The 60,948-nt window shown below is 46.3% G+C and overlaps 2 protein-coding genes across 2 annotated transcripts; both read right to left on the bottom strand.

Annotated features, from left to right (window-relative positions):
* Positions 1–3,179: 3,179 nt before the first annotated feature.
* On the bottom strand, positions 3,180–39,850 carry ENDOD1 (endonuclease domain containing 1). Its single transcript, XM_079787339.1, has 2 exons — positions 39,385–39,850; positions 3,180–7,385 (listed from the first exon to the last, which is right to left on the bottom strand). Exons 1-2 carry the CDS (start codon positions 39,682–39,684, stop codon positions 6,183–6,185), a joined length of 1,503 nt encoding a protein of 500 aa, XP_079643465.1. The 5' UTR covers positions 39,685–39,850; the 3' UTR covers positions 3,180–6,182.
* Positions 39,851–58,796: 18,946 nt separating this feature from the next.
* LOC307110176 (lysine-specific demethylase 4D-like) lies at positions 58,797–59,240 on the bottom strand (the record flags this gene model as incomplete). Its single annotated transcript, XM_079789187.1, has 1 exon — positions 58,797–59,240. The coding sequence occupies one exon, from the start codon at positions 59,238–59,240 to the stop codon at positions 58,797–58,799; it is 444 nt and encodes a 147-aa protein (XP_079645313.1).
* Positions 59,241–60,948: the final 1,708 nt, after the last annotated feature.

Here is a 60,948-nt window from a genome sequence, read left to right as displayed (position 1 = left end):
AAAAAACATTATTTTGCAAATGTTTCATCCTCAGGAGCAGCAAATGTTTCATCCTCGGCATGCGGCCGCGTCAGCGGCCGCGTGTCATCAGAAATGGCTACGCGTGTCAGTGCTGACACGCGTGTCATAGGTTCGCCATCACTGTCCTAAACTCTAAGGGTCCCCACGAGACTTGCACTCAGGGGAGCAATGGGCAGCAGCAGCGCATCCTGGGCTAACCCCCTGAACCGGTCTCAAAGCACCCTTTCCTCTGACTTCCCAATGAGCTAAAGCAGCCCCACTTTGGCTCATTTCTTTCCTATAACATTTTTAAAAATATTTTTATTTATTTCAGAGATGAAGGGAGAGAGAGAGAAACATCAATGATGAGAGAAAATCACCGAACGGCCGCCTCCCACACGCCCCCCACTGGGGATTGAGCCCACATCCTGAGCATGTGCCCTTGACTGGAATCAAACCTGGGACCCTTCAGTCTGCAGGCCGACGCTCTATCCACTGAGCTAAACCAGCTAGGGCTTTCCTATGACATTTTTAAAGAGACAAAGCAGACCAGCCTAGGCTCCCCTGTTGCTTCTTCTATACTAAGCCCTTCCTTGTTTCACTGTCCCCAGCTTTAAATGTTTTGTTTGCTTGCTTGCTTGTTTGTTTGTTTGTTTGTTTTTTACTGATTTTAGAGAGAAAGGAAGGGAGAGGGAAAGATTGAAACATGGATGAGAGAGAAACATCAACAGGCTGCCTCCTGCACGCCCCTCTCCGGGAACTGAGCCCACAAGCCGGGCATGTGCCCTGACTGGGAATCAAACAGGCAACCTCTCGGTGCACGGGTCAACGCTCAACCATTGAGCCATATCAGCCGGGCCAGCACGACTCTTTTAATGTTTGAACCAGAATGATCCATTAAGTGGGTCAAGTCAGGACACATAGAATAGATAGACCTCTTATTATTTCTTAATCATCAAAAGCATCTTTCAGTTCATCTGATTAGTATGGGTTCTTCATTGTAAAAGTAATCCCTTAATTTTTAAAAAAAACTGTTATGCAACCTTCAGAGATAGCAGGCAGTTTTATATTATACTCACGTCTGCAAAGGCAAAATGTGTTGTCAGCATCTGCTTTGGATGTAGGTATTCCAGATCGGATGAGCTCATCCACAGATGGCACCGAGGACAGCAGGCAGGGCCTCTTGGAGACTGAACCTAGTGAGCACGTGGCAGGTGGCTCATCAGTCTAGTTCAGGGCCTAGGGGTCAACTATGGGTTCCAGCAATTCTACCTTATCAATACCCAGGATCAATTCGTCTTTGGGCACTAATTTGTAATGCCTTAATTCATTAAAGGATGGAGAATAAAGAAAAATGACTGTTTACAGTAGGGCCCATAATTCTCTTTCAGCAACTAAAATGCATATATTCTGTCTAGTTCACTCTTTCCAAGTAATTGGATTGTTGGGGAGCTGAATCTGTTGTAAGGCTGTGAACTCAGCAAGGAAGAAGCCTGGAGGGAAAAAGCCTCTCTATTTGAGAGACCGGAAATGCTCGTGCCTTCCTTCCTGAATGGTGCTGGAAACAGGTTGAGGTCCTGTTCCCAGAGCCTCATTCTTCTAGAATCTAGGTCCAAACCCTCACCTGTTCCTTCAGTATGTTGACACCACTGATGAGGCACTCGATTCCTTCATTTTCATTCATGACCTCAACTCCCAGACTATACCTTAACCCTGACCCTTCCAGCTCTAATCTAGAAACATCCTGAGGTCCAAGGATGGCCAATTTTATCCAAGGTGTGTGGATATTATTACCAACAACAGCTACAGTAACAATAATTAACATTCACTGAGCACTTAACATGTGACCAGCATGGCACTAAATGCTTTATCTTCATTAACTCATTGAATTCATATAACAACCTTTTGAAGTAGGTGGCCATCATTAGTCCCATTTTACAGATGAAGAAGTCAAGGCTTTGGGTGGTAACTTTCCCAAGTTAGTAAGGTGCCGACCTGCCACACAGTTAGTAACAGGGAAAGCCAGGGTTCGAGCCTAAGTGCTTCTGACTTGAGCATTAATCGATGCTGCCTCCAGGAGAAACCTTAACCCACCTCCTGAGAGCATCTCACTGTGGACTCAACACAAAAAACAATGACAAGTGGCCATGAGCACACTGTTGAAATTTAAGCTTAAAAATACAGTTGACTCTTGAACAATGTGGGGGTTAAGGGCACTGACGCCCCACCCCCCAAGCAGTTGAAAATCTATATGTAACTGTTGACTCCCCCAAAACTTAAGTTGTCCCTTGGTATCCATAGGAGATTGGTTCCAGAATTCCCTGTGAATACTAAAATCTGGGGAGGTTCAAGTCCGCTATATAAAACGGTATAGACAATGCATACCTTCAGCCCTCCACATCCTCGGATTCCTGACTGTGGACCATACACAGTACAGGCAGGTATTTATTGAAATAAGTGGACCCCCACAGTTCAAACCTGTGTTGTTCAAGGATCAACTGTAATTGGTTTGGACGTAATTGTTAGAAATCAAGCCATTATCTGGGGGGAAAATGTCTACAAAAAGAGATCATGTGAAATCTGAGAACCCATTTGTGACAGTCAAGGAGCCCACACTGTATTGCTCATCATGTAACTCTAAAACCTGCCTATTGTGTGGTGAGCTTGGGGGAAATACCGCACAGGACAGAGTCACACATAAGACCCTGCCCTCACTGGGAAGGCAGCCAAGAACTACTGCCACCTCCACCGAGAGCGGGGCCCTACCAAAGGCCACAGAGAAGACAGTGCCCCCGCAGAGACTGTCCGTTATTTCTGACGCTGTGGGAGTTTCCTAATGAATAAACAAATAATTGAGTGTTTCTATCATGTCCCTTGTGATTCAGATCAGTGAAGCACTGCTTATCTATGAAGGCCGAATCACAAACACTTCATATCCCAAATAGCTTTTAGAAAAAACAACACTGAAAAGCAGTTCTAAGCCTATTTCACTGATCTAACCTTCTGTTTCCCCATGTAGAATTCAAAAGGGGCGGGGGGAGTGGGGGTACGCAAAGCCAAATGTAAGTGGAAACTGCTTGAGTGGATCAAGAAATGAAAAAAAATAAAAGTCGCAGATAATCCCCAAACTTCATTTCAACCATTAGAATTCTCCCCCTTCAGACATTTCACAAAATGGCTAATGAGTTGTCAACAATTACTTTATTGAGCATTGCAAGGTACACAGCATTGTACATAGCTTGAAAATGTCCAATTGACTTTTGTCACACCCTCTCTAAAGGCGTCACGGATTTCCATGGTTCTGTAGTTTTTTCTCCCGCGCTCCAGGGAGTGGCTGCTAGTACCTTTGCTGTAGCACTTACCATGCAGTTGTACCAGGTGGTCTCCCTACTCAATTTTTTTTAACTCCTCAAAGATGTGATCCATGTAGTGTTTATCTCTGCAACCTTGATGTTCAAATACATATTGGGTAGATGAATGATTGAATGAATGACCAGTGCTTCACTCTAATTCCTCCTCCAAACTCCCTAGTCTGCATCTAGGTGGAAGTGTTAATGCCGAGTGAGAAGCCAACATTCAAAAGGCACAATGGAAAAGGAGTGTCCACAAGTGTGGCTAGTCCACACGCTAGAAAATCAGCTCCCTCATAATGAGCAGGTGGCTGACTTCCCCAAGGGCCTGAGAACATAACAGAGCCACGGAAAAATCTCCAAGCCAGAGATGGGGTGTATCAAACCCAAACTCCCAACTCAAAACCCAAAGTAGCTGGTTGGATGCAGACCAGCAGTCCAGCCACGTGCTGGGTCCCTGTGCCCGTGAGCCAGAGGCACAGTCATCGCTAGTGGTCCAGTGCAGAGTCTCAGCCACCCAAACTTAAGAATATTTTTGCTTTGTTATCCCTTCACAAATTAAAAAAAAAAAAAGCCATGCAAGAATCAATAAATAAGACATTAAACAAGCCATGAAACAGAAGACACTTCCAAATGGCTCTCAAGAAGCAGTTTGGATGCCCCGCTCCTTGCATGGTGCCAAGGGGCTCCAGCTGCCATGGATGCCCCCTGTGGACCTTTCAGTTTGCAAATATGTACTATGAAGGAACACGGAGCCTGTGGGAGGCAGTAAGCATGATGCTGCGCATGGATGGCCAATAGCGTCACCACATAGGCATGTCCAACTGATTAGTGTGTTTGATGGATGATGGAGAAAACTCTGCCATAGTCCAGGGAGGCAGCTGAATAGTACCACACACACCACATATCTGACATCCCAGCAGTGATGGGACGTGTGCAAAAGATCGTGGTTCCTGATATGCCATCAGGTAGCCGGGAAACTGAAGGCAAGCCTGTTACCTCCCTGTGCCTCAGGCTACTTGTCAAATGAAGGTTTGGCCAGACTATCTCTCTGGTCACGTCTAAGATTCTCTTTCTTTCATCCGGCAGGATTCTTGACCCATTAGTATCCTCACCCTTCCCTGTACCTTCACACTGCTGAGATGAAGAGCAGCATGATCACGGGTGCTAATGCTCACAAACGGAAGTGTTGGTGAAGTACTGCTTAAGATTCTTAAGTTGAGTTCATAGCTCCCTATCATGGACCAGTCTGGGGTCATACTCCCCAACCTTGGCATCACAAAGAGCAGCTTGCTGGCTGCTCTTCTACTTTGGGTCCCATTCAATGATTTTTCTGCAAAATGTAACTCACTACACTCATGTTTCTCATCCACCAACCTGATACAAATAGTTGACCAATCATCCTTTTCTCCTTGTTGTCTTTCTGGACCCCAGGTTTTTGCATCCGACTTTCAGATGAATGGTGGCCTGTGCCCCCAAGACCAGTATTTTACACTTGAGTTGGGGTATTTTTGTTTGTTTGTTTTTTACCTCACAGCAACTCTTTAGAACACTTAGAAAAATCCGGACCATTCATTCTCAGCAGTGGAAGGCAGAGCAAAGTTTGGGAGATTCTGCTTCCTCTTCTTACCATTTTCAGTGCAATATTTAAAATGACAAGTGTTTGATCAAACCACTGGGGATTAGCTCTCAAATCAATTTGCATTAATGGAGAGTGATGTTTTCTAGCCTCAAACACACTATAAAAATAATTGTCTACGAGATAATTCTTAATCAAGTTTATACATATGTAAACTTTCCAGACGGCTAGAACAGTTTTTGTTCGGTGGCTCTTTTCTATACATTTATACCAAAACAATCATTTAAGGATAGAAGTCAATGTGTTTTACTGTATTGGGTTCTTGCTTGATGTATAAGAAAGACTGATCTAGTATGTTGCAGAATTTGAATTTTCATATTAGCTTAACATGTAGGTCTTTGAGCTCCATCTTGTCAGCCAGATATTGAATATATTTCAAATTAGTCCAAGCTTGGCTAGGGATGTCCTGTGAACTACAGCACTTACTCAGAGCTGGGCTCTGACCCATGTGCCCTCTTCTTCATACCCAAGAAGACTGTCCTACAGTGTTCAAGGGGCAAATCATCTTTGCCCTTGCATTCAAAATTTGTTATGCCGCTTTTGGCATAAAATGTTTATCATTACATAAAAGAGAAATTCAGCAAAATTCAACTCTGGAGAGAAAAAAAAACATCTTAAAGGTCCTTGGAAGCCACAGAAAGCTAAGGGATATAGCAGACTCTATACCCTAAGGAAGCTATTTCACCAGGGAAGCATGTCTGCACCTCACCAAGGTCGGCGGAGTTGAGGAGAAAGAGAAGCGAAAGACACATTGGCCAAGAATATTTATACCAGTTTTGCCTCGAGTCTCAGAGAGGAACAAGAGGAACAAGATTTCTTTCTCATCGTCTCAGAAACCCTTTGGTTTAAAGTTGTCCTCTTTTTCATTTTCCCCTCTTGTAGAACTTTAATGAACACCACAATGTCTCAGCTGGCGATCTGTATCAGAGTAAATAACTAAAGGTTATGGTTTAGAAGTTTGCTCATTTCATATCAGATGACCTAGACATAGTCCTACCCTGACCATTTCTCTAGGATCGAGTCTAAATTGCACCATCTTCCTTTGCAAAAACATACATTCATCCCCATGAAAGGCCAAAATTAAAGATAATTGATAGTGAACAAAGACCCATTGTACAAAGTATTCCAGACTTTTCTATTTAAAAAAAAAAAATCAAATTTACTGTGACTGGCCACTATTAGTTTTTTGAATTCTATAACTCCCCAGAATTTTCAAAAGTAACCTTGTAGCCAATTCGCTTGAAAACGCTAAAGACAACCTGAAATAGGCCACCCATGGTACCAAAAGCAGTGTCAAAGAGCAGAGAGATGGCGCCACCGAGGCCCACTGCAATGTCCTTGCACACAATGGGAATGGCGCCCATGGTGTACACGGGGAAAGTGGCCACATCCACAAGGACTCGGACAGGAATGCCCAGAATGCGGCAAACGACCTTCAGCAGACAACAAAGGATCCGGAGAATGGCCCTGATGATTTTGACTATGACTTTGAGTACCTTCCAGGGAATGCTTGCCAACTCTTCCCCAATGGCCAAGAAGTAGGAGACAGTGGCTGAACCCAGGTGGTAAAGGCAACCTTCTATGCCATTAATCACCTGCTTGGTGGCATACCACAGGACATACACAGTGTTCTTCAGGATGCCTACCACAAGATAGCAAATTAACTGGGAAAGCTTGATGAACGGGGTGGCGATGAAGCCTACGAGATTCCCCAGAAAGCTCCTCCTTTCCTCGGGTGCCTCTGGAGGCTGCAGAGCAGACCTCTTGCTCCTTGTGCTGGGGAGGGCACCAGTGGTTTCTTTAGATTGCACCATCCGCTCTTCATCCTGGACTTGGTTAACCATTTCCAGGATTTTTTTCATTTTCTCCGTGTCCTGTTCTGTTTCACCACAGTTGTTCTGGAACAACTGAGGGTTAGACGGAAGCAGTTTCTCCAGTTCTTTCACCATCACATCTTCTATGACATCACCGTCCGTGGTGTGCTTGACAAAGCCCATGGCCCAGCCTCCTCCGGGGACAGCACAGCAGGCTGCCAGCCAAACAAACTTAGGGATGGTCACCTTGTCTTTGACTTTGACGTCTGAGGGCACGGTGCCTGTGATGATGTATAGGTCGTTCCCACCTCCACACTGTGGGGTCAGGGCCCGGTCCATGAGGCTGTTCAGATTCATGTACCACCGTTCCTGGAAGGTCTGGGTCATCGGAACTGCATTTGTGAGAGCGAATGTGGCCATGTGCAAGTCATTGCTGAGGGAGAACGGGTACAGCTGTCCTCTCTGATAATCAGAATCCAGGTAATCTGTAGTCAAGGCTTGCTTGCTTCCCAGCCTGTCCACAGTGGTGATGGCGTCAGCCTCATTAATCACCTCCTCAAGATTGCTGTTGGGATCATCGATCTGAAAGAGGAGAGGGAGTGTTCAGATGCATCAGTGGCCTTGAATCATTCTGCCAAGACCCTAACACAGGGGTGGGGAACCTTTTTTCTGCAAAGGGCCATTTGGATATTTATAACATCATTCTTAGGCCATACAAAATTACCAACTTAAATATTAGCCTGCCATATTTGGTCAAACATTTCATTAACTCACCCCTAATGCCTTAGCAGGGCCACACCAAATTATTTCACAGGCCTTAGACAGCCCAAGGATGGGATGTTCCCCACCCCTGCGAGTCTAACAGAAGCCCCTATTACACTTCCTACATTTGGGTCTGAAAGGGCTTGGCTTCTGGTGCATGTACCCTTCATTCATTCTAACATCCCCCAATCCTGATCATCTTTCAAACACGGTTTCCTATATTACTCTCTGTGCATCCTCCACTCCTGCTATGCAGTAATATCCTATCTCTTTCTCTCTCTCTCTCTCTCTCTCTCTCTCTCTCTCTCTCTCTCTCTCACACACACACACACACACACACACACACACACACACACACACACCATCATGACATGCTTTTTTAATCTGCTGTGGTTTGATGAATTTCATAGCTCTTTTCTGGACTATTTTTCCATGAGATTCAACTTGATTGTGAAAATGAAAGCAAGGGGAAAGTAGATCTTAATCGGCCCATAAAAATCAGAACTGCGATTCAGATAATCAGCCACCAATGTTGTCTGCAATGTAATGAACACATCCTTAATGAATGTTTATATAGTTTTGGGTATATGAAAAAAAAATCAACTTTAATCACAGCATCTAAATCAAATGAGGGAAAATATATAGCTTATCATCAGTTATTAGATATTTAGGCTAAACTAAAATTACAATTTGACCAACTGCTTTTTGAATTTAATCTCCCCATAACATTTACTGTTATTAACAATTACTTTTCAGTCTAGGTCAATCTAGGTATGTACCAATAATCCTACTTTTGCCCCACACTGTGTGTGTGTGTGTGTGTGTGTGTGTGTGTGTGTGTGTGTGTGATCTTGGTTTTGTTTTTCTTTTTAAATTCAGCGGTATAATGTATACTTTCACTTTACCAATCTGCAAGGGCAAAAGGAAAGAGCTCAGGACTGACCCATGACTCCGTTTTTACCTCTCAAACTGGATTGTCAATTCCTTGATATCAGGGACTCTGTATATTCCCCACAGGACCCAACCAAGGACTGACACACATTAGAATCTCAAGATACTAATTCTTCTCTATGCCCTGAGATAGTCATCATGGCAGACAGGCGTAATAGGAATTTGAACCAACCCATATTTTCAAAAGACAAAAAAAGTTAAGTAAACAATGTTATATCAGAGAAATATCTCAGAGCCATTCAAAAGCATCTGTAATTATGATGAATTTGTAATGATGGGGAAATAAATGCTATAATATTGAAAAAAAAGACAGAATATAAAATTTAATAAATACAAATTTTTAAGTTTAAAAATAGGTGAGAAATACTGGAAGGAAACACAAGAAAATGTCCACAATGGTTGTTTGATTCCTGGGGATGCTAGTGATTTTTTTCCTCTACTTTCTTGTTTTTCTCCCTATGCCTCTCCTACTGACATCAATCCATAAATTATGTATAGTATGTGTTACTTTCAAAAGGAAGCAAACAAGAAATGAATTAAAATAAGTAAATTCTTGCCCAGATGGTGTGGCTCAGTGGTTGAATGTCGACCTATGAACCAGGAAGTCACAGTTCTATTTCCGGTCAGAGCACATGCCTGGGGTTTCAGGCTTGATCCTGGGTGGAGGCATGCAGAAGGCAGTCGATGATTCTCTCTCATCATTGATATTTCTCTCTGTCTCTCCCTCTCCCTTCCTCCCCAAAATCAATAAAAATATATGTATTTTTAAAGTAAGTAAATTCTTAATAACTGATTTCCTAGAGTTAGTGCTACTAAACCCAACACTACCCCAGGGGAATCAAGGCCATGTGAATTGTGTTGTACCTCTTGTCGGGAGGAAAACCAATAATGCATTTCTTCAATTCTGCAATGGCAAATGTGGGCACATTCATGGGAGTATGTGTAGGGTTAGCAAGGGCAATGGATGAGCAAATTGATGTGAAAGCAGCAATATTTACTGATGTCTAATGGATTACTCCACAGCCTCAGCCTTCAAGGCTGTTCCAGTCTTCCCCAGTCCTAGAATCAGCAATGTTCTCCACTCCTACCAGATCCCAGATCCCCAGCGGACAGAGATAAACAGCTCATTCATTTGTAAAGCTTCTGCTGCTACTCTCCTAGGGCTGAAAGATATACCACATGGACATATCAGCCTCATTCCTACATCATGAGATCAAGATATGGCAGAGCCAAGATTGTGGAGTCTTGGGTGTAAGGTCAGGGATTTCCAGATGCATGTGTTGCCATGGTTACAAGGCATTCTGTCTGCATTTAGCCTACAACTTCTTGATCCTCTCAAGGGAAAGTCTGGAGCTGGTTTTTTAATTGCTCCTGTGACAGAGCATAGGCAGCATGCAGGTGTGTTGTCAGCCCAGGGGCCAACCAGGGATGAAACAGTGCCTACGGGGTGGATGGCAGGCCTGGAACAGGAGCAGAGAAGAGAGACTCTTGGATGAGAAAGGAGAGGGAACAAGAGAGAGAGAGAGAGACAAAAGAGGAGGGATAAAAGATAGGGGGAAGATAAGGAAAGAGGGAGGGAGGGAGGGAGGGAGGGAGGGAGGGAGGGAGGGAGAGAGGGAGGGAGGGAGGGAGGGAGGGAGGGAAGGAGGGAGGGACGGAGGGAGGGAGATAACACAATATTCTCTTTTAGGCAGAAACCAGGATTGTGGATTTTGACTTATTCCCAAGCTTTAGAACATGGCCTTACAGCTTTAGAACAAGGTCAAAGGAGATTTAGCTGGTTGCTTCTGCATTCTCTCAGGCCACTTGGGTTCATGGGGCTTCAAATTTCTGCTATGGTTGTGCACCTGGCAACCAGGTTAAGCCTTTTCTACTCAGACTTCATAGGTACAAAGGAAATGGGCCAGGATGGCACCAAGGTTGCTGAGAAGGCCAGGACCTAATTAATGCTACAATGGGCTTTGTGCACCTCCCTGCCCTGGGTCCCCTTAGGCAAAGGAGTAACTAAACTAGATGCTGTGGATACGCATGCAGAAGAGAGCACATCTTCCCTCCCCCTTTCCTTGCTTTTGCAGAACCCCATATCTATGGTCACTATATTCTTATGATCTCCAAATTCGGTTCTATGGCTTAATGACAAGATACAATATAATGTTTGAAATCAAGATAGAAGGCCTGTATACTATACCTATATGGTGATGGGATGTGAGAGTCAGGGACTAATATGGTTTAAACTACTAAATAATTGTTTTCAACATAGCACTATATGGAAGGCATTTTTAAAAATATATTTTTACTAGAGGCCCGGTGCACAAAATTCGTGCACTCATGGTGGGGGGGGGGGAGGGGGATCCCTCAGCCAGGATTGCGAGAGGGCACAGGCCAGGCCAAGGGACCCCACTGGTGCATGATCGGGGCTGGGGAGGGACGTGGGAGGTTGGCCAGCCAGGGAGGGACCATGGGAGGGCTCCAGGGTGTGTCTGGCCCGTCCAGATCAGCCAGACCTTAGCAGCAAGCTAATCTACCAGTTAGAGTGTCTGCCCCCTGGTGGTCAGTGCACAACATAGCAACTGGTTAACCAGTCAACTATCTGCCCCCTGGTGGTCAGTGCACGTCATAGCAAGTGGTTGAACGGCAGTAGCATATCATTAGCATATCACACTTTGATTGGTTGAGTGGCCAACCAGACACTTAGCATATTAGGCTTTTATTATATAGGATTGATTTTAGAGAGGGAAGGAGAGGGAGAGAAAGAGATAGAAACATCAATGATGAGAGAGAATCATTGATTGGCTGCCTCCTGCACACTGCCTTCTGAGGATTGAGCCCAAAATCCCAGCATGTGTCATGAGCGGGAATTGAACTGTGACCTCCTAGTTCATAGGTTGATGCTCAAACAGTGAACCACACGGGCCTGACTGGAAGGTATTTTTACCTTATTTTATGGATGGGGAAACTAAAACACAGAAAGATGATGTACCTTTTCAAAGTCACCCAATAATTAGCAGGAACAGGATTTGAACTGAGATCAGTCTTTTTATACCTAAAGCTTATATCCTTTATTACTAAGCCATACTTTTCCCATCTTCATGGACACTGAAGTGTTATAACAGTTTTCTCTGTCACCAAGTAGGAAAAAATGCTGCACTGTTTGCAATCTACTTTTCTCTCTGTGCCATGGAATAACTGAAGCTCCTCAAGGTTGCAGGGAAAGTAGCTGATATCTGAGCCCCCGGTGCTACAGTCCCAGACTGAAGAGAGAATGGCAAGGGGAAGGTAAGAGGGCACATGTCCAGGCTGGCTTTCATGCCACCTTGTTGCCTTTGCCCACAGTCTAGTGTGGCAGCACAGGCAGAGGGCAGCTGGCCAGAGCAGCTTCCAGACTCCTATTACCCTTAGAAACTGGTCAGCGGTCTGGCCCACAGTGTTCCTATCAGCTCCTCACTTGGCTACTCCTTTTTTTCCCCCCTCTACACCAGTAGGGGTAGCAGAGAACAGCAAACGCAGCAAACCTTGGAGAAAAACTGTAAAATCAGTCCCCTCACCATAACCTCCTCTGCTCCCACTGCACAGAAAGGAGTTCAACAATTAGGAAAGGAACTCTGTAGAGCAAGCATGTCAAACCTGCGGCCCACAGGCCGCATACGGCCCACAACGAATATTTTTGCGACCCAGCCAAAATAATGGTATGTAAGAAACATTTTAATTAAAAATGTGTAACTTAATTTTTACAATATCCTGTTATACATCATTATTAATAACGAACTACAACGTTCACTAATGACTGATTACTATAACCGTGTTGCATTCATTTCCCTTATGCGCCTTACACTCAGGCGCACCATTTCTCTCCACTAATACTAGTAGTGAATATTTTAGCAGCCGATTGCCACATCATTAGTCTTGTACTGACTTGTTTGGTGTGCGCAACAGGAAATAGTTTGTTTTCAGAGAACAAGAAAAATAGGTTTGCGTTACGCTTATTAATTTGTGCAGTTATTCAGTGTCTGGTAAGTTAACATTCAAGAAAAAATATTAATTTTTATTAAAATGTTTTATTATTTTATGTTAACGATGACTCGTTTATTTCAGCCCTTTGTATTCAGCATGTCTCTATTGAAATAAACCTACGTTTCTATGAATATTGAAGCTTTTGTTTTTTGCGGCCCACATAAGCTTAAACCTTGTTTATTTGGCCCGTGTAGCCTTTGAGTTTGACATGCTTGGGCTACAGGCACTGTCACCTGGATAAACTGTATGGCTTAACTGAATCTGGACTATGTTCCTTAAGACTTTCTGTTTCCAATGAACAAAGACTTGTTCATGTTGCCTCCTATACGGATGGTTCACTGGAAGAATAAAAATTACATAGAAACCAAGAGAAGTTGAACCAACAGGCTCCCAAAGATCCAGAATTGTGGCATAGCTTGGCAATGCTGGAACCAGAAATGAGTTCCAGATAGATCTGGGAATTTTGGCAGCAAGTGTCTGTAGCTGAAACTAATTCGCCATTTTAATTGATTGCCATCATTCAGCCACATTTGACCGGTCGGACTTTTTCTATCTCTCCCTCCTGGCTTCTTCATCTACTTCTTTCTGCATAGCTTTTTTCTACACCGTGGCCCCTGCTAACTTATGGTCTCTGTTCAACCATCACTTCAGTTTGCACGTGGATAATCATGGCCTCCCTGGCCACTGACTATATCATTTACCTTCAATCTTAGCTACTGTTACTTAGTAAGTTCCTGCTTCAGACGCTCAAGAGACAGAATCTGAGTTATTCAGCTCAATGTTTCATATCAGGCCATGTCAAGACAAGCCTATAGAATAGCCATCCTTGAGTTAAATGCTCACCCCTGCCCAATCAGCTGTGGCTGGGTGCTGGAGAAGAACTCCATGGAAATGTCAGGCATTCTAGGTTTGGCTTGTCTAGCCATAACTTTAGTTTAACACACTAATGTAGATAAATGAGTGTGAATAATACTAAGCAAAATTAAAACAAGAAATAAATAGATAAATGTCCCAAGGTTTACCTAATCCAGTATTAATCTCTGACAAAAATAACAAAGGGTGTCTTATAAAATGACATATTGACCTTCCATAAACCCTTTATTCTCTCCTTTGAGGATCTAATTAGATACACATCAAACCTTTTCATCTTACATCCTTTCTCATATTTTATATCTCATTAACTCTCCATATTTTATTCTAGGTGAGTTCCTCTGATATATCTTCCAATTCACTAGATCTCTCTTTAGATATATCTAGTCTACTTGTTTGTTGAGGTGTTTTTCTTTTTGCATCTTAATAACTGTTTTTCTTTTCTAACATTTCTATTTAGTTCTATTTCAAATTTTTCTTGATTATTTTCTCTTGTAAAATTATTTCTTATCTGTCAATAATTTGGACATACGTATCTTAAATTCACAGTTCAATTCCTGGTCAGGACACATGCCCAGGTTGCAAGTTCCATCCCCAGTGTGGGGCATGCAGGAGGCAGCCGATCAGTGATTCTCTCTCATCATTGATGTTTCTATCTCTTTCTCCCTCTCTCTTCCTCTCTGAAATCAATTTTTAAAAATTAAGATAAAAAAGCATATTCTCGGGTGAAGATCTTTTAAAAATTAGATATGACATTACGAAGTCACTTCACCATATCATTTGTAAACATATTAATTCCCAGGGCCTAGTAATAGTCTGTTAACTGACCTCCACTGAGAGAAATGCCCCTTACTGACTCCTACTTATGTCTTAAAACCAGTTTTTAACCTATGACGAGACTTTCTTCAGATCCCAAGATGACTAATGTTTTATTACCATTTGTTAAAGAACCATCTGAAAATCTAAAAAAAAATAAAAATAAAAAATCACTATGCCAGCTTCCCATCACCACCATGCTTATTTACTCCACCACCAAGTGCGTCTGGGTAGGCTCTCACTGTCTGAAGGAATGACAAAGTGTGTGTGTAACAAAATACCTAATGCATGTCTGGGAAATTGTATGAAAGGTGGTACAAGTATGTGATTTTTAAAATCTAAAGTATTATTTGCTACAGTGTCATGTAAAGGGCAGGTGTATTTTCCATGCTCTCTGCAGACATAGTTTAATGATCTGGTTATCGCAATTACAGTAAATTACTGACAACACCACTTCCTAAAGACAAAAATGCACCTATGATGTAAGAGGTAATTTCAGAGGACAGTTTCTGGGCTACACTTGCCCTTCTGTGTGCACCACCAGTCTTATTCATTGGTTTCCCAGCAGAGTCTCTGAGGTAGGGGCAGGTACAAAGATCTCACTGTGTAATCCTCCTCCCTGCTGACCTAGTCCCCCTGGGCTGCCAGGGTAATTTGATACTGTTCCTGTGTTTCATGGAAACTTTTTCTTCCTAATCACAACATGTTAAGTAGGTTTTAGAGCTCCCCCGTCCCCCAACCAGCATCCTGACCCATAAATAATCTTATAATAAATTCCTTTCATATTTAGTACCAAGAAAAAATAGTTTCTCTAAACGACTTGGTCTGTTTCCTTCCATCTGACATTAAAAGCTATTTAAACCCATGGGATTTCTTTTTTGCTTTGGGTTTAAATAAAAGGAGACTTTCAAATTTCCTGCTAGTATGCATTTAAAAAAAAAAAAAGACTGGTAGAAAATTGAAAAAGAGTACTGGAGGGGAAATATTCACCCATCAACAATATTTATTATTTTATTATAATTTATAATATTTATAAGCATAAATTTTTGTGACTAGTGCTATGGGAGGAAGCATCAGGATTAGTAATAATAATCCTATCTAATAAAAGAGTAATATGCAAATTGACCATCACTCCAACACACAAGATGGCTCCCCCCGTGTGGTCAAAATGGCCACCACAAGATGGCCAGCAGGGGAGGGCAGTTGGGAGGGACCAGGCCTGCAAGGGAGGGCAGTTGGGGGTGATCAAGCCTGCAGGGGAGGGCAGTTAGGGTGACCAGGCTGGCAGAGAAGGGAAGTTGGGGGTGACCGGGCCTGCAGGGAAGGGCAGTTGGGGGGGACCCAGGCCTGCAGGGGAGAGCAGTTGGTGGGGGGGACCAGGCCTGCAGGGGAGGGCAGTTAGTGGTGACCAGGCCTGCAGGGGAAGGCAGTTAGGGGAAAACAGGCTGGCAGGGGAACAGTTAGGCATCAATCAGGCTGGCAGGGGAGTGGTTAGGGGCAACAGTTAGGCATCAATCAAGCTGGCAGGCAGAAGTCTAGGGGCAATCAGGAAGGCAGGCAGGGGAGCAGTTGGGAGCCAGCAGTCCTGGATTGTGAGAAGGCAGTCAGACATCCCTTGATGGGTCCCAGATTGGAGAGGGTGCAGGCTGGGCTGAGGGACACACACCCCCTTGCACAAATTTCGTGCACCAGGCCTCTAGTCCTATATAATGAAGAGCTAATATGCCAATTAGACCAAAGAGCAGAATGACCATCCGGATGACCTTCTGGATGACTGTCTGAATGAAGCCGGGGATGCAAGGGCCGGGGCAAGCCAGGGCTGCGAGGGCCGAGCCCCTTGCATGAATTTTGTGCACTGGGCCTCTAGTAAATAATATTAATAACAATAACATTTATTGAGCACTTTATGCCAGGCATTCTGAGAACTTTATTTTTGTTGTTGTTGTTGTTAGTCCTCACCAGAGCATATTTTTCCAAAATGTTTAGAGAGTTGAAAGGTGGGGGAGAGACAAACATCAATGTGAGAGAGATACATCGATTAATTGCCTCCTGCACACACCTGACCAGGGCTGGGGATCGAGCCTGCTACCCAGGTACGTGCCCTTGACCGGAAACAAACTCTTCAGTCTGCAGGCGATGCTCTATCCACTGAGCCAAGCCAGCTAGGGCCTGAGAACTTTACATGCATTAAATCAGTCAGTGGCTATGCTATGTATTGACTCATTTAAACTCACAAAACTAGGCACTATTATTCTAACCTGTTGACAGATAAAGAAACTGAGTCCCATCAAGATTAAGTAACTTGCTAAGGTCACACGGTTCGTGAGTAGTAGCATCAGGGCATGAACTGAGGAGGCCCAGCCCCACAGCTACTGTTTTACATGCTTTATAGGCCTCAAAATAGGCCTTCACATCAAGGAACTCGCCATCTATTTAGGAAAACAAGACATAGATACAGACAGAGTTATATTGGAAATGGAGGGGAAAACAACAGCGTAATGCAGTTTATGTTAAATGCCAAGTAAATGGTATAAAGAAAAGAGAACAATCAAATTTCAGAGGAAGGAAGGGCAGCATGAGCGCAGCCGAGGAAGAATTCTTACTTCTTGGAGAAAACAGAAGCTGAGATGGGATCAGGAGGATGGGCAAGACTTCGATAAATTTAGAGAAATGGAAGGTCAGTAAGGCTTAACAATACTTCTCCACAAAGGCTTGAGGCAGAGACAAGCAGCCTGTGAAAACAGGACTGAGTAAGGAAAGAGCAAGGTTTCACTGGAAACGATAGTAGGGGACCGGTTTATAGATGACCTGATACACAGATGACTAATCGTAGACTAATTACAGAGTAGGGGACTGGTTTATAGATGACCTGATACACAGATGACTAATCGTAGACTAATTACAACTACCACTTAGTGAGGACTCACTATGTTCCGGGCACCAGGATAAGTGCTTTACATAAAGTATCTTCTTTAATCCTAACAGGGTCTCTATTACCTTCCTTTACAGAAGGAAAAACTAAGGCTCAGACACTGAGCAGGGTGCCCAGGGTCACGCTGTCAGTGAGGGCCGGTGAGGTCACAAACCCACGTAGTCTGACTCAGCAGCTATAACGCACTCCGCTCTGCTGTACACAGTGGGAACTCCCTGACGGTTTCTGAGGACCAGGGTGTCACTAGGGATGTGTCCTTCCAGGGAGGGTCCACCTGGCTGATCTGGGCAGGGAAGCCTGGACCACAAACAAAGGCAGGCGAGGGGATGGAAAAGGAAGGACACGTGCAAGATTCCGGAAGGAAGAAGCTCAAGATGTGAGCGCTGATGTGGGAAGGTCCGTGGAAACTAAAAGTTGATGTCAAGGGCCAGAGTTGAGGTCACCGGGAAATGAGGGGCAGGGGAGGAAAAGTAAACAGGCCGACCTTTCAATGAGACTAAACTGACAGGCAGAAATATCTGATAGCGGCCGGAGTTTCAGAACTGGAGCTTGGGAGCAATTAGCCACGGAGGCATATTAACAACAAAGAGTCAGCTTGCTCTCATACTCTCTGGTCAGGCACGGTGGCGGGAGACTTACATAAGAGATGCGCACTGCAGTGCAGGTTACCCTGTGGTACCCAGAACAATCAGAAGTATACAGTACAAATGAGCGTTTTTATTTTAACTGCTGTCAATTTATGTTTAATGGGCCCTAGGAAAATATGACCAGCATTTCATATACATGATTTCGTGGATATGATTATTTAGGACAAGACTAAATTGGTTTTCCAGGAAGCTGATTTAAAAACAGTAGAAAGGCCAATTTCAAATAAATAGCAATAAACGTGTACTCAGATACAGCAAAAATGGCAGAGCAGGTTTGCAAATGACTACAACAGCATTGCTGCCTCCCACTGACTCCAACCTAACCCTACCAGGTAGGCACTGTTCTCACCTTACACACAGGAAAATGAAAACTCAGACAAGTGACATGTACAAGGTCATCCAATAAATGAGTGTCAAAGCCTCGGCTTATGCTCAGCTTCTTAGACTTCAAAGCTCCTCACATGAGCCATCAGCAGCCCCTGCCCTGGATGAGAGAGGCACGGCAGCCACTCTGGAGGACAGCAGGAGGAGGAGAGAAGCTGGAAGACCAGGTGGAGCTGTGGGAGAATCAATAGTCTGGGGTCACATCAAAAAAGAGGAGAGAAAGAGCCCAGCCGGCATGGCTCAGTGGGAGTGTTGACCTATGAACCAAGAGGTCACGGTTCAATTCCTGGTCAGGGCAGATGCCCAGATTGCGGGGTCGATCCCAGGGGAGTGAGGGGACATTCAGGAGGCAGCTAATCGATGAGTCTCTTTCATCTTTGATGTTTCTATGGCTCCCTCTCCATTCCTCTCTGAAATCAATATTTAAAAAAAAAAAAAAAAAAGGAGAAAGCTTCGGCTAGGGGAGAATCACCAGTGTGGCACCTGCCTCAGAGAGAAAAGGGAAGATGCAGACAAAGACCAAGGCCTTCCATGATTAAAGAATCCTCGGTGAGACCTCAAAGGGCCATTTCCACAGAGGGCTCTGGAAGGAAGACGGGGTGGAAATGACTGTGTGTGGGCGAGAGGAGGCTGCAGAAACTGACCTCTTGTTAGAGAAGTCTTTATAGGTAAAGGCAGGAGACGAACAGGACCTTAGCTGATAAGCAGGAATTACAGGGATAAGCGAAGACTGTCTTCTAGCCCCCTACGCACGCACAGCCCCAGGCAGAGGGGGCACTGGGAGGATGGGGCTACTTGGGTCTCTGTACCAGGGAGCATCCCAAGGGGACGATGAGAAGGTGACAGCCTAGAGAAGCAGTGAGCCACTGAGCAGAGCCCGGTCCCTGTGGTGTCTGAGCTGTGAAATCCATGCAAACCTCAGGGACCACAGTGGCCCAGTGAACTGTCACTGAGGGAGGAGGAGCTGCTTGTTGGAGGTGACAATCATCTGTAGGACACAGCATGGGGCTGCAGCACCTGTCAGCCATCTCCTGCCCACCCCACACTCTCTCCTCTGCTCCACTTCTGTCCGCCTCCCTCTCTCCTCTCAACTCCTCCAGGGACAGTCACACCAAGGCACAAGCTTTCTGTGAACCAGATCAGAGACATGGCAGGTGCGGGGGAGTCCCCTTAACTCCCTTCCCAGCACCAAGCCTGCACAAGTGTTTCCATGTGACCAACCCCACAGGCCCAGAAGAGTAGGAACTCAGCGAGGGTCCCGGCTAAGACCTCCAAGGCCAGTCAGGGGCCTGCACATGAAGCCAGGGAGTGGGGAGTGGGGCAGCCCTGAGCATGGGTGGAGGGTCACAGAATGTCCCAGAACACACAGGAGCAGAGGAGGCTTTACAGAGGGCTGGGATGACTGGGGAGGACAGTGCCAGAAGCCAATTCCAGCATGTCAGCAGGGCTGAATCATCTGGAAATGGCTGAGGGCATTTCCCCAAACCTGAAAAGGATGCATAAATGATTGCCTGCTGCCAGACAGCTGAGGGCATTTCAATCTACATGTTATTGCCTCCTACTGGCCAAACACCTGAACAGCCATAAACAGTTTCTCCCAAATCCAACAATGCCTCTGTATACTAAACCTGGCCTTTGATGTGTATGTCTACCTTGCCTTAGGACAATTTGTGTTAATAAAAAGCAAGGGGTCCGGAGAGACAGGAGAACTTGGTTCCTTTAGCTAAGTCTTCTCTGGCTCCCCAAAATTATGTTTTGTCTCTGGACTCTTGATTAATTTACACGCAGCCACTTCTCCAGATTCCTGAACCCCTTCAAGATGCCAAGAAACACACACCAGCAGACAGGAATAGGGAGAAGCTTACCATTTGTTACCAAAGAGCAGTAACAGTGGACCCAACAGGGTTTAAAAGTCAAGAAGAAAGAGTTACCAGGGGAACCTGTGTGTCGGAGAGTGGGCTCCTATGCATTTGCTCCTTCCATTTTACAGACTGAATGTTCCTCAAGCATTGGGATCATCTCTCTCTCTCTCTCTCTTTTTTTTTTTTTTAATATATTTTATTGATTTTTTACAGAGAGGAAGAGAGAGGGATAGAGAGCTAGAAACATCGATGAGAGAGAATCATCGACCAGCTGCCTCCTGCACACCCCCTACCAGGGATGTGCCCGCAGCCAATGTACATGCCCTTGACCGGAATCGAACCCAGGACCCTTCAGTCTGCAGGCCGACGCTCTATCCATTGAGCCAAACCGGTTTCGGCATCTCTCTCTCTCTTTTTAATGCTTTTATTGATTTTAGAGAGAGAGGAAGGGAGAAGGAGGGAGAGAAACATCAATGATGAGAGAGAATCATTGATTGGCTGCCTCCTGCACACCCCACACTAGGGATGGAGCCGCAACCCGGGCATGTGCCCTGACTGGGCATCAAAGCGTGACCTCCTTGTTGATAGGTCAAGGCTCGACTACTGGCCGGATTGCCTCTTGTACTTTTGTCTGCCTAAATCACATGTGGTAGGTTCTTGGTAGGTGTTTGCTGATTGCTAAGCTGTGACCGCAGTAGTGACAAAGGGGAGGGGGACCAGCAGAGGGAATGACACTGGGAGCATGTGGAGGAGAGAGTGGGCCTGGCACGAGGGAACCTCTTCGGAGAAGGTCAGAGAGGGTGCATGGGGGACTCAGGGCAGCGGTGGGCAGCTTCTCTGCCGTAAGTGGGGACATACTGGGCAGAGCGTACAAAGAACAGGGATGGTGCGCCAGCCTCCTGAGGTCACTGTGCCAGGGAATTCACAAGAAGAAAGAAAGGAAGGCCCCACAAAGGCCCAGCAGGATTAATGGAGAGGCCAGCTCTGCTGAGACCAGGGTTGCAGTTTGGTACTTAATTTACCCACAACAATGACTGGTAGTCCCGGGACAGGTGCAGAGGACAAACTTGTCACCACAAACAGCTGAAGTGCCTGACCTCAGCGTCCAGGTGGGCAAGGGAAAGTGTTGCAGGGGACAGCTAATGGCACTGCTAGTGCAAAGAGACTGAGTGGGTGCAAGTGCAGGTGAGAGGCGAGACAGGCTCAGGGGACGGGGGGAGGGGGAGGCTGAAGAGAAGGAGTGGCAGGTCAGCAGCTGGCAGGCGGAGGGGCCAGCTGTGACCCTGCCGCTGATGGGCGGCTGAGTGTGGGACACCAAAGGCAGGCTGACCACCAAAGTGGGGAGAAGTCTGCCAGGCAGAGAAACTACATTTGTCCATCTGTCTGTCCCACTGAGTTGAAGGATCGGATGGGGGCCAGTATCTATTATCTCTGCTCCCCTTCACCTGTTATGATGGCCTTCAACCAGGAAGTATTTGTTGAATTATCCCATTTGACCTCCACAACAATCTTCTGATGCACATCTCGTTTCCTCTGGTGTGCAGATGTGCAAAGGCTCCAGGGAGAACGGGCTGGGCTGTCCTCTAGACCTGCGCCAGGACCCGCCTCAGGAAAAGGTGGTCATCAAGAAAAACCATCAAAATGCTTCAGAAACTGCAATGATTCAGGGAGGGCGGCATTTCCTTTCCCTGGAGAACCTCAGGCTGAGGCTAGACAGCACATGCAGGATGATTCAGACCCGATCCTGAGATCAGGAGACACAACCCAGTGAGCTCCTGTAACCCTGCGGGAGAGAGAAGCTATGTCCCTTGGGGTCTGTTTTATTTTCAACAAAAGTTAAATAATCCGATGAGCCGAACAGTGGATGTTCCAATTTTGTTCCTGTTCACAGTTTTCTGAACTACGATCCACCCAGGAACATTGCAGAGATGCTATCACCCCACTGCCCATCAGTAGGTGGGTGGGAGGGCCCCGCCTTACAAGAAACGGGGAGAGTAGCTGATAATCAGGTCATCAGATCATCTTACCAGGGCTGGAGCGGGACAGTGCAAACAGGCCCCCTGCACAGATGCACGCATTAGAATGAACCAGATCCGAGGCCTTGGGTGAGTCCTAAGAGAACCCACTCGCCACAGAAAACACCCAGCACCAGGGAAGAGCCGCCTTTCCGAAAAGAAGTGGGGGGGGCCGCTGGGGCCACAGAGCAGCGGGTGAAGGACATGGAGAGGAATAAACCAGGAGACCTTGGCGCTCTCAGAAAAGGAATAAACAGAGTTCTGACCCACCCATTTAAGAAAAAAATAAATAAATCCTCCCTGCTTGGCATCCAAAATATTCCTTATCCTCTTGGGGATAGAAATGGCTTTAGAAGAATTAGAAGGATTTTTTTTCTTTTTCTTTTTTTAAGGAGAGAAATGCAGGCTGTTTTCCTTTCCTGACCAGCTCTTCAGCACTCAGGGGGACTCCCCCCCCCCCCCCCCCCACACACACACACAACCCCGTGAATCAGCTTCCCTCTGAGGCCACTCGCACCTCCTGCCTTTGGGAGAACGGGCACTGCAGCTCTCCTTGGGATGTGCATGCCTTAGGTGCTCAGCAAGGGTTGGGTGAATGGCAGAGACGCAAGGACGAATGGCTGAGTCCTCCAAAGTTGGAAGATGATGGAACAGGAGAGAGAGCGAAAGCCCATTTATTCCATTTCCATTTCAGACTGTTGTGTGTTTTTTTCTTGAAAATTAAAAAAATAAATAAAAGGGGGTGGAAGGATTTTAAAAATGCGCCAAACCTACACTAGCAATACATGCAGGCAAGGGAGGCCTGGTGAGAGGCGGGCAGGCGGCCTTGAAGCCAACACACTCCCATGGGACTCCTCAGACTGCTCTTCTCACACAAAGCTCCAAGTTTCCAACTCCTGGGAGCCTTGGAGAGAGTGCCGACTCCTTTAAGACCTTTCCAGAACTGCGGTACCTTCTCAGGTTACATCATCCCTGGTCTTCTCTGGTTTCCTTCCTCATTACTCACTGAGGCCTCTACTTTCTTTTTCCACCCTGGACGCTACTTTCTTTTCCAGAGCAATTATTCCCAGCCTTGAGCTGCGTGGGGCAGGACTCAGAAAAGCCGGTTCAGTGGAGCTGTCTCCATTTCTCATTTTTTCCACCTTCGGAGTTCAGACAAGCTTAGAAGTTCTTTGACCTGGCTGCCCATCAGAACCACCTGGAATTAAAACAAAAATACCTCCAGGCCTTACCTCAGATCAGTTAAATCAGAACCTCTCGGGTAGGAGCAGGGCTGGGAATCAGGATGTTTTTAAAGTTCTCCAGATGATTCTAAATTAAGAACCAGCTGGGCTAGATCTTTATCACATTCTTATTTATCACTCTGCTAGAGTTCAACCCCTGCCTAGACAGCCACTAGAAGGAATCAGTCAAGTGTCCTTAAATTAATAGTTCTCAAAATTCAATTTGTATTAGAAGCACCTCTGTCCTTACCTTACCTAATAATAGACAAACATGTAAATTGAACATGCCGCCACTATGCCCACAGCCAATCAGGAGAGAGTATGCAAATTAACACAACAAAGATGGCAGGTTAATTTGCATACACAGGCGTGGAGTGGCTGGGCGGGACACCTGCTATGGGGAGGGGGGGTGGGCATGGAGGGAGCTACAGGAGCGGTGCTCCGGCCAGGAGTGAGGACTTGGCGGCTCCCAGGCAGCCCGGGAGCGGGGACTTGCAGGCTCCCAGGCGGCCCGGAGTGAAGCCAGGGGAAGGAAGGCCCATTATTGCACGAATCTTCGTGCAACGGGCCTCTAGTTTAAAAATAAGGTCTATTCACTAGGTATGGAGTGGGGTTCAGAAATGCATTTTCAACCCCACCCCCACCCCCAAGTGATACTGATGCAGGGGGTTTGGAACCCCACATTGAAAAACAAATGTGCAAATCATCTTTGATAGTGCCCCAGCTGGGCTTAGTCAGACTATTCATATTTTGTGAGAGGTATTATCCCCAAATTGCAAGAGCTATGATGATGATAATGGAGAGAACAAAATATAGAGCCATCTGGGTCCTCCATCTATCAGAGCAGCTAGTATTCTGATCATAAACATGTATAAACATGGATTTCCTGCCTTATTCTCATGTGGTATGAAAAGTCTATTTTTTGCTATTTATACTCTTTTGAGCATATCTCACTACTCTAATATCTTCAATAACATCCTGGTTAATAAACAACTGGCATGTAAATCGGGTCCCCCCTGGAACTCCCCCAGCCTCTTCTCTCAAATATTCCTTCATCTTCAACAAAACAGGCCAATGCCTGTCCCCAACCTTGTCTGTTGCATGACTATAATGTAAATGCTCCCCTGCTTCTCTCTGTGCTGCTGCCCACGCCATCAACGCTGGCAATGCCTTCACCGTTCCTCTCTGCTGCTAGCATTCTACTTGGATGCCAAGGCTGGGCTTCAGCCTCACACTCTTGTGCTGGGCAGTCTCCTCTGGCTCCCAGATCCATTCTCCACTCTCTGCTCTCTAGGGACCACATCGTCTGAGCTCTCTTGCCCTCTGGCTTCTGACTGGGATAGCCAACAGGAGGGTGGGAAGAGGAGGCCAGAGTACTTATTCCCTTGCTTCCTCCCCACTTGGTTGCTGCAGTTCTGGCTCTGGCTGAGTTTCTCTGTCGTCATGGCTCCCACCAGGCTTCCCCCTGACCCCACAGACCAGGGATAGTGACAGCTTCGTGTGATGGCTAGGCCCTAGGTGCTTCACCATATCTTGTTGACTCCCTCAATTCTCTAGAAATCATTTCTTCATTCAATTCTGTTGGTTCAGCTCTTTGAGAGTTCCATCTATTTCCTGCCAGGATACAGCTACAGTGAGATCTTTCCCAAGAACCCAACTCACCCAGTCCTGGGAGGTCACAGCCACCTCAGGGCATTGGTAGCAAGGATTACATGCATGGATGGTACACAGAACGGGTCCCTCAAGTAGTCTAATCTGGCTGCCCACTCTGGGCTCTCCCAGCCAACCGCCAGGTATACCAGCCCCTTGCCTTGCCACAGTCAACTTTTATTTCTGACTTCACTGAGCAGTTCTGACACTACCTCTGAAAGAGCAGCACTTGTTACTGCATGACCCTACCTAAGCACCCCTTGCCTTGCCAGTCACAAACAAGGGACAGCCAATCCAGCCAGCAACCAACCAGATGACTCTCTCGGGTTTTCTATCTAAGAAACTCAGCGACTGACAAGAGTCAGGGCATGAGAGGTGCTAGATGCAGTTTAAGGTTGATAGTCAGGATGGTCCATGAGAAAGCAGGTAGAAGACAGAAGGTGGTGCTCTCACTGGTTTGGCTCAGTGGATAGAGTGCTGGCCTGTGGACTCAAGGGTCCCGGGTTTGATTCCAGTCAAGGGCACATGCCCAGGTTGCAGGCTCGGTCCCCAGTAGGGAGCGTGCAGGAGGCAGCCAATTAATGATTCCCTCTCATCATTGATGTTTCTATCTCTCTCTTCCTTCCCTTCCTCTCTGAAATCAATAAAAATATATTTAAAAAAAAAAAAAACAGAGGGTGGGAGAAGGACCCTGGAGACTAAGTGGGACCATTTGGTTTTGTAGACAATTACCAGCTCTGGTTCCTTTGAGGCCTCTGTGTATCTGTTCCTGTGCCTGTTCCTACAATAGCCCTGCCCTTCACCCGAATAAGGTTGGGTAAGCTTATGATTCATGCACCAACAAGCCTGAAACAACAGGAGTCCTGTTCTTATGAGAACTCACTAAGCCCGCTGTGGGAATTGGGGCAGGGACCTTGTAAGCATGGAACCTTCTAGACACCTGGATTAAATCTCAGAACAAATGAAGATACAAGGCTGCCGTGGTCCAAGAAGTCTGGGGACAGATCAGAGAGATGCCCCATGGGACAGAGAGAAAGAACTTCTACCACATTCAGAGAATGTATCAGGAGAAAAAGTAACACAGAGAATAGTTCAGGAGCAACTAAACGTAGAGAAAAAGCTGAGACTAGTCACAGGGAAGGTGGCAATGGAGCAGGAATGGGGATTTTTGTTGTTTTGACAAGGCTAAGTGTTTTTTTAGAGAAAGCCAGGATCACAAAAGTCTTCAGAGTTGGCATTGGGGCCCTCCTTTTTGCTAAAGGTGGGCACAACATTGACAAAGCACTGGATGTACTACATCTGTCGCTTGGTGAGGCCTGTATTTTTCTTCTCCTATTTGGCCGCTTTGGGAGTCTGACCTCTCTCTTTCCCAGATGGGCCAAGGACCCATTTCAGGAATAATACAGGGTCAGACCTAGAAGCAGGGTAACCTTCATTCTGGTGACCTCCAAGGCAGGCATAGCAAAGGTCACTTGTTTATTCAACATACTTAATGAATTTGTATTGAGTGCTCAGACACAATGCAGAGTGCCTCTTGCACACACTGCCATACTGCATCGTCCTAACTCCTCTGCAGAATAGGGACAATAGCTCCATGCCACAGATGGGGAACTGAGCTCCATGGGATTCAGTAACATTTCCAAGGTCACACAGCTGGTAAGTTACAGAGCATGTTGTCCCTCTACAAAACCCATTTCTTAACCTCTCTGTTTCTGTCTGTGCCCCTTCAGAACTAATAGTCTAACGAGAGAGAGGTAAGTAAACTACTCCTGGTCATGATCTGCCTTCCCAACTAAGAAACAGGACATCTGCAGTCGGGGGCGGGGCCTTACTCCAGGACCATGTCTTAGACTGTATTTCTTGGCTCAGTCCTGAGAAATTAATAAATGGTTTTGCTGCTGATGATAATGACAATACTGATAAAAGCATTCATCAGCAGCTAGATGTCTGACTACTCATCCTTTGCTATGCTAAACTTCTAGACCTGCTGATCAGGAATGAATAAATGAATGAACAGATAATAAACAGGGGCAGCTTGTTCTTGTCGCTGAAGATCCCTGTAATTCCAGGTCTACCTCTTAAACCCAATTTATTCATAGAAAAGAGAACAAATTTATGATAAACTCTTATCTCTTGATTGGCTATGACCACATTTGTTATGTAAATGAACGAGAGGAAACACACGGGCACTGGCCCGTGCCTGGACTGGAGGAACAGAATGGTACCCAATATTGACAGCAGCAAAAGCAACAGCAGTAACAAGCCTAGTCAGTGAGCTACCTGGGCACGGAACTGCAGCCTGCAAGACACCACTGTCATCTCGATTATGGACTCACCTTCACCTGAAAACTGGGAAGGGCTCCTAGCTTGTCTCCACGCAAGATTACAGCTATACAGACAGCCTTTTTCCAAAGGCTGTTGGCAAAATTTACCCTTCACTATGAAGATCACTATGGGGGTAATGGGGGAAGGGGTCAATGGGGGAAAAAGAGGGACATGTGTAACACTTTCAACAATAAAGATTAAAAAAAAAAAAGATCACTTGAGAAGGGGACTTAGCCCTCAGACCATTTTCCACAGCATAATAACTCACTGTAGGAAACGGTTTCATTGCATCCAACCTAAACCCTTCTTAAGTGCTAAAGTTTATATCTTCTTAAGCACAAAAGAGACAGCACCTGCTCCATGTTGTGTAATAAATATCATTTGAGGCTAGGAAGTCTGCCCTCAGACAAAATCATTTCCATTTCTTTGACTTTTCTCCTGGGTGTTTGGAATGTGGCTCTTCTTCAAGTTCCTGTAAACAGGGACTACACAACAGCAGGGCTTGGAATTAGAAATCGAACACCAGATTAGAAATGAGGCACCTGTCAGCCCTGCCACTAACTGGCCTTGTGACTTTGCGCAGACAGTGACTCCCTGGGCCTCTGTCTCCTATAAGAGGAAAAGGATACCTCTGCTCAGGAACATGGGAAGGGGAAAGAAGGCGGGATTATGTCAAGCCATACATGAGCAATATGTGACATAAACTTGAAAGAAAAAAGTGATGAACTGGACTTTTGCATTGGAAATCCCTAGGTCTTCTATTTCTAAATGAAATAAACTGTATTTATCAAAAGAGCCCCTTCACTCTCTGACTCCATGGGTGTATTGGTTGTTTCTGAGCTTGTTGTATGTGGCTTCAGAGTCCAAAGGCGTGTGCTGAAACTTGTTGACTAAATAAAGGGTATGCAAACATACATGAGTCTCTGAATGATGGAAATTTCTGGAATGTTAGCACACATATAGACACACACATTCACAAACTGTATCTGTAAGAAGTTAGATCTTGCCCTAACCGGTTTGGCACAGTGGATAGAGCATCGGCCTGCGGACTGAAAGGTCCCAGGTTTGATTCTGGTCAAGGGCATGTACCTTGGTTGTGGGCACATCCCCAGTAGGGGGTGTGCAGGAGGCAGCTGATCAATGTTTCTCTCTCATCGATGTTTCTAACTCTCTATCCCTCTCCCTTCCTCTCTGTAAGAAAATCAATAAAAAATATTTTTTTTAAAAAAGAAGTTAGATCTTTTTCTTTATCTACTTCCAAAACGCTCAAAAAAATTTATCATAAGCGTACATTGCTTGTATAATCCGAAAAACCCTAAATGTTATAAATAATGACAACCACAACCACATTAAAAAGGTTAGTTGAAAATTATAGGTCTAGATCTAGGGCTGCCATGTCTTAATAGGAATAGGATTATACAGCATTCAAATTTCACAGTCACTCATATTTGCTGAGTGCTCAGCACTCAACATTAACCACTTACTAAGTGATGGCATCATGTGAGACCAGGGGTTGGCAAACCACAGCCGGTGAGCCAAATCCAGCCTACCACCTGCTTCCACAGGGTTCCCTCGGAGCACAGCCACACTCATTCGTTTATGTGTGGTCTGTGGCTGTTTCTGTGCTCAAACAGCCCAGCTGAATAGTCACAACAGAGACTATGTGGCCTGCAAAGCCTAAAATATGTACTATTTGGCCCTTTAGAGAGAAAGTTTATTGGCCCCTGAGTTAGACAATGAGGATTCAATAGGGAGCAACAAGAGCCCTGGGCCCTGCCCTCATGGTCCTTAGAGTCTAGTTGGGTGGGAGTCAGTCATACAAATAAAAGTATAATTGCAACATGCTATGTTTGGTGCTGCTAGAGTATTCCCGGTGGTTGACCTAGTTGGGAATACCATGGAAGACAATAAACAAACAACAACAACAAAAAATAGCAGGTACAAAGTCCTTATGATGGAAATTTAAACCAAAAAAATTTTTTTTCTTTTAAAACAAACTCAGAAATAAGCCCAAGTGGCTAGAGGTAAAAGCCTGACAAGGTCTGTGACACCAGATAAGGCAGGGAGGGGAAAGGGAGACAGAGCAGGAAGGACTCTGGAGACCATGATAGGGCTTATCTTTATCTAAAGGAAATTGGGGAGTCCCCAAGTGTTTCCAGTGAGATGGTTGGAGACATGATGAAATTAGTGCTTGGAGAGGATTTTTCTGGCTCCCAGTGGAGAAAGGCTAGGGGAGACCAGGCGGCAGGGGCTAAGCAGGCAGGAAGCTGCTTTGCAGAGAGGCCTGGACAAAGATGATGGGAGCTCGGACCTCAGAGTGCACATGGTGGGGATTGCAGGGGTGAAGTCTGTCCAGCTGAGGTGCAGAAGCAAGGTCATCAATCATCGCAAACGGACCCCTCAGACATGAAGGAGCCTTCCAGGGTACCAGGGTCCAGATGTGGTAGAGACAGCCAAGAATGAGGAAAGGCCTCTCATGATTCATAAACTCTACTTTCCTTCCCCCAAGTCTCCGTGTGTCCTGAGACCATGGAGGATGCCCAATCTTTCAGAAACATAAATAGTGGCCATTTCCTCACATGGTCCCTGTTCAAGCATGTATCGTGGTCAGTTGGCCCCACAAAGTGATGTGTGTGGATCAACTTCTTCACTAAGAAGTTATAAATACTAAGATAATGGCTAGGAGATTTCCTGAAACCAACATTGCCATCTCCCAAACACAGAACAAAGGCTCATTTACCGTGCTGGGTGGAAGCCAGGTAACCTGGAATTATGACAGATGTAAGTGTTGTAGGCCGTTAGACACACAGGAACAGAGCAAGAATGATGGGCCAGAAGGTCATCCGGGTGGAAACTTCCAGGTGCCTAGCAATGGACAACCAATTGTAGGGTGGGAACTCTCCCCAGGGTGACTTTTCCTCCCCTAGCATATCGCTGGTCAATCGGTTTGGACACCCTCCCTGGCCTTTCCTCCCTAGAGATAACATCTAGGCCTCAGTTGTATTTCAGCTCCAGGCCCAGAGAAGCAACAAAACCTGCCACAGGTGACATCAGGACCAGCTGCATTGAATACTGACCCCGCCCCCCCCCCCCCCCCCCCCGCCCTGGCACCGATCAATCAAACACCGGGGACCACAACCCTGAAAGCACGCACCTGGAAAACTACTGCATATTCTATTGAGATCTTCCCCTGGGACCGCCCCTAAAACCTACACCCTTAAAACCCTTAGGACAGAGGACCAGCGCATTCTCCCTCCCGGGAGCAAGCTTCTGCCTTTCCCTTCCCTCCCCCTGGCACGTTACCATTAGCTCCCTCACTCCCAAGCTCCAACGGGCCTTCCTTTACCTCTGGAATTTGTTTGCTAAGCCCATTTCTTCTAGGAATTACTTCTTCTACCTCTGTCATTTACCCAATAAATGTTCTCTTACAGTTTGGGTCTTGCTCTGAATTCTTTCCTGGCCAGAACCCAAGTACCGAGGTTCGGAACCCAGGTTTGGTCTGACACCGCCCCCCCCCCCCCCCCCCCCCAGTCAGACACCTGGTGTTGCCCCTGCCGCCTGCAACGTAAGGACTTGCCCAGGGGAGGGACTCCGGTTACTACCAGTCCTAAAGGGGAAGGGAGTTCCACACTTGCAGGAGGCCGGGTGGTCTGAGTTGGAGCAAAGGCCCTCTTCCGGCCCAAAGTGGGGCTTCCTGCTTTACTGGGCTGTTTCAGAATGTGCTGTCAGCTGACTTAACTTCCCTGGGGGAAACCGGCTGGGTGCATGGGAGAGGCTCCTGAACTGACTGGGGCTGAAGGGTGGGTGAGTGGGGCCTCTACCTCTGCTCCAGAGGAGGATCTGTGCAGGGCATGGTTTGCCCGCTCCTTCCCCTCGGGCAACTGGCACCTGGCCAGGAGCTGGGTTCATCTCAGGCTCAGGTACTGTACCCAACCCACCTCCAGCAGCAATAGGTCTACACCCCCACAGGTGCCAGCACCTCCTTTATTCCTGCCACATTCACTGACCCAGGGGACCATACTGGTTGTTTGACGGAGTTTTTAGATGATCCACTCCCCTCCACCCCACTCTGGTGCCTTCTGGAGAATGTCTGAGAGCACAACCACCGTAGGAAGTGCTCAGCACAGGCGAGGATAGAGCAAAATTGCAGAAGCGGGCAACAGCACCCTCAGCCCATGCAGCACGAAGGTACACCTGAGGCTGTGAGCATCTGGCATTCCTTGGCATGAAGCTATGATGCTCTATAAAACCCTAGAAAATGAATGTGTGACCTTTCGCAAGAGGAACGTCATTCAGGAGAGCTAACGAGGAATTCTGCTAATACATTAATGGGCTTGGTAACAGAGGCAGCTGCATGTATTCTCTAGTGTCAGGCAGTTTGAGTTCAAACTCCAGGTCCAGCACTTCCTAGCTCCACAGAAAATGGAATAATTGAACCTCTCTGTGCCTCAGTTTCCTCCTCTGCCTAAGGAGGATAATAATAATAGCACCTATTCCTATGGTTGTTGTGAAGATTGAGATTACATGTGGCGGGGGGGGAGGGGGGGTGCCTAGGACAGTGCCCAGTATGTGGTAAGTACCAGCGAGCCCTAGAAGCTCCACTGAACACTGAAGGCATCTCACACTTAGCACGTCTCACACCAGCTTCATGGCTATGCCATTCTCCCAGTCATCCGGCCAAAGTCCTTGAGTCATCTGTGACTCCTTCCTTTCTCTCACCCCAAAGACTCTTGGCTCTTTCTCCAAAATAAATCCAGAACTAGACTGCCACTACCCTGGTCCAAGCCACCATTGCCTCTTGCCAGATTATTGAAATCTCCTATCTGGTCTCTGCTTCTGTCCTGGAGCCCATACAGTCTGTTCTCAAAGTGGCAAGCAAAATATTGATATTAAAATGTTAGTCAGGTCACATCAAAACTCTCTCTGCTCAAAGCTGGTGCAGTGGCTTCGTGTCTCACCCGGGGTAAAAGCCAAATTTCCTACATCTAGTCCAGAGGCCTTAAATGATCTACCATCTCCCGCCCCACCTGTCTGACCTCATCTCCTGCCACGCACCTCATTTATCCTTCTCCAGCTGCACTGGCCTCTTCAAATACGGAGGAGCACTCAGGCCCCAGGGCCTTTGCACTTGCTGTTCCCTCTAACCGAACAACGTTCCCCCAGATACCTGCATATCTGGTTTTGTCACTTCCTTTGGGTCTGTACACTGAGTCACCTTTTCCTCTGTGCTTTATTTTTCTCCTTCCTACTTTTCACTATTTACTAAGCTATGCCTTTTATTTATCTTGTCACCTATGTCCTCTGTTAGATATTAAGCTCCATGAAAGTAGGGATTTTTGTCTGAGTCACTGATCTATTCCCAGGGCTCAGAACAGTGCCTGGCACATAGCACTGTTGATGAATTAACCAATGGAGGCTCCAGGGCTTTGTGAAAGCATTAGGTAGTCCTGCCAACTGAAGGTCAGTCAAAACTCAAGACCATAATCCTGACAATTAAGGTGCAAGTCCATGGGAACATGTCATATAATTGACATTTCCGAACACTATTTCAGCTCTCTGTTTACTCAGCAAAACAAAATGTACCCTTATTTTCGGTTTTGATTAAAAATATAAAATGCCCTCAGCTAGACTCTTTTGATTGAACCACACTTCCGTCAGGCGCAGAAGTAAATGCATGACTGGAATACTAAGTGGTGCTTCTATATTTGGTTCACCCTATGTGGTGGTTTCTTCTTTATTCCCCCTTCCTTTCAGTGGCCGCAGTAGATATATCAGCAGGCAACCAATTATCGCTGCCATAGATGCCAGGTCCTGTGGAACAAAAGGGCAGGTGACCAAGCAGGAGAAATGATATGCCACTTGAAGGAGAAAACATTCTCGAACTAACAGTAATTCTCGGAGCAAGACCAGACCACTGGAAGTGACAGCTACTGGCAAGTGGGGGGACTTATTTTTTCCAATTTTCACTTGTCAAGCCGACAGTGTAAAAGGAAGAGAAATTTGAAAACCAAAGAACAAAATCTTTATGTTTCAAGGAAAGCACCATTCAGTCACCATGAGCTAATAACTGAGCTAACGACAATCCGAAGGTGGGATTTTCAGAACGGTATGTTAGAAGGAAAGCCGCAAATCGTCCAAAGAACTGGATTCATTCAGCCAAATAAAAAATAAACTAACAAATCTAGTCAGTCAGTTTGGAAGCTGGAGAAAACACTGGCATTGTGATTGGAAGACAGCAGGACAGAGTAGAAAGAGGGCTAAGAACTTTGGGGCTGGGCAGCCATAGGCTTCAATCCAGGCTTTGCCATCTAGCAGCTGTGTGACCTTGGGTAAGTTATGTAACCGCTCTGAAGCTCAGTTTACTAAACTATAAAACATGGAGCATAATAACCATAAAACGTGGAGTTGTATAAATGAGTTAATTTATGAAGACCTTTGCACCTAGTAAAGGATCAATAAACAATAGTTCCGGGTGGGGGCATGAATGGGAGGTGGGGGGTAATGGGGGAATAAGGACACATATGTAATACCTTAATCAATAAAGAAATTTTAAAAAATAAACAATAGTTCCTTTCCTGGACTGTCCAAATTTAAGTCTGAACTGAAAGAATGATGTACAGATCTGCCACTCCTCCAGGACAAAATGTCTTACAATGTTCTGCCAATACAGGGCAAATACCTTAACTTGCTCCTGAAAATAATCGCAACTCAAATGGAAACACTGAATTCATAGATAAATAAAAAGTCAGAAAGGGAGAAAAATGCAATGAAGAACAGCCCGCGTGCCTCCTGTTTTTTGCTATTTGCACTCCAGTAAAGAAGGAATTGTGAGCGACAGACAGAGGAATCCCTTTCAGCCAGGTGCTCAGCCTGACCCAGGCTCAGCGTAATAGATTGGAATGTAATTGCTCACTGCTTGTTTTGTAACAACACACCTCTTGGTTGATCCGGACAGGGAGGGTGGAGGTATTTCTGGCACCTGTTTTGTTTTTGTTTTTTCAGTTACCTAAATCCATCCACTCAATCTTCCATTCCGTCAATCTCCACCTTGCACTTTCTGAGCACCTGTTATGCGAATCTGGGACACACGCCTTGATTTGAGAAGATACACAGATGGCTATTTTACGTTGTAGGAAATATTTATAGAATTGCAGGAGCGTGTGTGTGTGTGTGTGTGTGTGTGTGTGTGTGTGTGTGTGTGCGCGCGCGTGCGCACACATTTGTGTATGTCTAACACCTTTTATAGTAAGACCTTAAAAAAAGTATGCATGTGAATATTTACTAAGACCATATCATTTTCCAGGTACTATGCTACATGCTTATGTGTTGTCTTGTTTATTTGTCACAACCACTTTATGAAATTAACACTTGTTATTACCTTCAATGAACAGGTCAGAAAAGTAGGACTGGAAGAATTTAAGGTCACGTGGCCTGTAAACAGCAGAGCAGGGACCTGAACCCGAGTCTCTTAAATAGGAAGAATCAGAATCGTCCCATTTGCTGCATCCCCTACACAGAAAATTAAGTGTATGATGTCTTCTAACTGTTTGTTCTCTGACACAATGAGAAGAGGCCTGATGTTGGAATAAATTAGACAGTGTGTGTAAGCAAGGTGTGTAAGCAAAAAGCCACTGGTGGAACTTAAAGGTCAAGAACTTAAGGTTCTAAGCTGTGACAACCGTTCACATACATTTACTAAGATTTGAAATGACCTCACGGGGCCTCATCTCTACTATGAAGAAAATGACATCTACCTCACAGTATTTTTGTAAGTTGAAATAATTGTAAGTGGAATATAAAACCAGATACTTCTAGTATTCATGTTTATAAAATGACAGTCTTATATGTTGGCATGAATTGACAATGTACTTTAGAACGGCATCACGGGCACCTCATCCACAAAGTCTCCCACTAAACGGGAAGGAGTTGAGAAACTAAATGGTTTGAGGCTCCCTGTACTAAACCAGAACCCAGGTCTCAGGTCTCTGGAGTCTTAGAGTCTTGACTGGAAACCTCCACACCATTGGCATCATGCTAACAGGAACGCATTTTCTCTTCTCATCTCTCCTCTTCCTCTCTCTCTCTTTCTCTCTCTCTCTCACCTTCTCCCCATTCTCAATTTAAAGGTGACCACATTCCACATAAAACCTAAGGCAGCTGTTTTCTCTGCTTCATTTTATATATATATATATATATATATATATATATATATATATATATATATATATATATATAAAATTTTTTAAAATTGATTTCAGAGAGGGAGAGGGAGAGAGACAGAAACATCAATGATGAGAGAATCATTGATCGGCCACCTCCTGCACGCCCCCCACTGGGGATCAAGCCTGCAACCTGGGCATGTGCCCTCGACCGAAATCAAACCTGGGACCCTTCAGACTGCAGGCCAACACTCTATCCACTGAGCCAAACTGGCTAGGGCTCTCTGCTTCAGTTTAAAGTTCTCATTCTGTTCCTCAGAGATCCCATTTAAATTCCTCCAGTGTGGGCAGACATGCGCTCCTGTGTCTGACACTAAGGAGCTGTCATCCAGAGCAGAGACCCAGATCATTTGGGGTAGACCGAGGAAGGTTCCAGCTCCGCACATGGAACGTGTCTGTAACAGTGGCTGCTGGCCAGTGACAGGACAAGCCTCTGAAGCAGTAAGCTCCCCCCAAGAAAGCTCCAGCTGAACCTCTCACCCGCTGCCTGACTGACCCTAATATCAAATTATGTTATTCAATAGTCACTGAGTGCTTTGTACATGCTAGGCACTCGGAATACAAGCATGAATAAAATGCAGTCCTCCGGGGCTCACACTGGGGAGACAGACACATAAGCAGGTAATTCTAAAACAATGTGGTAAGTACAACAATAGAGAAATTATAGGAGCACTGAGAGGTGGACCTAACTCAGGTGGGCCATTCTTTCTAGAAGAGGTGACACCTTGGCAGTTTTAAAGGATGGAGCAGGGGAGGGAGACGTGAGAAGCAAGATGGGGGCAGTGTAGAAAGGGCATTTGGGGCAAAAGGAATAATGACCATGAGCAAAGAAACCGATGCGGTAAACAATCTGGTTTATGAGAGGCACTGAAGGCAGCTGGACAATGCTAGAACCTGGCAAGTGCGAATGGGGCGGAGTCAGAAACAAGCCTGGGGCTGGAGACCAGGCAGGGGGCCTTGTGAACGTTGTCCTGCAGGTGTGGGGCAGCCAATACTTTCAAGGTTTTAAGCGCAAGAGTGACTCAATGTTCGACTTAGGAGTTGTTTTTTCAGAGGGAAACTGCAGGACAGCCGTACGAGCTCCCGGATTGGGCTGGAGGAGCCCCAGGGCCAGTGCAGCCCTGCCTGGCTCATCACCAATGGCCAGCCGACAGCTCCTCGGGGCTCTACCTCTTCCTCCCCTGTCTGCTCGGCCTCTCTGTAATGCTAACCTCGTTAAAAGGTGATGTGGGCGCAGGTGACTCAGTATTCAAATAGCTACGAAGCAGCCAGGAGTCCACACGGAGCCCTGCGCACCCTTCCGCCGTGGGGACCTCGGCAGTGAGGCAGGCCTGGGGAGCCGGCCACAGGGAGGGCGGTCAGGTTTGCTGCAGTGAGCTCCAGAGCTGCCCGCATCTCATCTCGCAGCTCCTTCCGCTCCCTCCTGACTTCCGAGGACCTGTAGTTGTAGTGGGAAAGGAGGGAAGGGGGACGAAGCCCATCTTGCAGGGAGAGGCATCAGGCTGTGACCATTCCGACCTCCCCAGCTCAGAACTCTGGCTCCTGTACTTCTCCAAACCACGGTATGGCTCACCTCCAGAGCTGCCGCTTGAACTATGTCTCCTCCTTCCCCAAGCTCTTTTACCTCCTTAGTCCCATTCCTCACCACCCACCCCTACCCCCAAAGGCCCAGGCTGAGGAGAGGCTCTGTCCACTTCCTCTCGGCCGACCCTGGCTCCTCTGTGACTCCTTCAATATCTGCTGCCTCCCTAAGCTCTCCTTGATGACTCCTTCCCACCGGACCCCTCCCTCCCATGATCCCCCTTCATTCTGAACACATGAGTGGACTGTAATCCACTCACTGTACAGCTGCCCCAACCACTCCCCACGCTCATCACTAATCCCTGAATCCGCTCTGGAATGCCTTCCTGCTTCGGCCTCCCTTCGGAATTCTGCTTCATCCTGCGAAGCTCGGCGCAAATGTCATCCTGACCCCAGGGCCTTCCCTATCACCTCCAAGGCAGATTAAACATAACCGGACTTTGTTTACCTTTATTACATTATGGGGTTTGCTTATGTCACAATAACCTAGTGCTCAGGTGCCAGCACCTCTCCGAGAACATTGCATACAGTAACTCATTTAGTTCTCAGAACCTCCCTGTAATTATCGCCAAGTTTACAGCTAGTCAGTGGGAGGACTAACCCAGGCCACCTCTCCACCCAGCATGCTTCACCTGAAGACCAGGAAGCCTCTGAGTTCATGAGCTACACGCTATTCTCCTGGTACCCTCAGTGCCTGGCGCCCAGTAGGTGACTACCAAATGGATTCCCGTGCCTCCCCTGCATGTATGTCCTGTCTTCCCGAGGTGTCCATGAGATCCGCAGGCCCACAATCACAATGCACAATGGGCTGGAGGATATGGAGAGAGCACAGGGGGTGCAGTGGGGGGCAAGCTAACTTCAGATACTGTATGTCCTAAGGGTGCCCACTGTACAAAGGCGTTTGCACATGCCTGATCTCAGAGGTTCTGACATCGGCAGGGGAGGAAGGTGGGATGGAGGTGGAGAAGGTGAGGAGACTGAGGTGCAGATTGCTCGAGACCTGGGCAAACTCTCAGAGCTAGAAATATCTGACTGCGATTACAGAGATTACACTCCAGGGTTCCGAATGAAGCGCCTGAAATCAGGTCTCCGGTTCACCCATGTGGTCCTGCACAGGTGAGGCCACCGTGAATGGGCGGGCTGAGTGGCTCAATTCCTCAGTCACCTGGGTGGCCTTGGCAGCTGGGGCAGGTGCAGAGGTAGGTGAGAGGCTGGTGAGAGGCGGAGAACTGGCCAAAGGGGAGGCTGGCTAGCCCGGCCAGTGTGGCTCAGTGGTTGAGGGTCAACCTATGAACCAGGTAACAGTTCAATTCCCAGTCAGGGCACACCCGGTGTAGGGGGACGTGCAGGAGGCAGCTGATCAATGATTCTCTCTCATCATTGATGTTTCTAGCTCTCGCTCCCTCTCCCTTCCTCTCTGAAATCAATAAAAATATATTGGGGGGGGGGGGGTGGCACGGAGAGGAGGCTGGCTGAGCTGAGGTGGGCAGCATATGCTGTCAGGTTCAGCAGGGCCTCTGGGGGCCTCTTGGAGTGTTTGGTTCCTCTCCCCAAACGTGACAGAACACCCTGGGAGTGGGCATGATTTCCAAGTAATACAGACATAAAAGAGTCAGGAAAAACTGGTTTGGCCTTTGCATTAACCGAAGGTAGTCAATGTTTCCATGTTATTTGTAACTCTCCCATTGCATTCCTAAAAGCCTGTACCTTTATCTTATTGTCCTAACTCAACACAACTTCAGACAGAATTTACTGGATGTCTGTGCACAAGGGAAGGGCGTCGAGGCTCAGGCGGCCTCTGCAGAAGTCAGCTTTCCCTAGTAGAAAGGGCAGTGAACTTCTAGCCAAGAGACCTGCCCCAGCTCCCCAGTCAGGCGGTCTTCCCTTCCCCAGGCCTCTTCTTCCTCCTGAGCCTGGATCTCCTCTTTTGCAAAATGGGCATGAAAATGCCCACCCCCTGCCTAAAAACTGTGACAATGACCCGCACCAAGGCCTGTGAGCTCCCAGCCTAGGCTTCCCGCTAATCCGAAGGGTGTCCGCGGCCTTGCTCTCACGCCCCTCTCTACCCAGGAAATGAATGAAGCCCTGCCGACGTCTGCGCGAAACGTAGAGAGAACCACCTCCGGCCACTGCGGCTTAAGCGAAGGCTCGGATGTCGCCGAGCTCCTGCGGTGGCGTTGACAGGGGCGCAGTGGGTGGATCCGAAACCCGGGTTTCCTGACCCTGGCACCGAGGGCGTGGGGGCTGCTTTTCCCGGTCCTACCCCTCCCGGGGGCGGCCAGGCGCCCCAGGGGGGCACCCCCAGCGCGGGGCTGGGGATCCACCTCCCTTACCTGCGGCTCCACCAGCCAGCGCGGCTCTGCGCCAGCGGGCGCGGGGCGCGGGGCGCGGAACGCCGAGTACACGGGGATGCGGTCCTCGGTGCTGTACAGGGTGGCGAAGCGCTCGGCGCCCGCGGAGCGCTGGCAGATCTTCACGCGGCCCTCGGCCGCCAGCCCTGCGGGCGGGGTCCCGGCGTAGAAGAACTGGTCACATTCGCCGAAGCCGGCGTCCCCCTCGCCCACCAGCCGGCCTTCCAGCTGCGCGCCCAGGGCGAGGAGGCTGCCCAGCGCCAGCCAGCGCGCGGGGCCCATGGCGGCCTCGGCGAGCGCGGCGGGCGGCGCGGGCTCCACGGGTGGCCGGCGGGGAGCGGGGAGCGGGGAGCGGGGAGCGGGGAGCGAGCCGGGCTGGAGGGGAAGTCGGAACCGGGTGAGGCGCGGCTGGGCGATCGCACTGCGGGGCCGGGCTGGGCGGCCCCGGCGGCGGGGGCGGGTCCGCGTCCTGAGGCCGCGCCTCCCGCGCACCCTCCCTCCCCGCGATGGTGGCTGCGGAGGCCTGCGGCCGGGCTGGGGGATGCGGACGGCGCTCCTGGGCTGCACCCGCTCTCGGAGGCGCAGGCACCTGCCGCCGCTCCGGCTCGCCTCCGCAGACTGCGGGAACGCGTGCTCCGGAGAGCGGGAGGTCTGAGCAGTCGGCCTAACCCGAGGGGCTGGGAAGGGACGGTCCCCCGGGCTGGGCGCCGAGCAGAGTCCGGAGCCTAGGGCCGCGGGGACCCCTGGGGAGGCGAAGGGCGGTGTGAGATGATCCAAGAACGGTGTCTCCTGGGAGCAGGTGGGCGGAGACCCCTCTAAAACCCGGTGAAAATTAGCCTGCCCCTCCCAGCGAATGCTCAGCCGCCTGCACAGGAACACCACGTTCCTGTATCCTTAGCGGATCAGAAGCCTGGAGTTCTAAGAAGTTCCTAAAATGGCAGACAGTACAGAACCTTGTAGTTTATCTGGTGCGAAGCTTAGAAACAAAACCAATACCAAGAAAACAAGGAGACCAGGCAAGAGCAGGGGTGGATAGGTTGGTGGATTCACTGCTTCGTTCATCCCACGGAGCGCCTGCGTGCTGGCCTGGGTCAGGTGACAGGGACGGGAGTGAGGAGGACAGCCTAGCAGCGAAGCTTTTCATTCATCACAGAATCGTTCTATTAAGGGAATCATTAAACACCGACCATGGGGTTTGCCTGAAGAAGTGGAGTCTGAGCTGAGACCTTGTGGATGACATTAACTGGACTAAGAGTAAAACAGCCTGGGTTGGTGGGATTTAAGGAAGGCTGGTGTGGGCCTGGAGCAGAGAACTGGGGGAGTAGGAGAAATGAGGCTAAAGAAGGAGGCAGGGTCATATCATTCAGGGTCTCGTTGGCCAGAGGCCTTCAAACATTTTTGACAGGACCCATAATGAGAAAACAACTTTCATGTAATAATACTTATGCTCATGGCATTGCAAGCTGGTATTTCTATTCTGATCTATTTTATTCTGTGTTGTTGTGTGTTTTTTTATGCCATTGGTGATCCACAAAATTGTTTCTATGATCCACTAATGGCTCATGAGCTACAGTTTGGAAAAAATATTATAAATCATATTGATGATTTTCATCTTTCAACTAGAGGCCCAGTGCACAACATTTGTGCACTGGGCGGGGAGGCGGGGTGGTCCCTCCCCTCTGGCAGTCCAGGACCCCTGGGGGGATGTCCGACTGCTGGCTTAGGCCCCCTGGGGAGCGGGCCTAAGCAGGCAGTGGGACATTCCCCAAGGGGTCCTTAGCGCTGCCATGGAGGTGGGAAAGGCTCCCGCCATCGCCACTGCTCTTGCCAGCCGTGAGCCCAGCTTCTAGCTGAGCAGCGCTCCCCCTGTGGGAGCACACTGACCACCAGGGGGCAGCTCCTATGTTGAGCATCTGCCCCCTGGTGGTCAGTGCAGGTCATAGCGACCAGTCGTTCCACCTTTCAGTCTATTTGCATGTTAGGGTTTTATTATATAGGATTATGTAGGATATGGTGTTGCAATCACATTTGCTGTCTATGCAGAAATGAGCAGATCAGCGTAGTCCAGAATGAACGAAGAAAAACATTTGCAGTAATTCAGGTGAATGATAGTAGCTCAGATGGTGATGGTGGTAGAGGTAGAGCACCTACTCAGGGCCAGGTGCCCTTACATCCATCTTATTTAATCTTATTTCCCCAGTGTGCCACATGGGGACTGAGGACTGGAGTATGTTGATGCTTGTCTAAGATGGCATAGCCAGCGAGTCCTGAGCCAGATTGAACCAGGTTTGTCTGGTTCCCAAGCCTGGCCTTTCCTCTGAGTCACAGCAAACTGTAAGGTGAACCTATGAAGTAGGAGACGGATTGTCAGAAGAACATATTTGGAGCTTAAGAACAAATTTATTCAGGCTTCAATTCCTGAAAATGTTGACTGAAATGAAACCTAAACTTGTATCTTAATTTTTTATTAAGAAAAAAAGAAAAACAGCCCTAGCTGGTTTGGCTCAGTGTATAGAGCATCGGCCTTCAGACTGAAGAGTCCCCGGTTCGAGTCTGATCAAGGGCACATACCTTGGTAGCAGGCTCAATCCCCGGCCCTGGTCAGGGCATGTGGGCGGGGCAACCAATCAATGTGTCTCTCTCACGTTGATGTTTCTCTCTGTGTGTCTTTCCCCCTCCCTTCCACTCTCTCTAAAAATCCCTGGAAAAAATATTCTTGGGAGAGGATTAACAAAAACAAAACAACAGCAAAAAACACCAGGCACATTTAATATGCTGTCACAAAAAAGGCTAAACTTAGAGTCCCTTTTGATCTGGGGTTGCTGACCTTGATCATCTAGTACTTATATCTTAGCCAAGTTATATCTCACCCTTGTAGACCTCAGTCATATCCACTCTTGGGTATGGTGCCTCTCCTGGGAAGCTGTGAGGATTCTAGATTTTATAGGATTTTTTATATTTATATTATTATATGGGGATATACATGTTCCCCAATGTCAATTCATGTTGACAACTATAAGGAGCTGTATAAACAACTATAAATCAATCCCTCTTCACCCTGCGTTCTTTGTAAGTGCTTCTATTATAATGCCTATAATGTTAAGGTATTAGTAATTCCTGTGTCTGTCTTCTCTAGTAGATCATGTACTCCTGAGGACAGTGATGTCTTCCTAGTCTCTAGATCCCGGGGGCTACCACAGAGTCTGGAATAATAGATGTCAAATATGATGCTTATGTTATATTTTAACAAATGCAGAAAATATAATGAAATAAATTCTTGGTCTTTATAAACAAAGTATTTATATGACTTTAATTCACTGTTTCTCAAACTTTCTGGATCCCTCTCCTCTGGATAAGCATAATGTCTCTGCCACTCATTCCCAATCCCAGGCAGATTCCAGTTTTCCTCCAGGCCCCTGACACATATACACACATAACATTTGCACATCCCACAGCCAGGATGATTTTGTCTGCATTCTCTCCTTTCATTTATAGCACAAAACAATAGAGGTAGTTTTTGTTTGCTTGCCTTCCAAATATAAAATGATTATAATACTGAACATACTTTTGCAAATTACAAATTCCTCACACCAAGGTTCTAGAACACACTACAGGAATGGAGAGCCTTGATCTAATTTTAGTTTTTGCTGACTGCTCATTCCAGGGGAAGACTGTCTTTAGCTGCATCTTTATGCATAACACACAGTCCACCGATAGTTCACTGCCATCTCTTGCCTCTAGTCCCTTTTCCTTTCCGCTCATTCTTCTCACAGGGGAGAAGGTGTCAAACCAGAGCCTCTTGGGCCTCTGCACTCACATCCATGCTGATCCAAGTCTGTCAATAGCCTTCAGCAAAGGCCTGAAGAGGAAAAGAAATGGCTGATGTGGAATAAAATGGCATCCTACTTGTACTTCTATGGTTTGGTTGTTTCTATCTCGAGCTGTTTGAAAACAAGTAGATACTTCTCCAACCCCACCCCCTCACTGCCTCAGTGCTCTGATGACCATTGCGTCCCCACCACCAGCACCTCAGACTAAGCCATCCTCATCTCTCATACCCAGGTTTTATCCTTTTATCTCCTCCAATCCATTTTCCAGCTGGGGTGACTTCCTAAAATAAATCTGATGATGTCATCCTACTCTTACATCCCTTCAACTACTCTCCAGTCATTTTAGGATGAAGCTACTCTCCACCTGATCCCTCAGCCACTGAAATCTGGCCCCTCCCTCTCGGGCCTCATCTCCTGCCACTCCCACCTGGCCCTCTGTGCTCTTATAGTTTCTTTTTTCTTTCTTTAAATATTTTTATTGATCTTAGAGAGGAAGGGAGAGGGAAAGAGAAACATCAATGATGAGAGACAATCATTGATTGGCTGCCTCCTGTATGCCCCCTATTGGGGATGGAGCCTGCAACCCAGACATGTGCCCTGACCAGGAATCAAACTGTAACCTCCTGGTTCATAGGTCTATGCTCAACCACTGAGCCATGCCGGCCGGGCTCTTGTAGTTTCTTGAATGTACAGTACTCTTCGAGCTTTTGCACCTTAAACTACTTCCCGTGGCCTGGAATTCTCGCCACACACTTTCATCCCTTCACCTCTTTCATATACTGTTAGGTTTTTGTTTTTTCTTTTTACACAATCAAGATAAACATTAGCTCCTCAGGTCATCCACCTTCCTGACAAGTGTGCCCTCACTCCTTACCCCCTCCTGCCCTCTGTGAGGTTAAATGCCTCTTCTAATTGTGTTAAGTAAGCCATTATTTCCCTTGTATCTAATTGCTACCTTCTCCCTTAGACATAAACATAGTGTATTCAATACAGTAAGTGAGTAAATGAATGAATAAAAGAAGAAAACCCTTCTCTATATAACTTTATTTGGAGTCTCATGGTTTAATTCACTTATTTTCAAAATGTTTTTTAAGTATGTTCTTATTGATTTCAGAGAGTAAGAGAGAGAATCTTTGGTTGCTTCCTGCATGCCCCCTGCTGGAGACGAAGCCCAAAACCTGGGCATGTACCTTGATCGTGAATCCAACGGTGACTTCCTGGTTCATAGGTCAATGTTCAACCATTGAGCCACACTGGCCAGGCTTTCAAGATGGTGTTTTTTTAAAAAAACATCTTCCTTGAGCTAGCCATTATGCTGGATGCTGGTTATTCCAGGGGAGCAAAGTGAAACCTGGTCGCTGCTCTCATGGCACCTATGGGTAACCTCTGTGAACTGCTCACTTAGACCAGCGAAGGGCAATGCTGGGAACTTTCAGGCAGCCAATGAGTTCCATAACATTGACTTCATGCTGTATCCAGCTCTTTTCCTGTGCAAAACTGGCATAGACCTTTGCACCACAGAACTTCAAGTAGGGAGGGAAGACAGACAAGCAATTACAATCCAGTGTGGAAAGTGCTCTTTAAGGGAAGTACTATGTATTATGAGGGCAGAGAAGGGTCAACTAGGCTAATCTGGGGAGAAGTAGCTCTGGAAAGACAATGGGAATAGTAGAAAGTCACACTTAGTGATAAGATACTTGAAACAATGGTTCACAAACTAGAATAATAACTAATTTCTAAGCACCTGAAGCTAATTCTGTGGCTTTCCTCTCATAGACTGTCTAGCACTTATATGAAATTGACCAATAATAAGGAAGTTAACCCCATTTGGATTATTAGGAGATGGGGGAGGCTGAGAAGTAGATCCTATTTGGGTTAGAATGCCTGACTTACACTGAGTGGCCAGATTATTATGATTTTTGAACGCATAATAATCTGGCCACTCAGTGTAAATCCTTTATAATAAAAGGCTAATATGCAAATTGTCCCCTCAACCAGGAGTTCGACCAGCAGGCAGGCCAGCCAACCGCCCATGTCCCCATGCACCGGGCCTCTAATATATCATACACACACACACACACACACACACACACACACACACACACTGAGTGGCCAGAATATTATGCATTCAGAGATCATAATAATCTGGCCACTTGGTGTATTTTCCTAATAATGACTAAACCTAAGAAAGCACACCTGGCTCAAATCCTCCAGTGAGAGTCTGAAGGCCTGAGTCAAAAGGGATGTTGACAGCCAAGCCCACCGGAGGCTGAGTCATGTTCAACTGAAATTGAGGGCAGAGCTATCTTCTTTCAGCAAAGCTACACTTTTTGGGGGTTTTTTTGTTTGTTTGTTAAACCTCACTCGAGGATATTTTTCCATTGGTTTTTTAGAGAGAATTGAAGGGAGGGGAGAGACAGAGAGAAACATCGATGTGAGAGAGACACATCAACTGGTTGCCTTCTGCACATGCCCAGACCCCAGCTGTGGAATTGAGCCTGCAACTGAGGTACGTGCCCTTGACTGGAATTGAACCTAAGACCCTTTGGTCTGCAGGTCGATGCTCTAACCACTGAGCAATCATGTAAGCTAAAATCTACACTATAATACTACTCTAAAGTAGTAGCAGAAAACTTCAGTTCCCCTAGAAGCACACATGTGTACATGTACAGACTCTCCTGGTGAGCTTGCACTAAAACAGACACCTGGCCCATTGAACTACAGGGCACTTCAGGTTGTTCAACTGTCTTTGCATATTTGTCCAGATGTTAGAGGATTACTTCAGGCAGGAATAACTTTGAATCCCTTCATGTAGAGGTATATTTGAAATATTTTTTCTGATATATGTCAATTAAAAATAATTTGATAAATTAAAATTAAAAAATATTTTTCTGAAGCTTTTTTTTTCTTTCCATATGATAAGGAGAAGAGCGTATGGTTATGAGCTTGAACTTTGAAGTTAGACTGTCTGGGTTCCAATGCCAGCTCCTCTCACTGGCTGTGTGATCCTGACCAATTGTTGGCTACTCAAGAGATTTTACACCCTTCCCCAAGTAGATAATCAAGTATTATTTTCTAATCATATACAGCACTCTCCCTAAGAGAAGGTTCAATATCAATAAATATATTGAGACTGCTCCAGCCATGAAGACAGAAGAGAAGCAGTCCAGAGACGGAAGACGCTGACAATGCCTTGCCATACTAGCAGTCAGCAGCTGTGCGTCGCTGCAGGTTACCCAGGACCAAACCAGAGAGGGTCGGACCTGCATTACCACTTTTTGTCCACCATCCAGAACTGAAATATCATGGCCGACATGTACACATAAGGAACTGTTTGACATTGAAATTGGGACTCAAAAGAACTGTTGGCCCAGAAAGAAACTCACTACAGACTGATTCATTTGCCTCTCAGCATAACCATTATTGCTTGTCTCATTTTCGGTTCTTATAAGTGTATTTCTAGTATCACATGATCTCACTCACCTAGGGGAAATAATGAACAACATAAACTGATGAACAAAAACAGACCCGGAGACAGGGAAGCATCCATCAGACTGTCAAACCTCAGAGGGAAGGTAGGGGAGGGTGGGGGTAAAGGAGAGAGATCAACCAAAGGACTTTTATGCATGCATATAAGCCTAACCAGTGGTCACGGACAACAGGGGTTGGGGGCATGCGTGGGGAGGGGTTTGGGATGGGAATGGGGGGGATGAGGACAAATATGTGATACCTTAATCAATAAAGAAATTAAAAATAAATAAATATATTTATTAAAATAGCCTTCCAGTAATGCTTTAGTGAACCTTGGAGACTGGTGCTATGAGCGACTCCCAAGCATCTTCCCACCAGTCTTACTTCAGCTCCACTCTGGGCCCCAAAAGGAGTTTATTCAGGTGACAGACACACAGACAGGAGCGGGTGTTATGTATTCAGAAAGGGGATCAAAACGAGCTTCCCGGTTATTTGCCTTGCTTATTGCATGTTCCTTTTTAAAGCATCAACATGAGAAGGCAGAGCATTCTGTTTTAAACTTTCATATTTTTAATTTTCTTTATTTTTAATAATTTTAACCTGTATATTTTTATTTATCTAGAATGTATGTTGCCTTTGTATTAAGAAAGTTTAAAAAACTGAAGTGCTATTAACATGTTTGTAATAGAAAGAAAATTGGAAAAGTAGAATAAAAATTTGTATGCAAGGTATGATCACGCTGTGTGAATATATGCAAAGGATAATGAAAGACTAAGACTTCAATAACTATCTTTGCATAATAAGATAAGAAATTGTTTTATTCTATTTTCATATATTTAAATTTTTATATAGAGAAACTCTCAAACAAAAGAAAAAACAAAATAATTTTTAAAATTTTTATCGTTGAGTGTATTACAGATACCCCCCTTTTTCCTCCTCTTGCCCTTTACCCTTTCCCCAGCCCCCAGTTCTCCCTCCTTCCCCCAGGCCTTCACCACTTTATTGTCTGTGTTCATGGGCTATGCATATATGAATATAAGTTCTTTGGTTAATCTCTTCCTGCCAAAATACTTTTTTTCAAGCAAATAATATTAAATCCAGGTCAAGTGTGGGAACCACTAAATATAAATTTTAGGAAAATGCTCAGGAAGATTTCATTTTTACTAGTTGTTCATGGGTCACTAAGACATTTAGTCATTCTTCCTTATAACACGAACATGAAATGGAGGTTCTAATTAAGTAAAATGACCAAAATCTACCTTCTCTAGGCATGGATAAACCGCTTGGCTTGCCTTTCTCGCCTAACCCCTATTAATATTGTTTAGTATTTGCCCTGGTCCTTTCAGGCTAAAGCAAAATGTCATAGACTGGGTGGCTTATACACAACAAACATTTCTTCCTCACCGATCTGGGAAGTCTAAGATCAAAGTGCCGGCAGAATCAGTGTCCGGGGAAAGCCCACCAGGCTCACAGACACGTGTCCCCACAGGGCAGAAGTAGCAAGCAAGCTCTCTGGGCCTCTTTATAAGGGTTTCGTTTCCTGAGGGCTCCTCTCTCTGACCTAACCACCTCCCAAAGGCGCTGCTTCTAAACACCTTAATCACACACTGGCTTTCAGTGAGTGAGGTTTGGGGGTCACAAACATTCAGTCTAGGGCAGTACTATTGAAGACAACACTCTGCTCAGTGCATGAAGGAGGTCCATTTAAGTAGATGGTCTCTTTCTTCCAAATACTGGTGTGGATAGAGGAGAAACGTATTCATTCATTCATTCATTCATTCATTCAACAAATGGTGAGTGCCTCTTCCGGGCCAGGCTCAGGGATAATTGCTGGGGACACAGAGCGAATAAAATAAGGCCTCAGCTGTCCTGGAACTCACAGGCCAAGCTACCAGGTTATTTCTGTTTTCAACAGAGAACTTTAAACATTTATTCCGAAGTTCATCTGCCCAAGTATTCATTTCATTGTAATTACTTACGAATTTAAAACAATCTCTGTTTATTTTTATCACTAGAAATTTTTTAAGGCAAACAGTTCTATCTTGGTTTGTGTCTCATGAGCTTGTAACAGCATCTGGGAATTGTAAAAAAGCTCCAAAAGTACAGATAAATGGAAAAAGCCATGGTTTGAGTATTAGGAAACTTTGGCTTAAACCTGCCACTTGTGAGCTGCTTGAGCTCTCTGAGCCTTAAATTCATCATCTGCAAAATGGGCATAATAACACTTCTATTCCAAGTCAAGAGAGGGCCTTCAGATCGCAGAACCTTTTCAGCACAACCTCCGGAGACCAGAAGGCCCTTGATTCGTCGGCTTTGACCAAGTCTCAGCTAGCCTTGCATCACTGTGGGCAGAAAGTGCTCATTATGGCAACATCTGTTAGAACGTGGCACATGTAGGAGGCAACAGAGTCAGACACGTGAACTTCCACAGGATTCAGGCAACTAAATAAAAATTTGAGGGGGAAACACATAGATATTTAGAAACTCTTAAAATATCTTGCAGAAGTGAGCTGAGAGCATTCCAAAAACGAGAGAGGGGCTAAGTCTCAGGGGTTCACGCTAAAACCCAAGAGGTTCGTGGTATGTAACCACCCTCCTCTAATTTGTCTTAAAAAGGGCTTTACTGAGAAGAATGGAAAGGACCAGAAAGAGCCATGACATTAGCCACATTCATTGAACTATCTACTGTCTCGCTAGACTTGCTATCAGGTTCTTCTGGGTCCTAATTTTGGTTACCAGTGGTGTCTTAATGGCTTGTCATTTTCATCACAGACCTTGGTATTACTGTTTGTCTCCACGGGAGGATGCCATATCTTGATGTTTAAGTCCCCTGCCGGCTTCCCCCTAGAGCTCTCCCTACATTTCCAAGGTAACCTAGACTATGGACTCAGTTCCTGTGTCTCTCACCGGCCTGTCGCTGTCACCTTGCCTAACACAGTGGGAGCCCCCTGCCCCTTGCAGCAAGGTCTGTTATTGAAGTCACTGGGCATTTGCAAGCCTTGTCTTTGCTTTATTTATCTGCTCCTCATGTACCCAGGACCCAACAGTCAGGGCATCTGCTGCAAGTCTAATATTAGCAACAAACAAGTCACATCATCTTGTATAAAGAGAGCATTGAGGGAGAAACACTCGGTCACTAGGACAGATGTGCCAGCAGGGAACAAGGAGTTCTGTCAATGCTGGGCTGTCTGGTTGTTGTTGTTTTTTTTTTTGGGGGGGGGGGGGCAGGGGGCGGGAGGAGGGGTAGAGAGGGAGAAGACTGAAAGTATAAATCCTTCCTTCCTTCCTTCCTTGCTTCTGATCTGCTGTCCTGGGGAAATACGACAAACTCTGCACAACTCCTACGATATCTGGCCCAGAAGGCCCACTGTCACCGTAGAAGGACATGCAGTGAACAGCGACAGTCAGAAACAGCCATGCTTAGGCCAAGGCATAGGTAAGGTGTGCCTTCGGCAAAGGGTCTACCTAACCAACAAGCTACTTGAATGACAAACCTTTGGCCACATGACTTAGAGAGCACTCAAGATGTCTCGCCTTTTTGACCAGTTCCAGATGTACTAGTACAGCAAGATCATTTAGGTTAGCTGCCATGGGCTCATGGAACTTTTGCAACCCAGATGAAGTTTACAATAGGGGGCATGTCTCTGAGGTTAATGAGCCAACTCTGGCCTCTGGAAATATTTTATTTAGCCAACAGGGCTTTTTTTAAAAATGGTTTGTATTTTAGTTGTTGTTGTTCATTCTCACCTGAGGATTATTTTTTCCATTGCTTTTCAGAGAGCGTGGAAGAGAAGGAGAGGAAGGGAAGAGAGAAAGAGAGAGAGAGAAACATGGATGTGAGAGAGACACATCTACTGGTTCCTTCCCGCATGCGCCCTGACCTGGGGTAAGTGCTCTTGAGCAGGAATTGAACCCACCACCCTTCGGTATGCAGGCCAATGCTCTAACCACTGAGCTACACCGAACAGGGCTTTCAAATTTTTGAAACTAGCTGCCAATGTTTTAAAATTTGATGTTTGTTTGTTTCATAAAATTTCAAGTTTGCAACTTCTCTTGAAGATCAGGAACTGACAACTCCCTTTCTCTCATTCCCACAAAATAGTAGGCAGCCCTGGAGAGAGTCCTTGACCTCACGATGGGGCATGAGACATCATCTTAAGAGCAATGCTCACTTAGATAACCGCCTGAGCCGGTGGGAATGTGAATTTCCCCCGGGGGTCAAAGGGCACACAGGAGAGATGAGGTCTCTGGCTGGGTTCCCTCCAACCAAGCAGCCTCTGGGTGCTGTGAGCAGTGGGCAGGGGATGAAGGAAGGAGAAAGACCCCATTTCAAGAAACCACAAACTCCCACGGCAGAAAAGCCCAGCCCCATCTGCACAGGAGCGAGTGGGCGGAACAGTGCCAGCCCAGCACAGCCTGGACACTGTGACCCCAAACAAAGAGAAACAGCAGCGGCCAAGACGGTTCAGAGCCTTGTCACGTGTCCCATCGGCTGGAATGGAGACAGGGGGTGGTGTGGGCAGAGAGAAGAATGTGTCCTCTCCTTGTCCCTGCGAACTGGGCCGAGGAGAAAGAAAAAAAAAAACACCAAAACACAGAACTCTCATTGGCTGTTGCTGAGGAAACTACACTCCCATCCGCCCCTGCAGCCTCACTCCCGTGGACCAGATGCTAGATGGGCGGTTCTCAACTTGACTGCACAGGGCCTCGCCCAGGGAGCTGTTAGCATTCTGGCCTCCAGGCAATTAAAATGGGAATGTGGAGGCAAAGGTCGGTGGGCGTCCAGCCATCCGCATGTTTCAAATGTGATTCCAGTGGGTTGAGAACCGCTGTTCTACAACAGTGCTTCCCCACCTTAGCCTTGCCCGGGACCCACCTGGGAGCTCGTTAATATGCAGATTCTGAGTCACAGGTCTGGGCTGGAGTCTGAGCCTCTGCACGTTTTCCAAGATGAAAGGTGATGTCTATGCTTCACATCCCGACTGTGCTTTGAATGACAAGAAGCTACAGCCCTTTACCTTCACCATTCTCTTTTCAAGTAGTTTCGCAGGGAAGATTGCAGGTCTGTCACCTCTAAGTAATGTCAAAAGTAATAATAGTAATAAAAATAAGAAAAATAATACTAATAATATTATTAAAATAATATTAAGAATATTATTAAGTAACTAGAGGCCTGTTGCACGAAGATTCGTGCAATAAGCCTTCCTTGCCCTGGCTGCCGGCACCGGTTTTCCTCCAGCACCCAGGACCCAGGCCTTCGCTCTGGCCGGAGCCTTCAGTCTTCGCTCCAGCCGGAGTGCCGCACCCTCCGCCCCCCCACTCACCCCATCATAGCAGGCGTCCCGCCCCATCCAGCCGCTCCGCGCCTGCATGCGTGCTGCCCAGAGGCCTGGAGCGGCTGGGGGGCAGGGCCGCCGCCATCTTTGTCAGGTTAATTTGCATACCTACTCCTGATTGGCAGGTGGATGTTTGCGATGTGATGGTCAATTTGCATATTTCTCTTTTATTAGTGTAGATAAATAAGAATATAAAAAATAACTAGACGGGTGTGTGCTTCTTGCCAAAGACTATGCTGAAGTTAATTTTTTTAAAAAATATTCAAACCTGGCTGTTGTGGCTCAGTGGTTGAACATCGACCTATGAACCAGGAGGTCACATTTCAGTTCCCTGTCAGGGCACATGCTGGGGTTGCGGGCTCTATCCCCAGTGAGGGGCATGCATGCAGCAGAGCGATGATTCTCTCTCATTATTGATGTTTCTACTTCTCTCTTCCCTTTTTCTCTGAAATCAATAAAAAAATATTCAATAAGGTGGGAAATATAGTTTGTTATTCCGTCAAGCTGGTTACTGCTTGAAGTGTCTTAAATGAACACATTTAACCTTCACCTCCACCCTGTTGCTGTGGGTGCTGTTATGGCCATTTCCATCTTAGGGAAAAGGAAGAGGAAGCACACAGATGAAGTACGTAGTGCAGAGCTGTGTTTGAGCGCAGATGTGTGCGGTGACCACTCAGCTCCACCGTCTCTGATGGGAGTTGGGGCCTCAGGTGGTGAGTCACTTGTGGGCAGTAACACTAATAATGGCAGGGCTGGGCTTCCCACCTCCATCTGCTGGACTCTACAGACTGAGCCAAGAGAGAACACAAATGATGCTGACATCACACAGCTACTGTGTACCTGGCCCGTTAGCCTCCTTCCTTTTTCCTTTCCCTTGGAGTAGCCAGGGTAAACGTTAGACAAGCCCTCTGGGGTGTGTTTTGTCCAGCCCAGCTGCTAGAACAGAATACCATAAACTGGGGGACTGAAACACATTTATTTCTCACAGTTCTGGAGGCAGAAAGTCCAAGGTCAGGGAGGCAGCCTGGTCGGGTTCTTGGTGAGGGTCCATTTCCTGATTACAGGAAGCTCCCTTCTTGCTGTGGCCCCACCTGGTGGAAAGAGAAATCATCTCTCTTGTGTCTCTTCTTAGAAGGGCACTAATCCCCTTTATGAGGGCCCCCTCCCCTTCGTGACCTGGTCCCTCCCCAAAGGCCCCCTCTCCTCATACCATCACACTGGGGATCAGGGTTTCAATATATGAATTGGGGTGGGGGTTACATTCAGTCCATAGCAGGGGTGGAGGTAGTGGGAAGACAGAATGGGACATAGAAAATGCAACTTAAATGAGCCGGCTCCCTAAGGGGGCCAAGGAAGGTCCGTGGCCTGGGCAGAGGAAGGGAGGGGTCTGACAGTAAGCCACGCTCTCTTCCCGAGTGAACCAGCCCTTGAGGGCGTTAAAGCCAGCCCCCTGTCCCTATGGAACTGGCAGGGAAGGACTAGACATGCCTGGAGCAGTCATCATTCCTCCCAAAAGGTGTCATGTGTCCATTTGTCAGGCAAGATTGAGAAAAGGCGACCAGAGGACTACCATGAGTCCAGGAACAGACTGAAACACCTCTGAGAGCCCCAGGGGCTTCGGCCCCAAACTTACAAGACACATCTCTTTAGGGCATAAAACCATCAGCATGGGGAGGGCCTGGATATTGCCCTGGTTGCTGAGAAGAAGCTGTGGCCTGATGAAATGGCCTAATTGCTTGTCTGTCTCTCCAAGCAGACTGTGAACTCCATTTTACATTGTATCCTTAGCATCTAGCACAGTGCCTGGCACACTAGGGAATTCATAATATCTGTTGACTGGATGTCTTGTATTGAAATATGAGAAACATAGTTTATTCTGTGGCTCTGCAGGTTATTTCAATCCCCAGCTTAGAGCTGAATACCTTATTTTAAAAAATAATTCATGAGCCCGGCCACTGTGACTCAATGGTTGAGCATTGACCTATGAACCAGAACGTCAGGGTTCGATTCCCAGATAGCACACATGCCTGGGTTGAGGGCTCAATCCCCAGTGTGGGACGTGCAGGAGGCAGCTGATCAATGATTCTCTCTCATCATTGATGTTTCTACCTCTCTCTCCCTCTCCCTTCCTCTCTGAAATCAATAAAAATATATTTTTTAAAAATTAGTGAGAGCCGAAACCGGTTTGGCTCAGTGGATAGAGCGTCGGCCTGCGGACTCAAGGGTCCCAGGTTCGATCCCGGCGGTCAAGGGCATATACCTTGGTTGCGGGCACATCCCCAGTAGGGGGTGTGCAAGAGGCAGCTGATCAATGTTTCTCTCTCATCGATGTTTCTAACTCTCTATCCCTCTCTCTTCCTCTCTGTAAAAAATCAATAAAATATATTATTAAAAAAAATTAGTGAGAAAGTACCAATGCTCTAGTAGGGACTTTTCATTTATTTTAGCTGTTTCTTATAACGCTAACCCTTTTTCCATTTATTTTGATGGTTTCATGGAATTTATTCCTTCAATCAACAATATTCATTGACTCCTCACTGTACAGATAAAACCAGCAAAGATAATAAGCAATTGTATTAATCCGGCTTAATCATAAGATAAACCATATCTAAGTGTCCAGTTGCTATGGTGTGCACTGACCACCAGGGGGCAGATGCTCTGACCCATAGTTTAGCTTGCTGCTGGGGTCCAGCCAATTGGAACTGGGTGAGACAGGCCAGACACACCCTGGAGCCCTCCGGGGGTCCCTCCACAGCCTCTAAAACAGTTCTAATTAATTTCCTTTCAATGTGCATGAATCCATGCACTGGGCCTCTAGTGTAAAAATAAAGTTCCTGGGGTCCTAGAGGGTCATCTGTAAGTACAAAGTGATATCACAGGAGAGGTGAGGTTAGGCCACCTGTTCCCAAGGCGTTTCTCAGGCAGGAGAAATGTGTTCAGTAGACCCTTGACATTAATGGGGACGGATTCTGAGACCTTTGCCAATTCCTGATACTAGCACTCCCCTGGATATTAACCGTATCTGCAGCCCAGAGTTTTCTGTGCACAGCCTCACACTCTAAGTCGGCTGCCGGTTCAGCTCTCTCCCCTGATCGTTCACCTGGTCGCTGTTTCTCTGGAGCATTCCTGTTGCAGCCTCCCCAGGACCCAAGGGTCTCTTTCCTTCAGACCAGCTTCGTGTCCGTCTGCATTATTCAAAATGGGCCTCTGCAAAATTCCAAAATACGGACTGCAGGCCATCGACCTGAGGTGGCTTATAAATCATTGAGATGGCTGTTGTCCACTTAGTGAGTGCCAGGGCCCTGCTGTGTCTGCCAGAGTCCTATAGAATCCAACGCAAGTCCGAAATGCCTACTGAGTCAGGCACATGCCTTGTTCACTGATGCCACAGGGAACCCAAACAGAGAGAGCCCCTGCTCTCAGGACTGGCATCTGCTAGGAAGGACAGAGCCATTCTCCGGCATGGCTGTGAATGATAAATGCTCTCCGAGGCTCTGTGGTCCCTGGATTCCTCCATCTCAGCTCACCTACGGCACCGACTGCTCCCACCACTCAGTGGTTTTTCTGGAGGAGTGTGCATGCACTGAGGTCAGACGCTTTGTGCCCATCTCCCAACAAGATCCCTGCCCCAGCTCCCAGTCCCTCCTTCCTGCTCTTCACCTACTTTGCTAATCTGTGAGCACATTAAGGATGTGCCCACCTCAGGGCATTTGCACGTGTTGTCCCTCTGCCTATAATGATGCCCACCCCGCCCATGTTCATGTGGTACACTCAAAGACCACGTCCCCAAGAGGCCTTCTCAGTCAAAGACCACATCCCCCAAAGGTCCACCCTATCCAATAGCCCTTATGACTACTTGACATGTTATGTGTCGCTCTGTATAATGCCCCAGGGAAGTTGAAACTTTGCCTTTTTCACTGTTGTACCCCCAATTAGAAGAACGGTGCCTGGTCAGTAAGTGCTCAGTGAACATTGCTGAATGAATGAATGGGCCTGAAGTGCATAGGCACCATGTGAATCCTTTGAGAAAAGGCTCTGAGGGATAGGACAAGAAAGGATGCTCTCTGAGGTCTACAGGCCTGGATGCAGTCCTTTTGAGGGAGGGCGAGAAGGATGAACAACTAGGGCACAAGGGTACCAGATGCCAGCATACTAGAGGTGAGATAAGAAAATGCAGGAACTGCCCTAGCCAGTTTGGTTCAGTGGATAGAGCATTGGCCCACGGATTGAAGGGTCCCTGGTTTGATTCCGGCCAAAGAAACTTACCTTGGTTGCAGGTTCCCCGGTCCTGGTTGGGGTGTGTGTACGAGGCAACCAATCGATGTGTCTCTTTTACATCGATGTTTCTCTCTGTCTCTCCCTCTCCCTTCCACTCTTTATAAAAACCAATGGAAAAATATCCTCGGGTGAGGATTAACCAAAAAAGAAAGAAAGAAAAGAAAAGAGAAGAGAAGAGGAGAGGAGAAGAGAAGAGAAGAGAAGAGAAGAGAAGAGAAGAGAAGAGAAGAGAAGAGAAGAGAAGAGAAGAGAAGAGAAGAGAAGAGAAAGAAAATGCAAAAACCCAGCAATACATTTTTTTTGTAGGGTGGCACTTCCAACAATGAACCCTCCCCCACAGTGCTCAGTTCTGTTCCTCTTAGGTTCTCCCTGAAATGAATTATCTCCAAAAGATCCACCAAAATAATACCAGAATGATAACAGAGGGTCTCACTGTTGGACCGCAGTTACCGAAAGTCAGTGGCGAGGAGGGGCAGCAGGAGCACGTGAGGAATTTCAGTTTGAGAGGCCGGTGCGCAGAGCGGGGTGGGGCAAGGCAGCTGGAGCGAGGGGCAGTTCCTCCCCAGGCCTCTGATCCACCCAGATCGGTTTTCTTTCCACTTATCTCTGTAGCCAATTGCTAGCAACTGTTTGTGGTTTCCTATTTAAAGTGATGAAAGGTAACACCAGCATTGGGGGCGGAGGAGGAGGGGGCAGAGAAACAACTTTGAACCCATATATAACCACAAATAAATATCACACGAGGTTATTTTTAAATACCTGAAAAGGACTCCTTACACACACAGGAACGGAGTTGATGTGTTGGTTGATCTTTATGAATGACTCAGTGTGGTCAGACAAATCCATAACTAAAACTGTTTATAAATCTTACAGGAGTCCCAAGACCCAAACACCAACTCTCCAAATTGCATTCAAGTACAACTTCTAATGTCCCTCTTATGAGTTTGGCTTATAAGTAACGATGATAATAGCTAATATTAGCACAAATTATGTTGGCACTGGTCTGAACTCGTGGGCAAACTCCAGCACAGGTGCAGCGCGGCTAAGGGCTCCCTTTGACTAAATGGGGAGGCGAAGATAAGAGGAAAGAGCTGATTTATTGAAAGGTGACTCAACAAGTCAGTGTAGGAGTCTGAATAAAGGTTGGGTCTTCTGGCTCCTGACTGTTTATAAAATCTTGACCTGGCCTTGGTAACATTGCAACCCGGCCAAACACGACAAGGAGTGGAATTTGATAATGAGCGTATGTGACCTTTTGTACAAATACTATGTGGTAGATCATGAGAAAAAATAACAGTTTTGTACCAGTAAAAATAATGGGTGGAAGACAGTCCGGCATTTTCTTACGAAACTAAATATAGTCTTACCATATGACACAGCAAGTGCACTCCTTGGTATTTACCCAAATTAGTTGAAAAGTTACTTCCACACAAAAACCTGCACATGACCATTTATAATAGTTTTATTCATAATTGCCGAAACTTGGAAAGAACCAAATGTCCTTCAGTAGGTGAATGAATAAGCTGTGGTACATCCACACAACAGAATGTTATTCAGCAAGATAAAGAAATGAGCTATAAAGCCACAAGACATAGAAGAAACTTAAATGCATTTTACTACTAAGTGGAATAAGTCAATCTGAAAAGACAACATACTGTATGATCCCAATTATATGACATTCTGGAAAAAACATCATTATGGGGCCAGGAAAAAGATCAGTCATTGCCTGGGGTTTGGGTGGGAAATAATAGGCAGAGGATTTTTAGGTAACAAAACTATTACGTATGGTAGGGTCAGGGCAGATACATGCCATTGTACAATTGTCAAACCCGTAGAATGTGTAACACCAAGAATGAACCCTAATGTAAACTATGGACTTTGGAGGATAATGGTGTGTCAATGTAGGCTCATCGGTTGTAACAAATGTACTAACTTGGTGTGGATTCTAGTGGAGGAAGCAGTGGTATGTGGGAATTGTCTGCACTTTCAGCTTAATTTTGCTGTGAGCTGCTCTAAAAAAATAAAGTCTATTAATTAAAATTTAAAAAGTAATGGGTAAGCCTATGGGGGTGGTGGTAGGAGCGACAGTAGGCCTTCGCATCATGGAAAGAGAAAATATCAAAGTATGTCCTTGATCTTGTGCTTGGGAGAGTGAATGGGTGCACATCCAAATTAACCCAGCACCTCCTACATCCCACCACATTTACATCCCACAAAACGCTTGCTCTGTCATTTTGGCTCTGAGCATATCCATGATTTTTGCTGAAGGACACATGACTAGACAGTGGCAAAGCACAGTTCCAATGCCGTTCTTCCATCAAACTAACTGCCAGAAAGGTAAAACAGTGACTAGGGGAAGGTTTTTGTTGTATTTTTTAAATATATTTTTATTGATTTCAGAGAGGAAGGGAAAGGAAGAGAAAGAGAGAAACATCAATGATGAGAGAGAATCATTGATCCGCTGCCTCCTGCATGACCCCTACTGGGGATCGAACCTGCAACCCCAGGGCGGGGTGGCAAAGTTGATGGCCTCCGCACAGTTGAAGCCATGGTTGAAGCCAGCGTGGTAGCCATAGGGAAACGTCACCATGAACTCCCCAGCCTCCTGAGTGATGCGACTGAACGGGACCCCGTTCTCCTTGAGGACACTGGGCGAGATGAGGGCCACCTTGTGCCGCAGGAAGGCCTCGCAGCCCCGAGAACTGCCCGGGAAAAGCTCCCTGGCCAGGCGCTCCAGGCGCTGGCCGTGCTCTGGGGGCACCGCGTACCACGTCTTGGGCTCCCCGAAGTGCAGGTAGTTGATGCTGTAAAGGTCCATGTCCTCCGTGTGCCAGGCGACACTCCACACTCCTGCTCCAGTAGGCACTGAATGGTTCCCAGTGTTTTTATCATATAAGGCATCATTGATTTTTTTTAATGACATAACTTAGTTGTATAAAGGTTTCTTCCAATATTTTCGCTCCAAGTTCTCAAAATCCTAGGTGCCTGGGTCAGATACTTTCAGCTTTTCCCCAAAACTGGTGGGGCTATTTCCTATAAACACTCTCCCCCTCCGCCCGCCACCTGCTGGACAGGAGTGGCCATTACAATGCTATCGACTGCTGGTTTTGAGTTTCTTAGCTAGGCCTGGGCTGTCTGTGCATTCCATGTAAGCAATATATTTTTGAAATATATTATTTTTTTTCACAACTGGATGAAATGTCATTATTTTAAATCTTAGAGTCTAGATGCCATGTTCCTCAGATGCTATGGTTTTAAATTAATAAGCATCCAACTCCCCAAATCCCAAAGTCTGTTCTGAATGCAGCTAAGGTTGCTAAAGAACTGCATGAAGCGACGACTATTATCGAACACATAAATATTAACCACTACAACAAAATAACATCTCACATATGTCACACAGCACCAACAATTCGAACTTGAACTCTTTAAGCAACTACAATTATAAAAATATCTCCCAGCTTGCCAATTCATTCAGAAACTAAATCCAAGATTCAGCAGTTTCTTGCACAAAACAAATGGGATATTTTCATTGATAGTTCAGTAAAAATATTAGTATGATAGATGTGAATGAAAAAATAATTTTATTCAATCAGATCCAATGTAATTGATCAACCACATGCTCCAAAAATGTTCTTTTCCACTGCTAGTAAACCTTATTTTATCATCTCACTAAAGAAAACTATTTTCAGTGAAAATATTTCTTTGAAACCTGACTATGAAAATACACAAAAAACCATAAATGCATCAATAACGGGAAATTTGACCAAATAAAATAAATCACCAAAACAAAAGGCAAAGATTTAAACATTTTAGACTCCACTTTAAATGTAGTCTTGCTTTAATCTCTTTTGAACATATTTTTTGCCAATCCTTAATTATTTTTTGAAAAGATAATTCTTTATTGTTGAAAATATTACATATGTTCCCTTTTGTCCCCCATTAACCCCCTCCAGCCGGCTCCCTGCCCCAGGCCCTCACAGCCCCATATATGCATGGCCTCATCTGTGTCCATGGGCCATGCATATATACATACAAGGTCCTGGCTGGTTACTCCCACCCACCCTCCCCCTCCTTCCCTCTGAGATTCTGCACTCTGCTCCATGCTTCCATGTCTCTGGATCCACTATGTTCATCAGTTTATTTTGTTAACTTAGATTCCACATATGAGTGAGATCATGTGATACTTGTCTTTCTCTGACTGACTTATTTCACTTCACATGATACTCTCCAGGTCCCTCCATGCTGTCTCAAAGGGTAAGAGACTCTTCTTTTTTTACTGCTGCATAATATTCCATGGTATAAATTTTTTTAAAAAAAAATGGAGGAATAAAAAGGCAATTGTCCAATAATATGAAATCTCAATTTTACATGAACATTTTCCAAGATCCAAAAATAGGCTTTCCCTTTGGACTCAACTTCAAACTGAAGCAGCACAGATTGATGATCTGGCTCTACGTGTCTCTTCCAAAACTGAACTCACTCAGCACCATCCCTAACCAATCTGTGAACACCCTCCAAAACCAGTTATGTCCAACTCTGGTCTACTCCTTCAGTTTCCCATAAACTGAAAAGATTTTTTTTCTTCACAAAATCTTCCTTTAACAGCCTTGGTCAAGTAGCTCAATTGG

The sequence above is a fragment of the Cnephaeus nilssonii genome (genome assembly GCF_951640355.1).
Source record: "Cnephaeus nilssonii genome assembly, chromosome: 13".
NCBI lineage: Eukaryota > Metazoa > Chordata > Mammalia > Chiroptera > Vespertilionidae > Cnephaeus > Cnephaeus nilssonii.
Note: the sequence above shows the minus strand (reverse complement) of the source record. Positions and strands in the feature narration are given on the sequence as shown.

What these genes read in the sequence shown, in the direction of transcription:
- ENDOD1 (XM_079787339.1), bottom strand. Translation starts at nt 39,684, where the DNA reads ATGGGCCCCGCGCGCTGGCTGGCGCTGGGCAGCCTCCTCGCCCTGGGC. An exon ending in GCTGGCTGGTGGAGCCGCAG is followed by an intron (nt 7,386 to 39,384) that starts GTAAGGGAGGTG and finishes CTCCTCTTTCAG; the next exon opens with ATCGATGATCCCAACAGCAA.